General features: G+C 38.2%; 4 protein-coding genes and 1 long non-coding RNA gene across 11 annotated transcripts in view; 2 read left to right on the forward strand and 3 right to left on the reverse strand.

The window, feature by feature from the left end:
• Window positions 1-8311: 8311 nt before the first annotated feature.
• LOC310728752 lies at window positions 8312-22152 on the reverse strand. Its single transcript, XR_014534323.1, has 3 exons — window positions 22121-22152; window positions 17027-17713; window positions 8312-8899 (listed from the first exon to the last, which is right to left on the reverse strand). It is a non-coding gene; the product is annotated as an uncharacterized lncRNA (long non-coding RNA).
• Window positions 11296-13485, forward strand: LOC310729321 (arg8-vasotocin receptor-like). The gene is made up of 2 exons (XM_083547435.1): window positions 11296-12316; window positions 12686-13485. The coding sequence occupies exons 1-2, from the start codon at window positions 11464-11466 to the stop codon at window positions 12958-12960; spliced, it is 1128 nt and encodes a 375-aa protein (XP_083403561.1). The 5' UTR covers window positions 11296-11463; the 3' UTR covers window positions 12961-13485.
• A 5998-nt stretch (window positions 22153-28150) lies between the features above and the next one.
• On the reverse strand, window positions 28151-30946 carry LOC310728734 (von Willebrand factor A domain-containing protein 5A-like). Its single transcript, XM_083546553.1, has 5 exons — window positions 30807-30946; window positions 30626-30643; window positions 29383-29543; window positions 28835-28958; window positions 28151-28522 (listed from the first exon to the last, which is right to left on the reverse strand). Exons 1-5 carry the CDS (start codon window positions 30835-30837, stop codon window positions 28443-28445), a joined length of 414 nt encoding a protein of 137 aa, XP_083402679.1. The 5' UTR covers window positions 30838-30946; the 3' UTR covers window positions 28151-28442.
• Window positions 30947-42233: 11287 nt separating this feature from the next.
• LOC310728676 (arg8-vasotocin receptor-like) lies at window positions 42234-45308 on the forward strand. 2 transcript variants are annotated; one of them, XR_014534302.1, is made up of 3 exons: window positions 42234-43326; window positions 43696-44495; window positions 44708-45308. XR_014534302.1 is itself a non-coding variant. In XM_083546460.1 (2 exons), the coding sequence occupies exons 1-2, from the start codon at window positions 42474-42476 to the stop codon at window positions 43968-43970; spliced, it is 1128 nt and encodes a 375-aa protein (XP_083402586.1). In that variant the 5' UTR covers window positions 42234-42473; the 3' UTR covers window positions 43971-45308. The 2 variants fall into 2 exon arrangements, 1 of the variants encoding a protein (XP_083402586.1); XM_083546460.1 differs by having other exon boundaries at window positions 43696-45308.
• A 13852-nt stretch (window positions 45309-59160) lies between these two features.
• Window positions 59161-72089, reverse strand: part of LOC310728595 (von Willebrand factor A domain-containing protein 5A-like) — a 24403-nt gene continuing 11474 nt past the window's right edge. For 2 of the 6 annotated variants that reach the window (XM_083546286.1, XM_083546285.1), the window contains 12 exons: window positions 70871-70985; window positions 70615-70764; window positions 70356-70465; window positions 69541-69758; window positions 69345-69374; window positions 69012-69059; window positions 68495-68533; window positions 61857-61889; window positions 61676-61693; window positions 60393-60553; window positions 59845-59968; window positions 59161-59532 (listed from right to left, as the gene is read on the reverse strand). In XM_083546286.1, the coding sequence (XP_083402412.1) occupies window positions 59453-59532; window positions 59845-59968; window positions 60393-60553; window positions 61676-61693; window positions 61857-61889; window positions 68495-68533; window positions 69012-69059; window positions 69345-69374; window positions 69541-69758; window positions 70356-70465; window positions 70615-70764; window positions 70871-70985 (1126 nt within the window). In that variant the 3' untranslated portion in view covers window positions 59161-59452. Of the gene's footprint in view, window positions 59533-59844; window positions 59969-60392; window positions 60554-61675; window positions 61694-61726; window positions 61745-61856; window positions 61890-62312; window positions 62790-68494; window positions 68534-69011; window positions 69060-69344; window positions 69375-69540; window positions 69759-70355; window positions 70466-70614; window positions 70765-70870; window positions 70986-72089 lie in introns of those variants that run through there. The other 4 variants (XM_083546287.1, XM_083546289.1, XM_083546290.1 and 1 more) reach the window with 4 other exon arrangements.

Genomic DNA, 72089 nt, shown 5'->3' on the forward strand with positions numbered 1-72089 from the left:
TCTGCTGGGCAGGAGTTGTGTGTAACTTCTCTAAAATAACTAGAATGTTAACTTACATAAAATAAATACAGACTGCAGAACAATAAATCAATGAATCCATTTTTTGTTGGTAAAAGTTAAATATAAATATATAATAAACATTTTGCAATTGAATTGAGTAAAAAAAAAAAGAAGAATTATAAAAACTGCTGAAATTCCAAACCTTATTCCCTTTAGGATGCTGGGAAAGAATGTATTAACTTCTATGTCCCATAATAGGCACAAGCTCACCACTAGTCCATTAGTAATGCTATGGTGATCAAACAACAGAAAATAACTAAAAACTTCTTCAATTTAGTTCAAAGGGCTAATCTGTGACAAAACAGCCAGAGGTTGAGTGGCAGTGCCACTTTTAATCCACTTCTTGAAACCATTATTATAATACAATGTTCATAAAAATCCATATTAATAAAACAAACAAAAAAAAAAACATCAATATTTTACAAAAACGCAGTATAACAGAGCATTGCATTACAGACAGGTATCTCATGAGAAAACCAAAGAACACAATTCAACAAGTCTCCTTTCACTGTAGCCATGGCTGCACCGCCCGCATACATCATCAAGGTCAAATAATATAAAACGCACAACAGCACAGCAATCATAGCTAGAACAGAAAAACAATCATGACTATGTGCAAAACAACACATAGGCAATCCGGATCCTGTGATTATAAGCCTCATTATCTGCTGTTCCACTTTAAATATGTATGACTACTTCTTTATGCGTACATATTTCCCTTAGTGTTTTAAGTTGTGGTCTGATCCTTTCCACTGGTAACCTACTGACCTATTTGATTGGTCCTTCATGACCATACCGCACTTTACTCCACTGAGATAGCAGAGTTGAACAGTTCCTGATGCCCTCAGTGCTTTGCCTCATTCCCACAGTCCCCATAGTCTCCACAGTCTGTGACCTTTGTGCTAATGTAGATTATGTGGGATCCCTCAAAATATTGCCACTGCAGCTGCTTAACTCTCTACATTAGTCAGAAAATGATGCACCCATGACATCACCTCTCAATTTTCCTATGACCTGGTCATGTAGCTAAAAGGACCTATGGTTAAACTTATATCTAGACTACTATGTAGGTTTAATTACAACACTAAACCTGAATTTTAGTTTTCTCTGGTAACTTATTTTTTTAGTACTTTTTTTTTCATATCCCCTGCCATCTAAAGACTAATGGGTCTCTACATTCTACTGCATTCAAGTGTTTTTCATTCTTGCCGTAAAGTCTTGTGGTTGGCTGGGTTCCACTGTTCAAAAGTTTGCCTTCATGCCACGAACAAGCCATTTCTCATACTCAGGCAGCGAAGTCCTCTGTGTGAGCCAAATCAGATGTTCAGGTGTGGCTTAACCCTTTAGCTGATTCTGTATATTTCTTATGTTTGCAGCTGTGTCTGGGACACATTTCAGTTCACTGAACCGATTGTAATCTGTGATTATTAACTCTGGAAAAAGATTCTCCCCAGAGCTTAGTATAGGATCTTACCTTTGTCTCTTAAGACCTCCATATCAAGCTCACATTTTTGTGTATTTTTGCTTGCCAAACTTTAACAACAAAGAGTAGGAAAACCGCATGACTTTCAGTGTTATGCATAAGTTTACTTTGCCAAACTTGTTGATGTCTTTGGTTTTTGCCCAAAATTGATACCACCTACATTTGGTAAACAGAGGTAGCAAAAGTACACACATCCTTCACATCCTTCAATACTCTGGTAAAAGTTAAAGTACTGACTATACTTTTTTAAGTTAAAGTAAAGAAGTTTGGGCTCTGATGTGTACTTAAGTAAAAAGTAGCCATTACTACTACCTGTTTTAGTGTCACACTGGAAACTGGACCTCACATTCAACTATTAGGGCTGTCAATCGATTAAAATATTTAATCGTGATTAATTGCCTGATTGTTGTGGGTTAACTCACGAATAATAGCAAATTAATATCACTTAACCAGGAATTTTCATCTCTTCTACTGTTAATGTACCTTAAATTAATACATTTCAAGTTTTTGATGCTCTAATCAACAAGGGCATGGACCAATATGGATGCTTTGTGCAAATGCATGTTTGTTATAGGTAAAACCAAACTCAACATAGAACATGAAGACAAAATATTCTTGTAAATGTTTTATAGTAATTATGGTGTTTTAAATTAGGTAAATATTAGAGACAACAACGGGCCACACGAGCGGGTAATGAGGTGATACCACAGAAACTATACATCTAATTCTAATGAGCTTTCTATTCATATACAGTGAGGAAAATAAGTATTTGAACACCCTGCTATTTTGCAAGTTCTCCCACTTAGAAATCATGGAGGGGTCTGAAATTGTCATCGTAGGTGCATGTCCACTGTGAGAGACATAATCTACAAAAAAAAATCCAGAAATCACAATGTATGATTTTTTAACTATTTATTTGTATGATACAGCTGCAAATAAGTATTTGAACACCTGAGAAAGTCAATGTTAATATTTGGTACAGGAGCCTTTGTTTGTAATTACAGAGGTCAAACGTTTCCTGTAGTTTTTCACCAGGTTTGCACACACTGCAGGAGGGATTTTGGCCCACTCCTCCACACAGATCTTCTCTAGATCAGTCAGGTTTCTGGCCTGTCGCTGAGAAACACGGAGTTTGAGCTCCTTCCAAAGATTCTCTATTGGGTTTAGGTCTGGAGACTGGCTAGGCCACGCCAGAACCTTGATATGCTTCTTACAGAGCCACTCCTTGGTTATCCTGGCTGTATGCTTCGGGTCATTGTCATGTTGGAAGACCCAGCCTCGACCCATCTTCAATGCTCTAACTGAGGGAAGGAGGTTGTTCCCCAAAATCTCGCAATACATGGCCCTGGTCATCCTCTCCTTAATACAGTGCAGTCGCCCTGTCCCATGTGCAGAAAAACACCCCCAAAGCATGATGCTACCACCCCCATGCTTCACAGTAGGAATGGTGTTCTTGGGATGGTACTCATCATTCTTCTTCCTCCAAACACGTTTAGTGGAATTATGACCCAGAAGTTCTATTTTAGTCTCATCTGACCACATGACTTTCTCCCATGACTACTCTGGATCATCCAAATGGTCATTGGCAAACTTAAGACGTGCCTGGACATGTGCTGGTTTAAGCAGGGGAACCTTCCGTGCCATGCATGATTTCAAACCATGACGTCTTAGTGTATTACCAACAGTAACCTTGGAAACGGTGGTCCCAGCTCTTTTCAGGTCATTTACCAGCTCCTCCCGTGTAGTTCTGGGCTGATTTCTCACTTTCCTTAGGATCATTGAGACCCCACGAAGTGAGATCTTGCATGGAGCCCCAGTCCGAGGGAGATTGACAGTCATGTTTAGCTTCTTCCATTTTCTAATGATTGCTCCAACAGTGGACCTTTTTTCACCAAGCTGCATGGCAATTTCCGCGTAGCCCTTTCCAGCCTTGTGGAGGTGTACAATTTTGTCTCTAGTGTCTTTGGACAGCTCTTTGGTCTTGGCCATGTTAGAAGTTGGATTCTTACTGATTGTATGGGGTGGACAGGTGTCTTTATGCAGCTAACAACCTCAAACAGGTGCATCTAATTTAGGATAATAAATGTAGTGTAGGTGGACATTTTAAAGGCAGACTAACAGGTCATTGAGGGTCAGAATTCTAGCTGATAGACAGGTGTTCAAATACTTATTTGCAGCTGTATCATACAAATAAATAGTTTAAAAATCATACATTGTGATTTCTGGATTTTTCTTTTTAGATTATGTCTCTCACAAAATAGCAGGGTGTTCAAATACTTATTTTCCTCACTGTATTTGTTATGTCTGGGAGGCAAGTATTCACTGAGATTCAGGTTTTATTTATGTGTGTGTGAAGAAAGATGACAGAGATGGCAGAGATCTGATTTCTTAATTTTTTTTTACAAAAGCACCACATTTTGTTGTTATTATGAGTGTAGACAATTTAAAATAGACCCTTTACAGATTCAAATGATGTATTGCTCTTATCTGTAGAAAAGGCAGAGTAATTTAAATTTGTTTCGACGTTATGAGGAAAACAAATGCCACAAAACCGCGCCGGCACGTTTGTCGACCCCAGAGGGTCAATTTTGTGCATCATGAAGGATTTTGATGCTGATTGAGACTTGCTCAAATGTTTACTAATTAGATTTTTTTTTTTTATATATCGGTGGAGTTATTTAATTGTATTATTTATTTAAGTAAAGAAAGGACGTTGTGAAAAAAATGCATTGTGTTGAAGGTTTTAATTTCACCTCTTTAATACAGATTTCTTTCTTTATATATATTTTTTTAAATGGTCAAAAATGTGCGCTGCATTCATCATGCATTAATAAAAATTAATGCCGTTAAAATGGATCTGCAATGAATCTTGACAGCCCTTTTTTTTTATATATTAATACAAAACAAATAGAAAATGTTGTTACCTAATGAATGCATCCAGGCTGAACATCCACCATATTGGACACAAGCAGAGAAAAGATAATGTAAAAATGTAAGAAGTTGAAAGTACAGATAAAAATGTAATGAGTGAAAGTAAAAAGTTCTAGTACCAGAAAAATGTACTTAAGTACAGTACTTCCCACCTCTGTTGTTAACCAACTTGATTTGTACAAACCATATGACATTTTTCCTACTTCATGCTTTTTGGGTTCAGCTTGCTTTTTGATCCTGATCACAAGTGATTAAAACTTTTGATACCACAAAATGTGTTTTGCAGTTGCAGATGATTATACGATTAAAACATCATTATGAAAATATCCATATTTGATTAGTTTTCGCACTTTGTTGTTCATTCAGGATTTAGAAACAAATTAACTTCCAACTTCCATCCAAATTAAATAATAAGCTAGTGATGTTCCACACTTTAAAATAAAGCTGATTTTTATTGTACTTGTTACATGTACATTACAGCACAGTACAGCACACAAACTTATTTCTTTGCATATCCCATTGATGTAGCTGGAAGCTTAAGACAGCTGGGGTCACTACTGCTCCCCCGGAGCACAGAGGATTAAGGGCCTTGCTTATGGGCCAAAGGGAGGTTGCTTGGCAATACTGAGGCTTGAATCCTGACCTTCTGATCAGTAACCCAAAGCCTTAACCACTTCCCCACTTAAGACTTCACCTGTACCACATATTACTATGGAATGGAGAGATGAACTCACTCTAGCTAAAACCCATTTACAGTAAGACTGAATAGCTCCAGCTGTCTTTAGGGCCCCGAAATATTTTTACAGCTTTTATTATAATGTTAATTCAGTTGTCTTTACTTGGAGCCTTAGGTTAAGCTGATCCACACTACGTCTGTTAGATGATCAATTTGATATCATAACATATTCAAAAAATGGTGAAAGAAAACTTCTTCAAAATATTCAGCAAGATGCTTGAATATTCTCATTTATTTAATGGAAAGGTTTATTGAATTTGTTCATGCAGCATAATTTCAGTGTTACAAAAGGAGCTGTGAAGACCATGTCCTTTGAGTTCTATAGAAACTCCCAAATTTTGCCTAGAGACTCAAATAATCCATAAAGAGAGAGAGAGAAAGAGAGAGAGAGAAAGAGAGAGCGAGAGAGAGAGAGAGAGAGAGAGAGAGAGAGAGAGAGAGAGAGAGAGAGAGAGAGAGAGAATATTGGGAATAATACAATATAATAATATAACTACTCAAATATTTCTGTGCCTTAATATAAAAATTTTTGTAATAACGAAGGTTGATAGTAATGTTTTTGCCCGGCACATGATAAAGCTCACTATAATCTAGTGTTAAATTTCATAGAAACTGCATGTCAGTGACATCAGTGGCCTGAATCTTCAAAATTCGATATTGTTGAATTAAATTGAAAAAAATTAATTTTCTGCCAAATTGAATTGCATTTCTTAGAGGCCTTTTATGCAATAAATGTAATGTCTTTTTATTGCATAAATCATGCTTAATTAAATAACAAGGTGAATAAAATACAATGCATAAAATGCAAAGCCTGTCTTTATCTATCTATCTATCTATCTATCTATCTATCTATCTATCTATCTATCTATCTATCTATCTATCTATCTATCTATCTATCTATCTATCTATCTATCTATCTATCTTTGTAACTACATGTACATCTATTTATCTATCTCAAGTTTACTTTATTTTGAATGTTCTCCAAACAAAATATTAATATACTATACAGAATGTGCTGATCATTTACAGACCTCCCTTTTTCATTGTGTTTTTGTTTTGTTAAAACCAGACTTAACCACACATCTGCACACATGCATAATCTCTCTCTGCCTGCTCGAGATGGATGTTTTTGTTGCATGGATTTGTTTGTCAAAATTTATGTCCTCATCGAATCCTCGTCTGACTTACTAAATGTAACATGGCAGATGTGCTTATTTGTTTTCTTTCAAGTTTTACTGAAGATAAAAAATAACTGGTAATTGATAATGGTATGGTGTTTTCTAATGTTATAGACACTTATTATTGAACAAGTATTAGGACTTCTGCAGGCAGTTCCTTAAAAGCAAACTTAAACCTGTTTCAGCATAATAATTTCTTTTTGCACAAAGCAAGCTCCATGGAAAATATGGTTTACATGGGTTAAGGTGGAAGATCTTGAGTGGGCTGCTACAGAGGTCTGACCTCAACCCTACTGAACACATTTGGAATTCATTGGAACACTGACTGCACCCCAGGCCTCATCACTTCACCTACATCAGTACCTGACTTTACTAACACCCTTTTGGCTAAATGAGCAAAAACCTACACAAGCACATACCAAACTCTAGTGGGACCTTTTTCCCAGATGAGTGAAGGAGTTCATTGTTTCATGAGTGAAATGGCTTAAAAGTTAAAACCCACATAAAAGAATGGAAAGTTAATTTATTTGTCTAAGAACAATATGTTTCGCAACAACAACAGCGCCTTTCTCAAAACTAAAAAATATTGTTTTGGCTACAGCTCAACAACAGCTATCCAATTATATGATTATCAGATTTTATTAGGTATCAGGTTTAAGTTTTATTTGGTTTCCCAAATTCCAGAAAGATCAGAAAAGTTCACGCTATCAGAATATATTATATTGCTTTCAGTACAGTGCTGTTGTGAGGCAAAATGGAGTGCTTTTATCAAAATTTCATTCACATCATTGTTTGTCTGCAACATTTTACTGTGAAGGTATATGTAGTTAAAAAAATGTAGTAGTGCTTTACTGTAAAAACTAATAAAGGTTTATCATCACTCTTAAATATCCTGTTAAGTCAATTGCACTGCACAATGCTACACTACATACAATACAAGGACTGTTTTAGGTACATTTGGGGTTATCAGTAGTCTGACTATCTTCATGATACTTATGATAGCTCTACTTATGATACACTCTATTTTTATGTTTGTTGATCCTTAATTTGATAAGTCTCTTAAACTTTAGATTAGTGGTCCCCAGCCTTTTTTGAGCCACGGACCAGTTTTATGTCAGACAATATTTTCACGGACAGGCCTTTATAGTGTCGCTGATAAATGCAATAAAATAAAATGATACGACCAGAAAAAAATGGTATTTTCTAAATATAATAATAAACGTGAATCCACTGTGTTGCTTTTTTGTTCATTTTGCTCGCTTGGGGGTTTTAGTTTAGCGGTAATGTATTATGTGTTAGCGGCCGGACCAGCCCCTTTAAGAAGGTAGTGGATGGAGGTAAGACATGTGACCGAGGCATCTTGACATGCATCAAGAGTGAGTTATAGACAGATGTGGCAGAGAGAATTCGGTTATTTTCCCAAAATAAAACACTGTTTACAAACAGATAAATAAAATTAAAATAATGTAAGTTATGTATTCTTTCTGTGCGGCCTGGTACCAATTGACCCACGGACCGGTGCTGGTCTGCGGCCCAGGGGTTGGGGACCACTGCTTTAGAAAATTAGATTAATTGATTTATTGTCATTGCACATATTATGGTACAGCGCCTCGAAATACAATTAGCTTCCAATAATAGGAATTTTTAATAATAGGAATAATAGGAATTTAATTAACAGTAAATGGAATGTACAATGGTGTGTAATATACTTTATATATATTGTAATACTCAAGATCATAACCGTTGCACATACTGTATATAATATTCTCTTTTTTTGTACACTTTTTATAAACACATACGACATCTCCGTCATTGCACTATTTATGACCACTGTACACATTGTACTTATACTGCACAACATTTCAGAATAACACACTGTAAAGTATATAGAAATAGAAACTTTGCACTGGTAACGTAAATAGTGTTTTATTTCTTTTTATTTTCTGTCTGTTCATGATGTCAGAGTCTAATAAAAGTTGAAATTGGATTTCTCATTATAACTGTAAGCCTAGTAAAGAGTGCTGTAGAGGTCTGTGGAGACAAATGTTCAGTCCAGATTAATTTCATTTAGTGCATTCTTAATTTCCCACAGAAGAGCTTGTTTCACTAAGATGTTGCAAGATTTAATCTAGAAAATAAATCCTCAGTGTGTGTGTGTGTGTGTGTAAAATGGCACTAGCAATGACCCCGTTATTCTGAAATTGGAAGTAAATAAGCCCCAACATAAGGACATAAGGATCTCATCACTACCAGTGAATTCTTACACAGCTCCAGCACTCTTCAGACAAAAGTAAACAATGCGATCCTTGTGGGAATCCTTGGTGAGGCATTCAGGAACAGTAAACATGTTGCTGCACTTTTGATGGGAAGATTCTGTCCTGATCAATATTCTGTCATATCATTTAGATGTCAGTTCCAGCGTTCAGTGTCACTCCTGTTTAAGAACAGGAACCAATCAAGCTTGGAGAAGAGGAAGAGGGTTACAGTACATCCGGAAGGTAGAGAGACATTCTAAAAGCGAGAAGGAAAAAAATCAGAAATGGAAACTTTTTAGGTACGGGTAGAGAGATAATGCGCAGTGGAAAAATGTTTGAGAAAAAAAATGTTCAGCACATCTAACAGATGCTCAATCAGACTGAGAGCTGAGAATTATCGGACGCCACGTCAACACGTTGAACTCTTGTCATGTTCTTCTATACATTCCTGAAAAGGTTTTTCTTGTGTGGCAGGATGGAATTATCCTGCTGAAAGACAAAACTGCTGTTAGGGAATACCCTTACCGTACAAAGGATTGTACTTGGTCTGCAATAATGTGTAGATAGGCAGTGCATGTCAAAGCAGATTTTACATGAATGCCAGAAATCAAGGTTTCCATAGACTATTGCAGACTGCCTTCTCCAAGTTGCCTTTTACTTATAGAGCATCCTGGGTCCTTCTTTTACCTCCTAAGGTAAAAAAATGCACACTTACTTGGCCATCCATGTGATTTATTAGACCAAGGCACCTTCTTCCATTGCTTCATGGTCTAGTTCTGTGCCCATCATAGTCACCTTTAGTGGTGCCAAGAGGTTGGAATGGGCTCTTTTTCCACTCTGTGTTTACAAAATCCCATTCAAGCACTGCAAGTTGGAGACCTAATTTAGTATTTAGGTTTTTTAATTATAATCTATCTTGAGATATGCATACTAAAAATGAGATCAATGTTAACATGCTCTAATATTCCTGGTTCCAATATTCTTGAGCAAATCCTGGTGACGGTTTTGTCTAGCCAATTTAAAATGACATGACAAAGATTTGTAATAATATAATTCAACGAATAAGCTTCAAATTAGTAAATTTTAATTACATTAAAAAAAGGGTCCTGCATTTATCAGTGCACAAGATAATTTTTTTTCACTATTCAATTTAAAAGGAAGTAAATAGAAAGGATCTACATATTTTTGATTATTTTAATGCTATTCAATTTATATTATATTACATTAGGAAACTGAAGACTTTTTAATCCAGGTTTTGCATTTAAGTGGGCCATGATTTTTGTACCGTATATATGTCTTTTCAAATGCATAAAACATGTATTCCCTGCTGCTGTTTAACTTCCTTGTGGTTCTTTTCAATCTCTGTATAATCTCGAAGCAGCTCAAATACAGTCTCTTTCCTCTCTCTCCTCTTTTCACTCACACACACACACACACACACACACACACACACACACACACACACACACATTTTTGTCAAACTCATTGTACAGAATAGCACAGCAATGATTTATATAGCAAATATTTTAAAACAAACAATCAAACAAATAAATCAATTAAATAAATAAATTAGAGAAGACAATCTATATGTTTTTTTTTTTACAACCATTGGATTTTTACATTGCACTTTAGAAGTGTCAACTTTACCTCGAAAAATGTCTCATTGTGTTCAATCCATTACTGCACAACAAACAAAAAATGTAGTAGAACACCAAGCGGATAAATAAATATACATTTTAAAGTTACATTTATTGAAATGAAGCAAGCAATGCAATTCTTTGTTTCATCAATGCAATTAGACATCAAATAATTCAATTTTTTGATTATGTTGATATTTCGGGGAATGATTTTTATGTACGGGTATATAACTTAAATTTTGGTATTCTAGGTCCTCATTTGAGAACGATGGACTCTGAAATTCATGTAAATATTTCTATGATTCTTTTTTCACTCGTGTGTACTAAAAACCTTTGTGTTCAAACAAAAAGAGTGCTAAGCAAAAACATTAAATCCAGTTAATTTCAACCTTTAACTATGGAATGTCACAAAAAACTTTATGCAAATATATTTATTCAGGATACAAATTATGAATGTATCCCTTATAAGCATGTCAGAGGTGATGAGAAAGTTACCATGAGAGGAGCCAGACTTAAAGGTGGATCCTTCTTTATCAATTTATAAATAATTTCCTTTCTATACTGTTTACTCTATGCTCAAATAACACACTCGTGTAAAAATTAATTACTGGTCTCACTGGAAAGAGAGAGAGAGAGAGAGAGAGAGAGAGCTAGCGAGAAATATTGTTCTGGACTTTTGGACCTGTACTTTAGCATGTAATTAAATCCAGTTCCTAATACTTATCCTAATTTTTTATTTATTTTTTCCATTTGTTATATTTAATGTTGTATGCTTTATATTAGGGTTTTTTTTTGCAGTTGTTGTACCCCAGCACGTTTGGTGTGAATTTGCTGTGAGGAATCTGTATAAGTATGATTCCTAATATAAGTAAGATATAAGATATAGGGGCTGCATGACTAACAGCAGACCTGAAATAGTGGGTGTTATCATTGTATGACGCAGTCATAGCAGCTCTGATCTGAATTACGGCTCAGAAGAAAACAAAAACAGAGGAGGAGAGCGGCAGGAGGAGCAGAGCCCACAGTCTACCCGAGTGCTTCTGCGCTGCGCTCTTGGAGAAATGCGCTTTGGATAAAGGGTAGCGCGCGCGCACCACCTGCGCGTACTGTATTTCTCCGGGTACAGTATCTCAGAGCTGCCTCAGTTCCCATACCTCTGGCTGTTAGATGTCCCTATTGCTCAATGCTTTCATCTATGAATTTGTCAACTAACCAAAGCGACCTATTTGGTCGCAACGAGGAGGTGGCCAAGCTGGAGATCACGGCCCTGAGCCTGATCTTCGTCGTGGCCGTCGCGGGCAACCTCAGCGTCCTGGCAGCGATGTGCAAGTCGAAGAAGAAGCCGTCACGGGTGCACCTCTTTATCAAGCACCTGAGTCTGGCGGACCTGGTGGTAGCCTTTTTCCAAGTGTTGCCCCAGCTCTGCTGGGAGATCACGTTCCGATTTTACGGGCCAGACTTCCTGTGTCGCATCGTGAAGCACCTCCAGGTGCTGGGCATGTTTGCGTCCACGTACATGATGGTGATGATGACGGTGGACCGCTATATGGCCATATGCCACCCACTGAAGAACCTGCAGCAGCCCACGCGCCGCTCCTACGCCATGATCGGCAGCACGTGGCTGGGCAGCCTTGCACTCAGCAGCCCGCAGTACTTTATCTTTTCGTTTAGCGAGATCCGCAACGGTTCTCAAGTCTACGATTGCTGGGCCCAATTTATCGAGCCGTGGGGCACGCGCGCCTACATCACCTGGATAACAGTGGGCATCTTCCTCGTGCCCGTAGTCGTACTGATCATATGTTACAGCTTCATCTGCCGCAGCATCTGGAGGAACATCAGGTGCAAGACAAGAAACAGGGCATGCAAAAACGGGCTGATAGGGAGCAGCTCGGTGAGCAGTGTGACCACTATATCTAGAGCCAAACTCAGGACAGTCAAAATGACATTTGTCATCGTGTTGGCTTACATAGTGTGCTGGGCGCCGTTTTTCATCGTGCAGATGTGGTCGGTTTGGGATAAGAACTTCCTTTGGGCCGGTATGTAACTTTTTTTTTACTTTACTTCTGTCTATCTCCAAATGTAGTCTAATTTATGCACAAGGACCTTTCTAAATCTCCAAAGCTCTTAAACAAATCCTTCTGTCATTACCAGTCCATCAAGATGTTTCACAATGGATTCCAAACTATATTACAATGAGATCATTGAATTATTTTGTTTGTATAGCTACAGACAAACCAATAAAACAACTTACAAGAGTTATGTTTTTTTTTTCCTTTTCAATCATTGTGTAATCAATGTGTGACTACATTTATAATTATCAATTATCCTTTTGTTAACTCTGAATTGAATTGATTTCAAGGTCTAACAAAATGACTAAATTCTCCAAAAATGTGTTTATTTACCAGATTCCGAGAACACAGCAGTGACTCTGTCAGCCTTGCTGGCGAGCTTGAATAGCTGCTGTAACCCTTGGATCTATATGATTTTCAGTGGTCACCTCATTCAAGAATTCACACCGTGCTTCCCCTGCTGTCAGAAAATACACCGCACTGACAAGAAGGAGTATTCAGACAGCAGCTTACGGAAGCAGACTGAACTCAGCAAGATCCCCAATCGAGGCTCCTTATGTGGTTCAAAAGAGCTTGAGCATTCGTCTAAATCTACTCGGCGTGGAACGTGATGCTTTAAAAAGTCACATGTTCACAAAACATGCTGCTGGGAACTGGATTGTTTTTGTGTAGACTACTCCTGATCTCAAGCATAGAGAATACAAAAAGTCATAATTAACCAATCACAAAAGCTCTGACTCTAATGAGTCTATACTGCCAGTTTCATGGAATACATGTTTCTTGCTTTTAGATAATTGTAAAATTGTGCAGCAGTGGAAAACAGAAAAATAGTGTTAGTTAACATTACTCTGTAAACCTGGTCTTTTTTTTTTCATTACACAGTTACACACATCACTTCCTGAGCCTTTTGTGTCACTAATGATTGTGTGTCAGTTGCTTATACAGAAAACATGATGTGTTAATTGTTATATGTTATATACTCTGCCATAAATGTGTATACCAAATGGACAAAAGTTCGTCCATATAGTGTTCATTGAAGATGTGTGGGGGTTTTTAGTCCTTATTCACTGTTATAATAACCTGCACTCTTCTTGGAAGATGTTTCACTAGATTTTTGAGTGTGTTTGAGGAGATTTGTGCTTATACAACCCACAAGGCTTAATTCAGGTATTTCATCCATTTTGGAAAAGTCAGATACTGACCTAGGGTGAGGAGGCATGGGGTGAGGTCAGAATTCCAAATCATCCCAAAGGTGTTTAGTGGGATTGAGGTCAGAGCTCTACAGCAGGCTCCTCAAGAACGTCCTCTCCAACAATCCAAACAATATCTTCATTAAGCTCACTGTAAGATTTGAGTCTCCTAGTACAAGTAAAGAAAAAAATATTAATGCTACTGCATCCAAGGACATCCTGTTTGTTTCTTGCAGGAAAAAAATCACCACATTTCTGTCTGTTTCACTTTTGCTCCAATCCTCATTTCCGATTTAATGCATGATTATTTTTGAACTGCACAACTAATTGTCCTAGCAAACTTTTATTACCAAGTATCACATATATGCTATTTTCCAACTTTCTGGTCATCTTACATAAAAAATAAGATTGTGTTTGTGTTAGCAAGCTCTTCATATATCATCCTACATATGAGGTTAGAACTTGGATGATTTTAGTAGTTTAAAACTTATTCGCTTTATTGTGTTGTTAAAGCCGTTGTTGCTGTACAGTCCGAATTCAAATAGAAAATGGAATGTTATTTTTTGTCGACGTTTGTATAAAAGGCGTTATTAAAAGTGTAATATTTCTCACATCAAGTAGAACAATTTAAAATAAATAACTCTAGACGAAGTGATGTTTATACAATGTCTGTTGCCTAAGCGTTATCTGTTGCACCACTCCCCATGCTTATTGATGTTTCTATTTGCAAAAACACAATAAATCACTCTTTCCTTTAAACGTCTCTTCTTCCCCCTCCTCATTGTGAAATACGGTGGCATTACACCAACAGCCTGGGATTGCTCCATAGAACGGCTTAAAAAGTAATTGCATGCTTGATTTTTATTAGTCCCTTTTCTGTTTGTGTGTGCTAAAGTACTGTAGGATGGGTTATGTGATGTGTGGAGAGAGTGAGGGGGTTGTCAGCATTAGCAATTATACAAAACAAATCTATAATTCTAATAATTACCAACTAAAGCAGAAATAAAGGTATTTTAGGGAGTTGTTTCAGGAAAAGAACATTTAGTATAGAAGACTACAATCACATTTGTGTGATAATAGTGAGAAGGATAATCAAAAAGGTGGTTCAGAGGCTTAGCAATTTGAACCTTTGAAAATTTATACTGAGATTAAAGCAAGGATTGGATTCAGGTACAAACTATAAATTGTCTTAAGCATAGGTATTTACACACACACACACACACACACACACACACACACACACACGCCATACAATGTCTTTATATATTTATTTTATCTAAAAAATATAACTTGGCTAAACATTAAATAGCATAAATATCTACATCTTTTGTCAATAACATTATATTGATTAAAGTACTAATAGCATTTTGCATTGCCTTGTTTATTAAATTAACAATTCAACCTCATTACTTTCAAATTCCTCAGACTTATTTTATTCTTCACACGCAACATTTCATTATTGTTTGACAAATTCCTTTCACATCTGCCTTCTCAAATACACCAGAATTTTCTTGTATACATGTAGTTTAGGATAAAAGCTAAAAATATTATATGAAGGATATAAAAAGTCAATGTCAAGAACATTACAGAAGATATGTGGAAAAAATTGCAGATACATGTAGTTTTTGCAAAGCAATGCAGGAATGCTTTGGTTACAGACTTACAGTAATTGAATGTATAAAGCTGTTTAAAAAAGTTCCAATATTGAAAGTAAAATGCTTGATTTTCTTAAAAAAATTAAAACGTACCACGTCTTAATCTTTAGTGCAATAAAAGAGATGTTAATGATACACAAATGTTTTTCTGCATCAATAATTTACCCACTTTATATACTAACTGTTCACTTTAATAGGAACACCAGCTAAATCAGTCAACCATGTGGCAGCATTGAAGGAAAAAAATAAAATAAAAAATTACACAGAGCGGTCAAGAGCATAAGTTATTTTTCATACCAACACCTGAAATACTTTCCACTAATTTAAACACCAGATTTACACAGATGTTCTAACCAGCCAGCCATTTGGCAGCAGCAAAGAGTGTGAGTTAATTTTCACATTATACTTTAATATCAGGACATGAACACAATCACACAGACACTTTACATCTGGCCTATTGTCAATATCTCATTCAAATCCATAACCATCCCTTTTTGTTTTTATATTTTATAGTTACACTTTATACTTTTATTATACTTTTATAAATAAAGGAAAAAGTGTGATCACTGTGACTATTGGATTGGCATAACATTTAGGCCAAAAAAAAGGTAAGCTTTTATTCAAATGTAGAACCAGAATCTGGAGAATCTGATATCATTCTTGCGCAAATGAGCCGCATGTGATACATTACTTGCATCATGCTTGTGCACAGAAATAAACCTGTTCCTTGGTGATTATAGGAAATAGTTGCCAGAGTTTACTTCATGTGTATTCCCACTCAAGCACAGCCTATATTATATTATTGCCTCATTGCTCACTCCACAACACTGTAATGGGTTAAGTACTCACCAGCAGTGGTCCAAGTGTGAGGATTGGGAAAGTTAAAAGAAATGCCAGCAAACTTTCAAGCACACTCGTGGAGTGGTTTGAAATTTCAGGTCTCCAGACATTAGAGATACCTTCTTCTGAGCCTCTGTACTGCATAGCAGGACATAATTCAATTTTAGTGGATTCAGGTGCTAAACTTTTTTTTTTTTGGAATACAGTCCTATGGCATAGGAAAACCATTTATAAAGGTGTGTACTTCAAAAAATAAACAAACACAAAAGCCCTCCAATAACAGCATGTGCTCTGAAAAACACAAGGCTAAATATCATCAGTACGGGGGAGACCACATTAAAGCCTTTTGAAGAAGACACGTGTCACATCCTTCAGTCTTTATCAGTTTACTTTTAACTTATTTTTACTGTAGGAAACAAGAAACCCAAAGCTGACATGAGTGTTATTATAGACACTAAAAGACATGCATGAACTAAGAATATATTAAAAAAATAATTTAAAAACAACATAACTGAAATGCAAGCTAGACGTTCCGTGTGCCAGAGAAGAAAAACCTAATATTTGAGCAATACCGTTCAAATTTATAATACATTTCCTATATACGAGATGACTTTGTTATCACTCAAGGAAGTTCAAGTTTGAGTGTCAGACCAATTAGCTGTTTATTATAATGTTCGTTATGTGGTGTTTACGGGTGGTTGGTTTTGCATTTAAGCTTTGCATCTAAAAACATGCTGAAATATATTGTATAGGCAACCGCCACATGCAAATTTGCAAATTATGGCCATAATTTGCATTTAATGCATTTTAACAGGACATGTTTATATGATCTAATCATGTTAGCACACATACATCTTTGTAACCTGGGCTAAACGCATGAGATGTTGACAGGGACCACAAGAATGAGACAGTTTCACAGGACAATTTTAAACTTGTGAGGGCTTTTGAAAGTCTTTACAATGATGGTAGGTGTGCGTGTGTGTATTTCTTACACTCTATACACCACTTTAAAAAGCCACCAAGAAAGATGTGGATTGTAGGTTGGCAAGATATCCATTCTTAAAAACAAAACAGGAACATAGAGCAAAGTCGCTGAAGTGGGCTGCCATGGTTTTACAAAGTCTTTTTTAAAGAAATGTGCCCGAGTCATAACTACCTGACTGCGACAGCGGATGAAAAGGTAGTTGCAAAATAAAACACAATCTGACATTTCCAGTAAAAAAACAAAAACAAACCTAATACTAGTCTTTAAATCTACTTTGAATATCCTGCCGCTGGTTCTAAAAACGTACCCTGCCTCGTGTTGCTTGTGCAACTTGGCCACTGAGATTATTGTGAGATCATTAAAAATATTTGGATTTCCAATAGAGCCATATCATGGCAATAATATTTTAGAAAACATCCTGTGTCATGTAAATAAATCTAAATAAATGAAAGCAAAGATGCTAAATATAACTGGCTATAATGCATTTTGAGATGGATATAAATTATACACACTTCTTTTTACTGTGTAAACAGGACCTTTTTAAGCTGTCTATATGATTTTCCACGTTGTGCTTATGTGGTCATAAATTGTTTGCTAAGTGTGAATGATGTCGTTCCATTGCACGTGTTCAGGTCTTTCCTACCCAACTCCAGGCACACACTGCCCTCTTTTGGACAAAAGAAGAGGTGTCAATCTGAAAAACAAACAATCAAACAAACCACTTTTTCACAAGCTTGGTTTTCGATGCCAGTTTTCAATAGTGCTTTATTAAAATCTATGGACACAATCCACTCCTTGTTTGTTGTCTCCCTATACATAAAGTTTCTATATACTGTAAATTTTTTGTTTAGAGAGAAAAAAAACTTAAACCACACAGTTCCTGAAAAACTTTGAGAACTTTTGAAGAACGCTTTAAATGAAATAAAGAGCTTACTTACTTTAGTGATTTACACATTACAGCATCCACAGCCAGAAGCTGTAATACACACACTTGCAATATCGGCCAAACATTTTATAGTTCCCTTTCAGGAACTCGAGCTGCGTCGAAACGCTTTGGGAACGCCTTGCGTTGTCCACGCTCTGAATCAGGTGTGAAATCCAGCCAATAGGCAAGTCGTGACATCATCGGCGGGCGACGTCACGTAAACCAGGAAGCTACAAAATGGATGAGCGATGGTAGCGACATTAGCTTCTGTTTGTTCAGGTAAGCGCTTTGTGTGTAAATGAGTGCAAGCAATGGCAAAAAGCAAGCAAAACTTTTGCATGTGTGTCTCTCCTTGCCTCCGTTTAATTACGGGGGTGGGGGTGGTGTACAGGACTGTTGTTTGTTTGGGAGTGGAGCATGCTCAGTCGGCTCTTGAAAAAGAGACCGTGCTGTAGCCGCATGGAAAGTAAGCTCCCTCGTGGCTCAGGTCCCGCTCTCGCAGGGGGCAAAGTGGCACTGAAGGTCGTGGGGCTTGCAGGCCGACCTAGCAGAAGGCATGGAGATGGACGAGTCCCCTCCAGCCTCCCCTGCTGGGCCGAGCTTCCGTTCCCCAGAGGAAGCACTCACTTCGGTGGTTCCTTCCTCCAGGCACGTGCGACGTAGCGCTCCGTATTTCTTCCTCCGAGGAGGGAGAATTTTCAGATGCTAGCGAGCCCACAAACTTCTCACAGCCTGTGCTGTTCGAGGAGCTCCTGGAGGTAGTGACCCAGGCTGTTGCGAAGCTAGAGATAGCTTGACCGGATGAGAAGGGAAAGCGACGCATTCCCAGCAAGCTGGATGAGTGGTTCTTGCACCCCGTGGCACAGCCTCTGCCCCAGGGCCTACCGATTCTTCCCGACCTAAACACCGACGTGTCTAGGTCCTGGGAGACCCCATATATGGCCTGTACCTCTGCAAATATAGTAGGGTTTAAGGACTGTGACTATAGGTAGATGCCCCGGGTTGAAGAGATGCTAGCAGGCTCTCTCTCCCCAGGTGTTGCCTACTAAGCCTTTAAAAGCCACTTCGGCTTAAGTAGGTAGGGCTTATGTGGCGGCAGGTCAGGCCGCAGGTTGCCTCCACATGATGGGTGTGTTGCAGGCATACCAGGCCGACTTGCTGCAAGAGTTATACGAGGGTTTTAACTCTGGGTCTGACGGTATCAAAGAATTACATTGCACCGCTGACCTAACCATTAGAGCCACAAAGGAAATGGCGTAGGCCTTCGGTGGCTCTATGTCAGCTTTAGTAGCCACAGAAAGGCATCTGTGGCTCACCCTGTCGGAGATTCCTGACAGGGACAGGGTTTTCCTGCTAAATGCCCCAATGGCGATTAGCTACTTCTGGCCTGTTCGGCGGTAGGGGTGGTCGTCAACGCTACTTTCCTCGCCGCTCTCTGGCAGCTGCTCGGCGAGCGCAGCCCAGCGTCTGAGGGCCATTTCGAAGGGGTCTGGCAACCTGAGGGTGGGTCTCTCCCCGAACAAACAAGCAGTGGTGCGAGCATTGGACACATATCTCCACAGGACAAGTTCTTGGAGAAAGTCGGAGCAGCTGTTTGTCTGCTATGGCCCTCATAGGTAAGGTTTTCTGGCCAATAAGCAGACGCTCAGCAGATGGATTTTAGATGCTATTTCTTTGTTATGTGTCCTCTGGTCTTCCCACTCATTTTGGAGTCAAGGCTCATTCCAACCAGGGGTATTGCGGCCTCTACATCCTGGTCCGCTGAAGTTTCTCTCCAGGACAAGTGCAATGCTGTGGGCTGGTCCACCCCTTTGACCTTTGTCAGGTTCAATGACCGACATCAGAGCCGCTTACGTTCTTCTTTTACAGAAGCTAATGTCGCTACCATCGCTCACCCATTTTGTAGATCCCTGGTTTACGCAACGTCATCCATGACTTCACGACTTGCCTATTGGCCTGATTTGACACATGATTTAGAGCATGGACAACGCAAGGCGTTCCCAAAGTGTTAGGGTTACATACGTAACCTAGTGACAATTTGTGTAATAAGTAAAATATTTATACACATAGGGGGAGTGGTGGCTCCAGCGGTTGAGGCGCTGGGTTGCCAATCGGAAGGTCTGGGGTTCAAGCCCCTGTATCGCCAAGCTGCCACTCTTGGGCCCTTGAGCAAGGCCCTTAACCCTCTATGCTCCGGGGGTCCCTTACGAGGGAAATATCAAGGTCCGTGACGGAGTGACGTGGGGCCGCCTTCCCGTGGGCTCACCAACTGCAGGAGGGACCGTAAGGGACGGTGCTGTGAGGATTGGCAGGCTTCGACTGCTGCCCCCGCGACCCGGAAGCGGGAGAAAATAAATGAATGAATGAATGAATTCATACACAATTTATTGGCATTTCCATTAATGCTACAGTTGCCTACACGTGTAAACTTTTTTACATCATCCAACCCTCTTACTAGGTTTAAATTAATTTCACAACCTTTTCTTCTTTCACATGAACTTACAAAAAAATAGTAGTAAATATAATCTGGCTAAAGTGCTTATGGCTTACAACAACAAAAGAACAAATGTTCTAAATCGTGGCAACAAAATCATACCAAACTGACATTAAAAATTAAAACAATAACCATATACAGTAAATCCAAAGCACAGCTGGAAGCTAAAAATCAGACAATGCATTTGGAATCTGCATGAGTTCATAAATTTACCACTCAGCACGAAATTTCTGCCATTAAAATTTAGGCTGCTGATAATGAAAACAGACAAGGAGCTTGAGAGCGGATAGACATTAAGAGCTAAAGAATTTTATTACACAAACTGGGAGCTGTATATCTGTTACAGTAACTATGCATGTGCAGACTTTTCTTTTTCACTCTGCAAATTCAGTGCAAAATGGGAGCTGAACCTGATGGTACTCTTAAAACGTGAAATAAAAATTCGAAGACGTCTATAATCCAAAGCCCAAATAAATCTTTGATATTTAAGGCGTGCAAAATAAGAGTGAAAAATGCACTTGGCTGACATTTTATCAGTAAATCATGCAGAAATAACCTATTATAGTATCCTGCTTATACCAGTTAATATACTTCAATATTTAATTAATTATTAGGTCAACAGGTTCCACAAAATAAATCTGCTTTTGACAATTTTTCACATTTAATTTTTCAGTCTTTTAACACACACACACACACACAGCTTTGCATGTCCGTTGGAAATCTCTATAGTACATTGTTTATCTTCTCAATTTAGCTTTCATTAAGGTGTTTCAGCCTGCAGACCATCACATGATTTATTTTTCTATTCTGTATAAACTCTACTGACTGTTGTATTTGGGGTTCCCATGCAATCAGCAGTTTCTTAAAAAATATAATAAAATCAGCGAATGTGTAACCAACAACCACATTATGAAAAATTATTTTTCTGCCATTCAGATTTTTGATGTGAACTTTTACTCAAACATGACCTGTATTTGCATGAATAGAGAGTTATGAGAACTTGACATTTTAAACATTTCATATAGTAGGTTCACTTTTGGCAGCCTCAATTTTTAGCTACAGTATTTTACACAGTAAGTGATAACTGAATCATTATGACAAATTCCTCACTGTACATTTAAAATGTTATATTTGGGTTATTCATTTATAATAAATGCAAACACGATCCTAACAAGTCCTTAGACATTAGAATTGAAAAGAAATAGTTTCATTTACTCCTTTTACTGTAATGAAGTAGTGACAAAGCAAGTGCAAACTTGAGTAATGCAAACAAGATGGAAACAAGAAACAAGATAACACCACCGCTAGGAAGTAGGAGCATAATAAAAGGAAACAGCAATGAACATTACCATCAACAAATGCATGACCATGAGATACACAGAAACCAGATCTTAGTGTTGCCAATCAGAATGAAACAAGAAACAGGAGTGATTAGAGACATGTGACATGCAGGGGTTGCTGTGAAATTTAGTTTGTCTTTTTCTTCTTGCTACCCCGAGGCTCCTAAATCTGCTATTTAGAAGTTACCTGAATAAAACATTAGAGGCCATATGCATGCAAAATTATTTTGAAGTGAGTGAATGAATATTAAAGACAATTATGGTGTTATGCGGTGAACCAAAGCGAAGGCCGGAGCACAGTTCGCAAAGAGATATGCACTCAAAACACACAAGCATACGCACACGGCAGTCCAGCATAAATCCCCAGGGAAATAAATCCGGGGTGCGCTTTGGGAAGAAAGCGCAGCCGTGGAGAGATTGCGAAATCTGAAACGGAAAGAACGTATAGGGATACACACCACGAACCCACATGAACCAACATACACGAACAATAACGGACCGTGAGTGAGTGGAACTGAGGGGTTTAAATAAAAGCTGGGGATGAGTGCCAAACGAGTCCCAGGTGTGCACAATTGAAGTCGTGCGCTTCAAGGAAGTGGAGGCAATGACAGCCGCCAAAGGGGGCGTGGCAGGTGGATTCCTGACACATAGACAAGTTCTATTAAGTAGATTAAATAACAATGTGTATCAGCTACCTATAAAAGAGGTTAGAGGTTAGAATCATTATAGAATTACCATTAGAATCGTCATATGTTAGTAAAGTATAGAGTGAAAGCGATGCAAAAAAAAAAGAAAATTAAAAAAAAAATACATATCAAAGTATAAATAAGATATAAGGTCAAATTTATAGTTAAAACAGAGCAATCATTTAATGGTGAACCAGTATCCAACGAATGCAATGCAATAACAATGTGACCATATATTCTGATTTGCCAAAAAATACGTTTTGTAACAAAACTGGGTAACACGTTTATATTTTCAAAAGGTTATAGCTAAATTTAAGAAGTGAAACAATGAGTTACTGTTACACACCATGTCATGAAATCAGTGATTCACTAACCTTGTTAAAAACATGGGCCATCAGCAAATCTGAACTGAAGAAAATCATTAACAATCAAATATAATATTCCTCCTGTATTCTGAACAATTGATTTATATGAGACAAATATGTGCTACAGGATGATAACATTTCCAGTGTTGTATGACCATGCTAATAATTTCACTGCCATCGTCATCATATTTGTAAGAGCTTGAATAACTTTCATTTGTATGGGAAGCTTTATTAAAATGCAGGGAAAAGAAATGATGCCATGGATTTTGTGTGGATGATGTACGTCTTCAGAGTCCAAGAGCATCTTCTTTGACCTGACAGCCCAGTAGAGCGGTACCTCTTAGGTCAATCAGTCACTCTGACCACTGAAACACACACAGCATCATTATCATCATCATCATAATCATGCCTAACAGCAAGACAACATAAAAATGTTAGTGGTAATTTTGGTAATGTTGTGTCAGTTAAACATAGACTTAGGCTGAATCAAAATCAGCCATAAATATATATATTTTTTCTTTTATTTTAAAGTTAAGTAACTTTGGAAATGTAGAGGTTACCTTTATGAGATTGGATCATTGAAACTGCTTCCATAGCAAAATTTTCCACTCGATCGTGACATCGATCTTAAAGCAATGTAGCCAAATCAGAGCCAGAAATGTAGCCCAGACATCTGGTTTCACCTGCATACAAAATCAAAGAGAAAACTTACATAATCATATTATCCACTGCAATAGAAACAACTATACACACATTAATGCAGTTACCCCGATCAGACATAACATTGTTACTTAAAAACATTATGACTGTTATGCTACTGCTACTGATTTTGGTCTGTTATACTGTACCTCTTTTACATGTTGTACTTTGTACTTTTTTTGCACATCTAAATATATTTGCACTATTTTTTTAAATACCACCTATCGATATATAATGTTTTTTCCTCATATCTTCTCTTACTTCTTTTTTTAAAATTTCCCTTATTATTTTATATCTTATTTTAATAGACCTTACTTAATACACGATTTATGAGCAGCCGATGGGGTTTTCATTTCACTGCAAGTTGTATCCTGCATATAAGTACCGTATTTTTCGGACTATAAACCGCTTCTTTTTTCCCACGTTTTAAACGTCTTAAACAACGAAGCGGCTAATTTATGATATTTTTTTTGGGTTTTTCCAGGTTTCACAAACTTCAAGCCAAAAAACTGAGCGACAAAACATTAGACCAATGAAATTTCCGAACGGAAACGAAAAAACGCACCTCACCTGTGTTCTGAGCTGCACGTCATCGGAAGAAAAAACTTGTTTTTTAAACGCATGACGATGCCAAAAGATAAACTCCCGAGAGAAATAGTTGTGAAAGGAAGGAGAAAGACAGTGAACAATGACTTTCTTGGTAGGCTACTGTTTAGATGCAAGCCGTTGTAACGCGTTGAGTCTGGGTGAAGGGAGAGCTCGCTAACTACAGTTGCAACAGAAATCATATAAGCACAGACAGGTTTCCAAAACGCGTGCTTTTTTATTTTTCTTGGCCACAGCGTTAAGGGTTAGTCAAAGAAACTTAGAAATCAGCATCAGAAAATAATGACATAATCCTCAGTCTTACACACATGCAGTAATACCGGGAGAATGCAGTGGCATGCTATTCTCAAAATACCGCTATGCTCCTAAAGGAAGCGCAACATATTTCACCCGTTACACCCTGTGTAACGTGTCATATGTTAAAGCCTGTGTAAAGTTCATTAGTGTAGACACCTGCGGATTATAGACAGGTGCGGCTTATTAATGTAAAAATAAAAATATTTTTATAATTCAGTGGGTTTATAGTCCGGAAATTACGGTATGTTTGTGTCAAGTGTGGGGAAGATGTTTAATCTGGATTCCTAATAGAAATACCCCAGATGAGATTTTGACTGGTTTTACTGTCAGAAGACTTCAAAACATATAATTCTTTTTTATTTCTCCATAGGGTCCTCACAATATATTAATGTAAAGCACTATTTTATAACCAAAATTGTAAATTTTTGGAAAATACTTAATTACTTAAATAATAATATGTATTATGAAAAAAAAAACGGTAAAATCATTTGCATGTAAATTTGACATGATGTACATACACATATTTATTGTGTATTAACCTTTGCAGGAATCTGCTCCATAAGCTAATTTTCTGTCTTCCCAAACACCTCGGCCAGTTTAGGCTCCCAGCAACCTGAAGCCTTCTGGAGGGAGATGAGCTGCAACAGTGAAACCTCGGAAGATTCGACTGAAATATAAATATAGATTTTCCATACTTTTTTCAAATATTTAAGAATTTACACAAATCTTACTAATAACTAGTAAGGAAAAAGGAGCAGAGGGAACTATCATTCTACCATATAATATTTTTATCATTATACAATAGATTAAAAAAACAAAGAAAAAAAAACAATCAGTAATCCGTGTTACACCACTGACATGTGTAGAATTAATAGCATTCTTAGAATTAATATTGTAAAGATCAGAGAAGAAAAAAATAATATGTTGAGAAATGTTCAGATGGAGCAAAATTTGGAAATTCCTTAAAAAAGCATTTATTTTGGATGTTTAGTGTATGTTTAGGTATGTTGGTGATTTCTTTTTACTATTTTTAAAGACTACAGTAACAGAAACAGTATGACTATTCTCATATTCAATACATATTTGTGAAAAGAGTCTAATGTTCAATTACTTACAGGAATTAAACCAACTTCTCATCCTGGTACGAAAACCTAATTTAATTAAACATAAAGAAACATGACATGAACATGTCATTTAAAATAGAAAGAAACTGTCGCTAACCCAGCCATTAGGGTTGCACAAGCCAGTGCACTCTTAGTGCCGGTCCCAAGCCCGGGTAAATGGGGAGGGTTGCGTTAGGAAGGGCATCCAGCGTAAAACATGTGGCGAATCAAATATGGAGATCACGAAAGAGAATTTCATACTGGATCGGTCGAGACCCGGGTTACCAACGACCGCCACAGGTATCGTTAGCCAACAGGGTACCGGTGGAAATTGGGCTACTGTTGGCCGAAGGAGGAGAAGGAGGGAATGAAGACGTCTACAGAGATGGCAGGGAAAGGAGTGAAAAGTGTAGGAGATTGGAGTGGAAATGTTGGTACTATGACTGGTGAAGGGAGAGAGAGAGCTGATATGATGGAGAGGAGAAAGGTAGATATGTTGTGTGTTCAGGAGACTAAGTGGAAAGGGAGTAAGGCCAGGAACATTGGAGGTGGGTTTAAACTGTTCTATCATCGTATGGATGGAAAGAGAAATGGTGTAGGGGTGATTCTGAAGGAAGAGTACAGTAAGAGTGTAGTGGAGGTGAAGAGAGTTTCTGATAGGATGATGAACGTTAAGCTGGAAGTTGAAGGGGTGCTGATAAATGTCATCAATGCTTATGCTCCACAAGTGAGTTGTGAGATGGAAAAATTCTGGAGTGAATTACATGAAGTGGTAGAAGAGGTACATAGGAATAAAAGATTGGTGTTTGGGGGTAGATTTAAATGGGCATGAAGTTGAAGGGAACAGAGGTGATGAGGAGGTGATGAAGAATAGATGAATAAGATGGTGGAAACTGAAGAAGAAAGACTGTAGTGTGAGATTCAGGGAAGAGGTCAGACAGGGGCTCGGTGGTGATGAGGAGTTGCTGGATGATTGGGCAACTACTGCAGAAGTGATAAGGGAGTCAGCTAGAAAGGTACTTGGTGTAACATCTGTAAAGAGAAAGGAAGACAAAGAGACGTGGTGGTGGAATGAGGAAGTGCAGGAACGCATAAGGAGAAAGAGGCTGGCAAAACAGAATTGGGATCGACAGAGTGATGAGAAAAGGGGGCAGGAGTACAAGAAGATGCGGCAGCAGGTAAAGACGGATGTGGCGAAAGCCAAGAAAAAGGTATATGAGAAGCTGTATAGGAAGTTGGACACTAAAGAAGGAAAAAAGGATTTATACCAATTGGCCAGGCAGAGGGACCGAGCTGGGAAGGATGTGCTGCAAGTTAGAGCAATAAAGGATGGAGATGGAAATGTGTTGACTAGTGAGGAGAGTGTGTTGAGAAGATGGAGGAAGTATTTTAAGCAGCTGATGAACGAGGAAAATGATCCACTAAGCTGTCAGACCTGACTTGCGCAAGCAGTCAATAAGCCTAATGAACCAGCATTGCTTTATTTCCATCCTTCAACACTATGTAACTCGTATTAAAAGTAGACCAAAAAAGTCTTTCAAAAAAGACAAATAAAAAAAGCAATTTTTTTAAACAGGTCTCTTTAATTAACAAATCAATTTACAGTTTAATGACACAAAGTTAAAGTAGACATACTATTATATTTCAAAAGAGAAATAAGATTTTTACCTTGGCTATGTTGGGGCTTGAACCCACAACCTTGTGGTGACCTAATGACCAGTAACCAGCACACGGACACTTACGGACTTTTTACACCACATCATACCGCACACGGACACTCTATATGGACAATCTAAACCACCAAAAGAAATTGTCTATTGTTTACTGTTTACTGTTCCACTGTATGCCATAAGCATTTTTCTTGTATATACATCTTTATTTTTTTCTCACATACATATATCTTTTATATCTTTTATATCTTTATTTTCTTATATTTTATATAGTTTTTAATACTTAATTTATCTGCCTTTTCTTTTTCTTTTTCCCCATCCTATTCCCTCATGCCGGACGGTCGTAATAAGCATTTCACTGCATGTCGTACCCTGTATGCATGTGTATGTGATGAATAAATTTGATTTGATTTTAATTTGATTTGAGCAAATAAGAACAAAATAGACACCATTAAACTCGTTGTGTTTCGGATTTGATTCTAAAGCTTTTATCTGTAAAGTAAAATTCAGAAACCCATTTACCCTATTTAGGCATAAATAGAGTGAACTTGAAATTAAATGAGAAGAGCACGATTCTGATTTTGGGACAAACTTATAAAAGATGATTGTAAGTACATTTGAATATAAGCCTAGGAGAAATCTGCATAAATATACACTTTTATAGCCTATAGGCTTTTCAAACTTACTTTTAGAAGTTGAATACCTTTTCATTTAGGTGATAATTGATTTTCTATTATTATAACTATGACCAAAGAAACAAATATGTACAGGAACAAAGCTTTTTGAAATGAAGAAATAAATACAACTCACAATTTCATAGACGAATTCTTTAAAATTGATTACCAACAAATAGCATGAATTAGCTAGCTATTAAATTTACATGTCTTACAAGTAGTATTTAATATGAAAGATTTAAAAATAATAAAAAGCAATTTTATATAGTATATTTTATAGTATATTCTTTATTTTCTTTGCAATTGACAAACAAATGTGTGCAAAAATGCTTACATACTGTCTTTGATCATTACATGAGTATCTAGTGCTGTATGGCTCTAATAATAATTCAACTGATAACAACGCATTACATTTAAACATGCTAATACATGCAAGGTGGTTTTGTGTAGATAAAGTGCAGGCATCAAGTGCATGTTCCTTTCGTTTATATGCAATAAAGGCACTGTATATATAAAGATGCATTGCTAAGGCTTTCGCATGGATTCTGTAAGGGCATAAAGTCTTCAGAGCCCAAGAGCGTCTTCTTCAACCTGACAGCCAAGCAGAGAGTTCCCTACCTTAATACACTCTGAGAGATTGACCACTGAAAAACACACACACACACACACACACACACACACACACACACACACACACACACACACACACACACACACACACACACACACTTAGCATAAATAATCATCATCATCACTACGAATGCAAGTCAGTGTACGAATGTTAGTGATAAATTTGTTAATGCGGTACTGGTTAGTCTAATTAAGTTTCTCTGAATTTGAAAAATGCTTATTTAATTAAAATGTGGATTAGAATTTTTCCAGCAATAAAAAGCCAGTATTTTATTTAATTCAAGAGGTCAGGCAATGGCTGATAGAGGCTGTAGTTTAGAACTTACCCTTTTGTGTCCGGATCCATGCCACAGCTTTCTCGGCCAAAAACTGCCACTCAACCTTGGCAGCATTCTTAAAGCCATGCAACCAAACCAGAGCCAAAAGAGTAGCCCAGACATCCGGGTTCACCTGCATACAAAACCAAACAGGAAAATTCTTGATATTACTCTAATGATATATATATGATACATAATGATAATATTCCCCTAATGATTCATTTTTTTTTATGTGCAGCATACTGTCATATCTACTTAAATATTTGCTTAATTCAACAAATAAATAAATAAATTAATTAATTAATAAAAATAATCTACTGTAAGATTTTATATGGAAAATAAAATAATTAAAAGTACTAGGACTAAGAAGAAATCTTTGGATTTTGGAATATAGAAAGAATTACTGTTTCATATCATGAAATGTTTTATTTTTGGAACAACTCTACTTGTTAAATAGAGCAGAGTAAATAAATATCATTAGGAATTAAAAAGTAAAAAAAAAGAATATGAGTACATTGCATCATGTGTGATGCTACTAATATTTACTGTGTATTAACCTGTGCTGGAATCTGCTTGACCAACTCTTTTGCTGTCTTCCCAAACACCTCTGCCAGTTTAGACTCCATTTTCCAGTAACCAGAAGCCTTCTGGAGGGAGATGAGCTGTAACAGGTCATCCTTTGTAGACTCAGGAGTCTCCTCAAGAGTTTCTACAGACACTTCAGGACAGAAACATATCAATCCTTATAGTAGTCATTAACAATAAAAAATATATATATTTGAATTACATAAAATATTTATTTAAATGAAGCTCTGTTTAAATCAGCCTGCTGTTTGTGGTGACAACTGATATTGGAATAATGTACAGTTACAGCTTGGCAGTTATTAAAAAACTTATCTAAAATACAGTTGCATCTCAATAAATTCGAATGTCGTAGAAACGTTCATTTATTTCAGTAATTCAACTCAAATTGTTAAACTCGTGCATTAAAAGATTGACACCTCTGTGTGTGGTGGCTCTTGATGCCTTGGCCCCAGCCTCAGTCCATTCCTTTTAAAGTTCACCCAGATTCTTGAATCGATTTTGCTTGAAAAGCCTCTCAAGGCTGCAGTTCTCTCGGTTGGTCGTGTATCTTTTTCTTACACACTTTTTTCTACCACCCAACTTTCTGTTTTCATGCTTGGATACAGCATTCTGTGAACAGCAGCTTCTTTGGCAATAAATGTTTGTGGCTTCCCCTCCTTGTAAAGGGTGTCATTCTGGGTGTCATTCAGGGTGTCATTCTGATTCTGATTGTGTTCTGACAACTGTCAGATCAGCAGTCTTTCCATGATTGTGTGGACTAGTGAACCAAACTGAGGGACCATTTTGAAGGTTTGGGAATCCTTTGCAGTTGATTAGCTGATTGGCATGTCATCATATTCTAATTTGTTGAGTGAATTGGTGAGATTTTGTTAAATGTGAGAAATTTTTTCATAACAATTAACAGAATCAAAAACAAACTTCTTAAGCCTGTGTGCATTGCATTTATTTAATACACAAGTTTCACAGTTTGAGTTGAATTACTGAAATAAATGAACTTTTCCAAGACATTCTAATTTATTGAGATGTACCTGTATATTCATGAAGAGTCATATATTACTATTATTCTATTTATTCTATTTATTCTATCTATCTATCTATCTATCTATCTATCTATCTATCTATCTATCTATCTATCTATCTATCTATCTATCTATCTATCTATATTAATATATCTATAAGTTAGTGTATTGAACTCCAAGCAAAATCGTTACTTACTCATGTCCATACTCCTTGCTGTAAGACAAGTTACACCAATGTTGTGAATGATCAGTGGTTACTGGTATTCTAATTTTGTAAGTAAACATTTACTACGAAAATACAATATTAGCAAAAAATACAATAATATTAGAAAATATAAAAAATAATAATCTTATAAGTTTAATGTTCAGGAACTTACAGGCTCTAAAGCACTTCATCCATTTAGGCATACCTCATTTGATTAGACAGAGTAAAACAGAATCGTTAGATTTTCTGGTTGCTCTGAATGTGACATTTGCTTCGCTGTCTATCTTCCATTGCAGCTCATATGCACACACTGTATATTGATATATATCTATTATATATATAAATATAAATATATAAATTATATATATATATATATATATATATATATATATATATATATATATATATATATATATATATATATATATATATATATATATATATATATATGATAACACAGCCGTTTTGTGAAATGGCAGAGTGCTGGTCAACCACCAGCAGGAAAAACTGTATAATTTTAATCATGTGAAACTGGTATAGTTTAATTAAGTGCTTTTGTGTAAACTGGATCTGTTCTGGCGTGACTTCGCTCACGAAATTGTAAACTATTTAATTAAAACGGTGCAAACAAACAATGTTTGTATATTAAATGTATGCATATATCATTTCATTATTGTACAAAATTAAATTTATTATATATTCTAGATGATAATATCTTCACAACTGTCCTCACAAAATGTCACAAATGTCATTTTTCAAACAGAAATTGTTCAAACTTGCCATCTGCAATTATAATTGAAAACAATACAAATGTTGAATTACACAAATTGCTTCATCTCTCATACACAAATGCTGTTTTTTTGTTGTTGTCTTCCTAACGCAACCCTCCCCATTTATCCGGGCTTGGGACCGACACTAAGGCTTGTGCAACCCTAATGGCTGGGGTTGGTTCCCTGACCATGGATCGAACCCACAGCGGTGAGAGAACCGCAGCGGTGAGAGAACCGCATCCTAACCACTAGACCACCAGGGAACCTCTGCACACTAACAATTAGTATTATATTGAAATGCATATAATGTTATAACAAATAAAAATGATGCAAACTTACTTATTTTTCTAACTAGAGGATGAATCCCGTCAACATGGAGGTTTGAATGAAAAAAAATATAATAGGAAAAAAGTTTGTATATAAAGTCAAAGAATTCATGCACACACAAAAACAAAAACACAAGACACAAATAGAAACACCTTTGCACATGCAATTATTAGTCTGTGGTATCAGCTCAATGCATGAATAAGGTCATAGGCCTAAGTGAATGTTCTTAAATCAAACACTAAAATGTGTGTGTAAGATTTGGTGTCATCTCAGTGACTTTATTGCTAGCATGTGTGTTGGTGTTGGTATTTTTGGTCTCCTGTGATTTCCACAAATAAATCATAGATGATATTTAGAATTTTACAAACAAAAAGATCTACATGAGGAAACCACGGCTGGATTCATTTTTATCTCCAAATTCTGATGTTGAACATCACCTGAACCAGAATTTCCATGATTTTATGCATAAAGGCTTTGTGATATAATATATATATATATATATATATATATATATATATATATATATATATATATATATATATATATATATATATATATATATATATATATATATATACAGTGAGGAAAATAAGTATTTGAACACTCTGCTATTTTGCAAGTTCTCCCACTTAGAAATCATGGAGGGGTCTGAAATTGTCATCGTAGGTGCATGTCCACTGTGAGAGACATAATCTAAAAAAAAAAATCCAGAAATCACAATGTATGATTTTTAAACTATTTATTTGTATGATACAGCTGCAAATAAGTATTTGAACACCTGAGAAAGTCAATGTTAATATTTGGTACAGGAGCCTTTGTTTGCAATTAAAAAGGTCAAACGTTTCCTGTAGTTTTTCACCAGGTTTGCACACACTGCAGGAGGGATTTTGGCCCACTCTAGATCTTCTCTAGATCAGTCAGGTTTCTGGCCTGTCGCTGGGAAACACGGAGTTTGAGCTCCCTCCGAAGATTCTCTATTGGTTTAGGTCTGGAGACTGGCTAGGCCACGCCAGAACCTTGATATGCTTCTTACAGAGCCACTCCTTGGTTATCCTGGCTGTGTGCTTCGGGTCATTGTCATGTTGGAGGACCCAGCCTCGACCCATCTTCAATGCTCTAACTGAGGGAAGGAGGTTGTTCCCCAAAATCTCGCAATACATGGCCTCGGTCATCCTCTCCTTAATACAGTGCAGTTGCCCTGTCCCATGTGCAGAAAAACACCCCCAAAGCATGATGCTACCACCCCCATGCTTCACAGTAGGGATGGTGTTCTTGGGATGGTTCTCATCATTTTTCCTCCTCCAAACACATTTAGTGGAATTATGACCCAAAAGTTCTATTTTGGTCTCATCTGACCACATGACTTTCTCCCATGACTCCTCTGGATCATCCAAATGGTCATTGGCAAACTTAAGATGTGCCTGGACATGTGCTGGTTTAAGCAGGGGAACCTTCCGTGCCATGCATGATTTCAAACCATGACGTCTTAGTGTATTACCAACAGTAACCTTGGAAACGGTGCTCCCAGCTCTTTTCAGGTCATTGACCAGCTCCTCCCGTGTAGTTCTGGGCTGATTTCTCACCTTCCTCAGGATCATTGAGACCCCACGAGGTAAGATCTTGCATGGAGCCCCAGTCCGAGGGAGATTGACAGTCATGTTTAGCTTCTTCCATTTTCTAATGATTGCTCCAACAGTGGACTTTTTTTCACCAAACTGCTTGGCAATTTCCCCGTTGCCCTTTCCAGCCTTGTGGAGGTGTACAATTTTGTCTCTAGTGTCTTTGGACAGCTCTTTGGTCTTGGCCATGTTAGTAGTTGGATTCTTACTGATTGTATGGGGTGGACAGGTGTCTTTATGCAGCTAACGCCCTCAAACAGGTGCATCTAATTTAGGATAATAAATGTAGTGGAGGTGGACATTTTAAAGGCAGACTAACAGGTCTTTGAAGGTCAGAATTCTAGCTGATAGACAGGTGTTCAAATACTTATTTGCAGCTGTATCATACAAATAAATAGTTTAAAAATCATATATTGTGATTTCTGGATTTTTTTTTTTAGATTATGTCTCTCACAGTGGACATGCACCTACGATGACAATTTCAGACCCCTCCATGATTTCTAAGTGGAAGAACTTGCAAAATAGCAGGGTGTTCAAATACTTATTTTCCTCACTGTATATATATACATGAATGAGCAGATGTGTAGAATATCATATTCTGATACAAAATAAATAATACCTATAAGTTTCTTGTCAGACAGTCCCAAAAGCCTTTAATTTAATCTTTCAAGGACGTCTGTCTGAAACAGATTCTTGGAAATAATATACTGCACTCAGAACTGAACACTTGCTTGTCGATATAATGATCATACTTCAAATTAACTCCACAAAAAATACAGTGCAAAATACAGGTTTGGGGAGATGAGTAGACCTGCAGTAACTACAAGGGCATAAAGTTGATCAGCCACATCATGAATTTATGGGAAAGTCAGGCTGAGAAAAGAAGTACCAGTATGGTTTAATGCTAAGTAAGAGCACTACAAATGCAATACTTGCTTTGAGAATGTTCATGAAGAAGTATAGAGAAGGTGAGAAGGAGGTGCATTGTGTGTTTGTGGATCTAGAGAAAGCGTATGACAGGGTGCCGAAAGAGGTGTTGTGGTATTGTGCGAAAGAGGTGTTGTGCGTGTTGTGGTATTGTATATGTATAAAAAAATGTATTTGATTGTATGGGGTGGACAGGTGTCTTTATGCAGCTAACAACCTCAAACAGGTGCATCTAATTTAGGATAATAAATGTAGTGTAGGTGGACATTTTAAAGGCAGACTAACAGGTCATTGAGGGTCAGAATTCTAGCTGATAGACAGGTGTTCAAATACTTATTTGCAGCTGTATCATACAAATAAATAGTTTAAAAATCATACATTGTGATTTCTGGATTTTTCTTTTTAGATTATGTCTCTCACAAAATAGCAGGGTGTTCAAATACTTATTTTCCTCACTGTATTTGTTATGTCTGGGAGGCAAGTATTCACTGAGATTCAGGTTTTATTTATGTGTGTGTGAAGAAAGATGACAGAGATGGCAGAGATCTGATTTCTTAATTTTTTTTTACAAAAGCACCACATTTTGTTGTTATTATGAGTGTAGACAATTTAAAATAGACCCTTTACAGATTCAAATGATGTATTGCTCTTATCTGTAGAAAAGGCAGAGTAATTTAAATTTGTTTCGACGTTATGAGGAAAACAAATGCCACAAAACCGCGCCGGCACGTTTGTCGACCCCAGAGGGTCAATTTTGTGCATCATGAAGGATTTTGATGCTGATTGAGACTTGCTCAAATGTTTACTAATTAGATTTTTTTTTTTATATATATCGGTGGAGTTATTTAATTGTATTATTTATTTAAGTAAAGAAAGGACGTTGTGAAAAAAATGCATTGTGTTGAAGGTTTTAATTTCACCTCTTTAATACAGATTTCTTTCTTTATATATATTTTTTAAATGGTCAAAAATGTGCGCTGCATTCATCATGCATTAATAAAAATTAATGCCGTTAAAATGGATCTGCAATGAATCTTGACAGCCCTTTTTTTTTATATATTAATACAAAACAAATAGAAAATGTTGTTACCTAATGAATGCATCCAGGCTGAACATACACCATATTGGACACAAGCAGAGAAAAGATGATGTAAAAATGTAAGAAGTTGAAAGTACAGATAAAAATGTAATGAGTGAAAGTAAAAAGTTCTAGTACCAGAAAAATGTACTTAAGTACAGTACTTCCCACCTCTGTTGTTAACCAACTTGATTTGTACAAACCATATGACATTTTTCCTACTTCATGCTTTTTGGGTTCAGCTTGCTTTTTGATCCTGATCACAAGTGATTAAAACTTTTGATACCACAAAATGTGTTTTGCAGTTGCAGATGATTATACGATTAAAACATCATTATGAAAATATCCATATTTGATTAGTTTTCGCACTTTGTTGTTCATTCAGGATTTAGAAACAAATTAACTTCCAACTTCCATCCAAATTAAATAATAAGCTAGTGATGTTCCACACTTTAAAATAAAGCTGATTTTTATTGTACTTGTTACATGTACATTACAGCACAGTACAGCACACAAACTTATTTCTTTGCATATCCCATTGATGTAGCTGGAAGCTTAAGACAGCTGGGGTCACTACTGCTCCCCCGGAGCACAGAGGATTAAGGGCCTTGCTTATGGGCCAAAGGGAGGTTGCTTGGCAATACTGAGGCTTGAATCCTGACCTTCTGATCAGTAACCCAAAGCCTTAACCACTTCCCCACTTAAGACTTCACCTGTACCACATATTACTATGGAATGGAGAGATGAACTCACTCTAGCTAAAACCCATTTACAGTAAGACTGAATAGCTCCAGCTGTCTTTAGGGCCCCGAAATATTTTTACAGCTTTTATTATAATGTTAATTCAGTTGTCTTTACTTGGAGCCTTAGGTTAAGCTGATCCACACTACGTCTGTTAGATGATCAATTTGATATCATAACATATTCAAAAAATGGTGAAAGAAAACTTCTTCAAAATATTCAGCAAGATGCTTGAATATTCTCATTTATTTAATGGAAAGGTTTATTGAATTTGTTCATGCAGCATAATTTCAGTGTTACAAAAGGAGCTGTGAAGACCATGTCCTTTGAGTTCTATAGAAACTCCCAAATTTTGCCTAGAGACTCAAATAATCCATAAAGAGAGAGAGAGAAAGAGAGAGAGAGAAAGAGAGAGCGAGAGAGAGAGAGAGAGAGAGAGAGAGAGAGAGAGAGAGAGAGAGAATATTGGGAATAATACAATATAATAATATAACTACTCAAATATTTCTGTGCCTTAATATAAAAATTTTTGTAATAACGAAGGTTGATAGTAATGTTTTTGCCCGGCACATGATAAAGCTCACTATAATCTAGTGTTAAATTTCATAGAAACTGCATGTCAGTGACATCAGTGGCCTGAATCTTCAAAATTCGATATTGTTGAATTAAATTGAAAAAAATTAATTTTCTGCCAAATTGAATTGCATTTCTTAGAGGCCTTTTATGCAATAAATGTAATGTCTTTTTATTGCATAAATCATGCTTAATTAAATAACAAGGTGAATAAAATACAATGCATAAAATGCAAAGCCTGTCTTTATCTATCTATCTATCTATCTATCTATCTATCTATCTATCTATCTATCTATCTATCTATCTATCTATCTATCTATCTATCTATCTATCTATCTATCTATCTATCTATCTATCTATCTATCTATCTATCTTTGTAACTACATGTACATCTATTTATCTATCTCAAGTTTACTTTATTTTGAATGTTCTCCAAACAAAATATTAATATACTATACAGAATGTGCTGATCATTTACAGACCTCCCTTTTTCATTGTGTTTTTGTTTTGTTAAAACCAGACTTAACCACACATCTGCACACATGCATAATCTCTCTCTGCCTGCTCGAGATGGATGTTTTTGTTGCATGGATTTGTTTGTCAAAATTTATGTCCTCATCGAATCCTCGTCTGACTTACTAAATGTAACATGGCAGATGTGCTTATTTGTTTTCTTTCAAGTTTTACTGAAGATAAAAAATAACTGGTAATTGATAATGGTATGGTGTTTTCTAATGTTATAGACACTTATTATTGAACAAGTATTAGGACTTCTGCAGGCAGTTCCTTAAAAGCAAACTTAAACCTGTTTCAGCATAATAATTTCTTTTTGCACAAAGCAAGCTCCATGGAAAATATGGTTTACATGGGTTAAGGTGGAAGATCTTGAGTGGGCTGCTACAGAGGTCTGACCTCAACCCTACTGAACACATTTGGAATTCATTGGAACACTGACTGCACCCCAGGCCTCATCACTTCACCTACATCAGTACCTGACTTTACTAACACCCTTTTGGCTAAATGAGCAAAAACCTACACAAGCACATACCAAACTCTAGTGGGACCTTTTTCCCAGATGAGTGGAGGAGTTCATTGTTTCATGAGTGAAATGGCTTAAAAGTTAAAACCCACATAAAAGAATGGAAAGTTAATTTATTTGTCTAAGAACAATATGTTTCGCAACAACAACAGCGCCTTTCTCAAAACTAAAAAATATTGTTTTGGCTACAGCTCAACAACAGCTATCCAATTATATGATTATCAGATTTTATTAGGTATCAGGTTTAAGTTTTATTTGGTTTCCCAAATTCCAGAAAGATCAGAAAAGTTCACGCTATCAGAATATATTATATTGCTTTCAGTACAGTGCTGTTGTGAGGCAAAATGGAGTGCTTTTATCAAAATTTCATTCACATCATTGTTTGTCTGCAACATTTTACTGTGAAGGTATATGTAGTTAAAAAAATGTAGTAGTGCTTTACTGTAAAAACTAATAAAGGTTTATCATCACTCTTAAATATCCTGTTAAGTCAATTGCACTGCACAATGCTACACTACATACAATACAAGGACTGTTTTAGGTACATTTGGGGTTATCAGTAGTCTGACTATCTTCATGATACTTATGATAGCTCTACTTATGATACACTCTACTTATGATACACTCTATTTTTATGTTTGTTGATCCTTAATTTGATAAGTTTCTTAAACTTTAGATTAGTGGTCCCCAGCCTTTTTTGAGCCACGGACCAGTTTTATGTCAGACAATATTTTCACGGACCGGCCTTTATGGTGTCGCTGATAAATGCAAGAAAATAAAATGATACGACCAGAAAAAAATGGTATTTTCTAAATATAATAATAAACGTGAATCCACTGTGTTGCTTTTTTGTTCATTTTGCTCGCTTGGGGGTTTTAGTTTAGCGGTAATGTATTATGTGTTAGCGGCCGGACCAGCCCCTTTAAGAAGGTAGTGGATGGAGGTAAGACATGTGACCGAGGCATCTTGACATGCATCAAGAGTGAGTTATAGACAGATGTGGCAGAGAGAATTCGGTTATTTTCCCAAAATAAAACACCGTTCACAAACAGATAAATAAAATTAAAATAATGTAAGTTATGTATTCTTTCTGTGCGGCCTGGTACCAATTGACCCACGGACCGGTGCTGGTCTGCGGCCCAGGGGTTGGGGACCACTGCTTTAGAAAATTAGATTAATTGATTTATTGTCATTGCACATATTATGGTACAGCGCCTCGAAATACAATTAGCTTCCAATAATAGGAATTTTTAATAATAGGAATAATAGGAATTTAATTAACAGTAAATGGAATGTACAATGGTGTGTAATATACTTTATATATATTGTAATACTCAAGATCATAACCGTTGCACATACTGTATATAATATTCTCTTTTTTTGTACACTTTTTATAAACACATACGACATCTCCGTCATTGCACTATTTATGACCACTGTACACATTGTACTTATACTGCACAACATTTCAGAATAACACACTGTAAAGTATATAGAAATAGAAACTTTGCACTGGTAACATAAATAGTGTTTTATTTCTTTTTATTTTCTGTCTGTTCATGATGTCAGAGTCTAATAAAAGTTGAAATTGGATTTCTCATTATAACTGTAAGCCTAGTAAAGAGTGCTGTAGAGGTCTGTGGAGACAAATGTTCAGTCCAGATTAATTTCATTTAGTGCATTCTTAATTTCCCACAGAAGAGCTTGTTTCACTAAGATGTTGCAAGATTTAATCTAGAAAATAAATCCTCAGTGTGTGTGTGTGTGTAAAATGGCACTAGCAATGACCCCGTTATTCTGAAATTGGAAGTAAATAAGCCCCAACATAAGGACATAAGGATCTCATCACTACCAGTGAATTCTTACACAGCTCCAGCACTCTTCAGACAAAAGTAAACAATGCGATCCTTGTGGGAATCCTTGGTGAGGCATTCAGGAACAGTAAACATGTTGCTGCACTTTTGATGGGAAGATTCTGTCCTGATCAATATTCTGTCATATCATTTAGATGTCAGTTCCAGTGTTCAGTGTCACTCCTGTTTAAGAACAGGAACCAATCAAGCTTGGAGAAGAGGAAGAGGGTTACAGTACATCCGGAAGGTAGAGAGACATTCTAAAAGCGAGAAGGAAAAAAATCAGAAATGGAAACTTTTTAGGTACGGGTAGAGAGATAATGCGCAGTGGAAAAATGTTTGAAATGTTTGAGAAAAAAAATGTTCAGCACATCTAACAGATGCTCAATCAGACTGAGAGCTGAGAATTATCGGACGCCACGTCAACACGTTGAACTCTTGTCATGTTCTTCTATACATTCCTGAAAAGGTTTTTCTTGTGTGGCAGGATGGAATTATCCTGCTGAAAGACAAAACTGCTGTTAGGGAATACCCTTACCGTACAAAGGATTGTACTTGGTCTGCAATAATGTGTAGATAGGCAGTGCATGTCAAAGCAGATTTTACATGAATGCCAGAAATCAAGGTTTCCATAGACTATTGCAGACTGCCTTCTCCAAGTTGCCTTTTACTTATAGAGCATCCTGGGTCCTTCTTTTACCTCCTAAGGTAAAAAAATGCACACTTACTTGGCCATCCATGTGATTTATTAGACCAAGGCACCTTCTTCCATTGCTTCATGGTCTAGTTCTGTGCCCATCATAGTCACCTTTAGTGGTGCCAAGAGGTTGGAATGGGCTCTTTTTCCACTCTGTGTTTACAAAATCCCATTCAAGCACTGCAAGTTGGAGACCTAATTTAGTATTTAGGTTTTTTAATTATAATCTATCTTGAGATATGCATACTAAAAATGAGATCAATGTTAACATGCTCTAATATTCCTGGTTCCAATATTCTTGAGCAAATCCTGGTGACGGTTTTGTCTAGCCAATTTAAAATGACATGACAAAGATTTGTAATAATATAATTCAACGAATAAGCTTCAAATTAGTAAATTTTAATTACATTAAAAAAAGGGTCCTGCATTTATCAGTGCACAAGATAATTTTTTTTCACTATTCAATTTAAAAGGAAGTAAATAGAAAGGATCTACATATTTTTGATTATTTTAATGCTATTCAATTTATATTATATTACATTAGGAAACTGAAGACTTTTTAATCCAGGTTTTGCATTTAAGTGGGCCATGATTTTTGTACCGTATATATGTCTTTTCAAATGCATAAAACATGTATTCCCTGCTGCTGTTTAACTTCCTTGTGGTTCTTTTCAATCTCTGTATAATCTCGAAGCAGCTCAAATACAGTCTCTTTCCTCTCTCTCCTCTTTTCACTCACACACACACACACACACACACACACACACACACACACACACACACACACACACACACACACACACACACACACATTTTTTTCAAACTCATTGTACAGAATAGCACAGCAATGATTTATATAGCAAATATTTTAAAACAAACAATCAAACAAATAAATCAATTAAATAAATAAATTAGAGAAGACAATCTATATGTTTTTTTTTTTACAACCATTGGATTTTTACATTGCACTTTAGAAGTGTCAACTTTACCTCGAAAAATGTCTCATTGTGTTCAATCCATTACTGCACAACAAACAAAAAATGTAGTAGAACACCAAGCGGATAAATAAATATACATTTTAAAGTTACATTTATTGAAATGAAGCAAGCAATGCAATTCTTTGTTTCATCAATGCAATTAGACATCAAATAATTCAATTTTTTGATTATGTTGATATTTCGGGGAATGATTTTTATGTACGGGTATATAACTTAAATTTTGGTATTCTAGGTCCTCATTTGAGAACGATGGACTCTGAAATTCATGTAAATATTTCTATGATTCTTTTTTCACTCGTGTGTACTAAAAACCTTTGTGTTCAAACAAAAAGAGTGCTAAGCAAAAACATTAAATCCAGTTAATTTCAACCTTTAACTATGGAATGTCACAAAAAACTTTATGCAAATATATTTATTCAGGATACAAATTATGAATGTATCCCTTATAAGCATGTCAGAGGTGATGAGAAAGTTACCATGAGAGGAGCCAGACTTAAAGGTGGATCCTTCTTTATCAATTTATAAATAATTTCCTTTCTATACTGTTTACTCTATGCTCAAATAACACACTCGTGTAAAAATTAATTACTGGTCTCACTGGAAAGAGAGAGAGAGAGAGAGAGAGAGAGAGAGAGAGAGAGAGAGAGAGAGAGAGAGAGAGAGAGAGAGAGAGAGAGAGAGAGCTAGCGAGAAATATTGTTCTGGACTTTTGGACCTGTACTTTAGCATGTAATTAAATCCAGTTCCTAATACTTATCCTAATTTTTTATTTATTTTTTCCATTTGTTATATTTAATGTTGTATGCTTTATATTAGGGTTTTTTTTTTGCAGTTGTTGTACCCCAGCACGTTTGGTGTGAATTTGCTGTGAGGAATCTGTATAAGTATGATTCCTAATATAAGTAAGATATAAGATATAGGGGCTGCATGACTAACAGCAGACCTGAAATAGTGGGTGTTATCATTGTATGACGCAGTCATAGCAGCTCTGATCTGAATTACGGCTCAGAAGAAAACAAAAACAGAGGAGGAGAGCGGCAGGAGGAGCAGAGCCCACAGTCTACCCGAGTGCTTCTGCGCTGCGCTCTTGGAGAAATGCGCTTTGGATAAAGGGTAGCGCGCGCGCACCACCTGCGCGTACTGTATTTCTCCGGGTACAGTATCTCAGAGCTGCCTCAGTTCCCATACCTCTGGCTGTTAGATGTCCCTATTGCTCAATGCTTTCATCTATGAATTTGTCAACTAACCAAAGCGACCTATTTGGTCGCAACGAGGAGGTGGCCAAGCTGGAGATCACGGCCCTGAGCCTGATCTTCGTCGTGGCCGTCGCGGGCAACCTCAGCGTCCTGGCAGCGATGTGCAAGTCGAAGAAGAAGCCGTCACGGGTGCACCTCTTTATCAAGCACCTGAGTCTGGCGGACCTGGTGGTAGCCTTTTTCCAAGTGTTGCCCCAGCTCTGCTGGGAGATCACGTTCCGATTTTACGGGCCAGACTTCCTGTGTCGCATCGTGAAGCACCTCCAGGTGCTGGGCATGTTTGCGTCCACGTACATGATGGTGATGATGACGGTGGACCGCTATATGGCCATATGCCACCCACTGAAGAACCTGCAGCAGCCCACGCGCCGCTCCTACGCCATGATCGGCAGCACGTGGCTGGGCAGCCTTGCACTCAGCAGCCCGCAGTACTTTATCTTTTCGTTTAGCGAGATCCGCAACGGTTCTCAAGTCTACGATTGCTGGGCCCAATTTATCGAGCCGTGGGGCACGCGCGCCTACATCACCTGGATAACAGTGGGCATCTTCCTCGTGCCCGTAGTCGTACTGATCATATGTTACAGCTTCATCTGCCGCAGCATCTGGAGGAACATCAGGTGCAAGACAAGAAACAGGGCATGCAAAAACGGGCTGATAGGGAGCAGCTCGGTGAGCAGTGTGACCACTATATCTAGAGCCAAACTCAGGACAGTCAAAATGACATTTGTCATCGTGTTGGCTTACATAGTGTGCTGGGCGCCGTTTTTCATCGTGCAGATGTGGTCGGTTTGGGATAAGAACTTCCTTTGGGCCGGTATGTAACTTTTTTTTTACTTTACTTCTGTCTATCTCCAAATGTAGTCTAATTTATGCACAAGGACCTTTCTAAATCTCCAAAGCTCTTAAACAAATCCTTCTGTCATTACCAGTCCATCAAGATGTTTCACAATGGATTCCAAACTATATTACAATGAGATCATTGAATTATTTTGTTTGTATAGCTACAGACAAACCAATAAAACAACTTACAAGAGTTATGTTTTTTTTTTCCTTTTCAATCATTGTGTAATCAATGTGTGACTACATTTATAATTATCAATTATCCTTTTGTTAACTCTGAATTGAATTGATTTCAAGGTCTAACAAAATGACTAAATTCTCCAAAAATGTGTTTATTTACCAGATTCCGAGAACACAGCAGTGACTCTGTCAGCCTTGCTGGCGAGCTTGAATAGCTGCTGTAACCCTTGGATCTATATGATTTTCAGTGGTCACCTCATTCAAGAATTCACACCGTGCTTCCCCTGCTGTCAGAAAATACACCGCACTGACAAGAAGGAGTATTCAGACAGCAGCTTACGGAAGCAGACTGAACTCAGCAAGATCCCCAATCGAGGCTCCTTATGTGGTTCAAAAGAGCTTGAGCATTCGTCTAAATCTACTCGGCGTGGAACGTGATGCTTTAAAAAGTCACATGTTCACAAAACATGCTGCTGGGAACTGGATTGTTTTTGTGTAGACTACTCCTGATCTCAAGCATAGAGAATACAAAAAGTCATAATTAACCAATCACAAAAGCTCTGACTCTAATGAGTCTATACTGCCAGTTTCATGGAATACATGTTTCTTGCTTTTAGATAATTGTAAAATTGTGCAGCAGTGGAAAACAGAAAAATAGTGTTAGTTAACATTACTCTGTAAACCTGGTCTTTTTTTTTTCATTACACAGTTACACACATCACTTCCTGAGCCTTTTGTGTCACTAATGATTGTGTGTCAGTTGCTTATACAGAAAACATGATGTGTTAATTGTTATATGTTATATACTCTGCCATAAATGTGTATACCAAATGGACAAAAGTTCGTCCATATAGTGTTCATTGAAGATGTGTGGGGGTTTTTAGTCCTTATTCACTGTTATAATAACCTGCACTCTTCTTGGAAGATGTTTCACTAGATTTTTGAGTGTGTTTGAGGAGATTTGTGCTTATACAACCCACAAGGCTTAATTCAGGTATTTCATCCATTTTGGAAAAGTCAGATACTGACCTAGGGTGAGGAGGCATGGGGTGAGGTCAGAATTCCAAATCATCCCAAAGGTGTTTAGTGGGATTGAGGTCAGAGCTCTACAGCAGGCTCCTCAAGAACGTCCTCTCCAACAATCCAAACAATATCTTCATTAAGCTCACTGTAAGATTTGAGTCTCCTAGTACAAGTAAAGAAAAAAATATTAATGCTACTGCATCCAAGGACATCCTGTTTGTTTCTTGCAGGAAAAAAATCACCACATTTCTGTCTGTTTCACTTTTGCTCCAATCCTCATTTCCGATTTAATGCATGATTATTTTTGAACTGCACAACTAATTGTCCTAGCAAACTTTTATTACCAAGTATCACATATATGCTATTTTCCAACTTTCTGGTCATCTTACATAAAAAATAAGATTGTGTTTGTGTTAGCAAGCTCTTCATATATCATCCTACATATGAGGTTAGAACTTGGATGATTTTAGTAGTTTAAAACTTATTCGCTTTATTGTGTTGTTAAAGCCGTTGTTGCTGTACAGTCCGAATTCAAATAGAAAATGGAATGTTATTTTTTGTCGACGTTTGTATAAAAGGCGTTATTAAAAGTGTAATATTTCTCACATCAAGTAGAACAATTTAAAATAAATAACTCTAGACGAAGTGATGTTTATACAATGTCTGTTGCCTAAGCGTTATCTGTTGCACCACTCCCCATGCTTATTGATGTTTCTATTTGCAAAAACACAATAAATCACTCTTTCCTTTAAACGTCTCTTCTTCCCCCTCCTCATTGTGAAATACGGTGGCATTACACCAACAGCCTGGGATTGCTCCATAGAACGGCTTAAAAAGTAATTGCATGCTTGATTTTTATTAGTCCCTTTTCTGTTTGTGTGTGCTAAAGTACTGTAGGATGGGTTATGTGATGTGTGGAGAGAGTGAGGGGGTTGTCAGCATTAGCAATTATACAAAACAAATCTATAATTCTAATAATTACCAACTAAAGCAGAAATAAAGGTATTTTAGGGAGTTGTTTCAGGAAAAGAACATTTAGTATAGAAGACTACAATCACATTTGTGTGATAATAGTGAGAAGGATAATCAAAAAGGTGGTTCAGAGGCTTAGCAATTTGAACCTTTGAAAATTTATACTGAGATTAAAGCAAGGATTGGATTCAGGTACAAACTATAAATTGTCTTAAGCATAGGTATTTACACACACACACACACACACACACACACACACACACACACGCCATACAATGTCTTTATATATTTATTTTATCTAAAAAATATAACTTGGCTAAACATTAAATAGCATAAATATCTACATCTTTTGTCAATAACATTATATTGATTAAAGTACTAATAGCATTTTGCATTGCCTTGTTTATTAAATTAACAATTCAACCTCATTACTTTCAAATTCCTCAGACTTATTTTATTCTTCACACGCAACATTTCATTATTGTTTGACAAATTCCTTTCACATCTGCCTTCTCAAATACACCAGAATTTTCTTGTATACATGTAGTTTAGGATAAAAGCTAAAAATATTATATGAAGGATATAAAAAGTCAATGTCAAGAACATTACAGAAGATATGTGGAAAAAATTGCAGATACATGTAGTTTTTGCAAAGCAATGCAGGAATGCTTTGGTTACAGACTTACAGTAATTGAATGTATAAAGCTGTTTAAAAAAGTTCCAATATTGAAAGTAAAATGCTTGATTTTCTTAAAAAAATTAAAACGTACCACGTCTTAATCTTTAGTGCAATAAAAGAGATGTTAATGATACACAAATGTTTTTCTGCATCAATAATTTACCCACTTTATATACTAACTGTTCACTTTAATAGGAACACCAGCTAAATCAGTCAACCATGTGGCAGCATTGAAGGAAAAAAATAAAATAAAAAATTACACAGAGCGGTCAAGAGCATAAGTTATTTTTCATACCAACACCTGAAATACTTTCCACTAATTTAAACACCAGATTTACACAGATGTTCTAACCAGCCAGCCATTTGGCAGCAGCAAAGAGTGTGAGTTAATTTTCACATTATACTTTAATATCAGGACATGAACACAATCACACAGACACTTTACATCTGGCCTATTGTCAATATCTCATTCAAATCCATAACCATCCCTTTTTGTTTTTATATTTTATAGTTACACTTTATACTTTTATTATACTTTTATAAATAAAGGAAAAAGTGTGATCACTGTGACTATTGGATTGGCATAACATTTAGGCCAAAAAAAAGGTAAGCTTTTATTCAAATGTAGAACCAGAATCTGGAGAATCTGATATCATTCTTGCGCAAATGAGCCGCATGTGATACATTACTTGCATCATGCTTGTGCACAGAAATAAACCTGTTCCTTGGTGATTATAGGAAATAGTTGCCAGAGTTTACTTCATGTGTATTCCCACTCAAGCACAGCCTATATTATATTATTGCCTCATTGCTCACTCCACAACACTGTAATGGGTTAAGTACTCACCAGCAGTGGTCCAAGTGTGAGGATTGGGAAAGTTAAAAGAAATGCCAGCAAACTTTCAAGCACACTCGTGGAGTGGTTTGAAATTTCAGGTCTCCAGACATTAGAGATACCTTCTTCTGAGCCTCTGTACTGCATAGCAGGACATAATTCAATTTTAGTGGATTCAGGTGCTAAACTTTTTTTTTTTTGGAATACAGTCCTATGGCATAGGAAAACCATTTATAAAGGTGTGTACTTCAAAAAATAAACAAACACAAAAGCCCTCCAATAACAGCATGTGCTCTGAAAAACACAAGGCTAAATATCATCAGTACGGGGGAGACCACATTAAAGCCTTTTGAAGAAGACACGTGTCACATCCTTCAGTCTTTATCAGTTTACTTTTAACTTATTTTTACTGTAGGAAACAAGAAACCCAAAGCTGACATGAGTGTTATTATAGACACTAAAAGACATGCATGAACTAAGAATATATTAAAAAAATAATTTAAAAACAACATAACTGAAATGCAAGCTAGACGTTCCGTGTGCCAGAGAAGAAAAACCTAATATTTGAGCAATACCGTTCAAATTTATAATACATTTCCTATATACGAGATGACTTTGTTATCACTCAAGGAAGTTCAAGTTTGAGTGTCAGACCAATTAGCTGTTTATTATAATGTTCGTTATGTGGTGTTTACGGGTGGTTGGTTTTGCATTTAAGCTTTGCATCTAAAAACATGCTGAAATATATTGTATAGGCAACCGCCACATGCAAATTTGCAAATTATGGCCATAATTTGCATTTAATGCATTTTAACAGGACATGTTTATATGATCTAATCATGTTAGCACACATACATCTTTGTAACCTGGGCTAAACGCATGAGATGTTGACAGGGACCACAAGAATGAGACAGTTTCACAGGACAATTTTAAACTTGTGAGGGCTTTTGAAAGTCTTTACAATGATGGTAGGTGTGCGTGTGTGTATTTCTTACACTCTATACACCACTTTAAAAAGCCACCAAGAAAGATGTGGATTGTAGGTTGGCAAGATATCCATTCTTAAAAACAAAACAGGAACATAGAGCAAAGTCGCTGAAGTGGGCTGCCATGGTTTTACAAAGTCTTTTTTAAAGAAATGTGCCCGAGTCATAACTACCTGACTGCGACAGCGGATGAAAAGGTAGTTGCAAAATAAAACACAATCTGACATTTCCAGTAAAAAAACAAAAACAAACCTAATACTAGTCTTTAAATCTACTTTGAATATCCTGCCGCTGGTTCTAAAAACGTACCCTGCCTCGTGTTGCTTGTGCAACTTGGCCACTGAGATTATTGTGAGATCATTAAAAATATTTGGATTTCCAATAGAGCCATATCATGGCAATAATATTTTAGAAAACATCCTGTGTCATGTAAATAAATCTAAATAAATGAAAGCAAAGATGCTAAATATAACTGGCTATAATGCATTTTGAGATGGATATAAATTATACACACTTCTTTTTACTGTGTAAACAGGACCTTTTTAAGCTGTCTATATGATTTTCCACGTTGTGCTTATGTGGTCATAAATTGTTTGCTAAGTGTGAATGATGTCGTTCCATTGCACGTGTTCAGGTCTTTCCTACCCAACTCCAGGCACACACTGCCCTCTTTTGGACAAAAGAAGAGGTGTCAATCTGAAAAACAAACAATCAAACAAACCACTTTTTCACAAGCTTGGTTTTCGATGCCAGTTTTCAATAGTGCTTTATTAAAATCTATGGACACAATCCACTCCTTGTTTGTTGTCTCCCTATACATAAAGTTTCTATATACTGTAAATTTTTTGTTTAGAGAGAAAAAAAACTTAAACCACACAGTTCCTGAAAAACTTTGAGAACTTTTGAAGAACGCTTTAAATGAAATAAAGAGCTTACTTACTTTAGTGATTTACACATTACAGCATCCACAGCCAGAAGCTGTAATACACACACTTGCAATATCGGCCAAACATTTTATAGTTCCCTTTCAGGAACTCGAGCTGCGTCGAAACGCTTTGGGAACGCCTTGCGTTGTCCACGCTCTGAATCAGGTGTGAAATCCAGCCAATAGGCAAGTCGTGACATCATCGGCGGGCGACGTCACGTAAACCAGGAAGCTACAAAATGGATGAGCGATGGTAGCGACATTAGCTTCTGTTTGTTCAGGTAAGCGCTTTGTGTGTAAATGAGTGCAAGCAATGGCAAAAAGCAAGCAAAACTTTTGCATGTGTGTCTCTCCTTGCCTCCGTTTAATTACGGGGGTGGGGGTGGTGTACAGGACTGTTGTTTGTTTGGGAGTGGAGCATGCTCAGTCGGCTCTTGAAAAAGAGACCGTGCTGTAGCCGCATGGAAAGTAAGCTCCCTCGTGGCTCAGGTCCCGCTCTCGCAGGGGGCAAAGTGGCACTGAAGGTCGTGGGGCTTGCAGGCCGACCTAGCAGAAGGCATGGAGATGGACGAGTCCCCTCCAGCCTCCCCTGCTGGGCCGAGCTTCCGTTCCCCAGAGGAAGCACTCACTTCGGTGGTTCCTTCCTCCAGGCACGTGCGACGTAGCGCTCCGTATTTCTTCCTCCGAGGAGGGAGAATTTTCAGATGCTAGCGAGCCCACAAACTTCTCACAGCCTGTGCTGTTCGAGGAGCTCCTGGAGGTAGTGACCCAGGCTGTTGCGAAGCTAGAGATAGCTTGACCGGATGAGAAGGGAAAGCGACGCATTCCCAGCAAGCTGGATGAGTGGTTCTTGCACCCCGTGGCACAGCCTCTGCCCCAGGGCCTACCGATTCTTCCCGACCTAAACACCGACGTGTCTAGGTCCTGGGAGACCCCATATATGGCCTGTACCTCTGCAAATATAGTAGGGTTTAAGGACTGTGACTATAGGTAGATGCCCCGGGTTGAAGAGATGCTAGCAGGCTCTCTCTCCCCAGGTGTTGCCTACTAAGCCTTTAAAAGCCACTTCGGCTTAAGTAGGTAGGGCTTATGTGGCGGCAGGTCAGGCCGCAGGTTGCCTCCACATGATGGGTGTGTTGCAGGCATACCAGGCCGACTTGCTGCAAGAGTTATACGAGGGTTTTAACTCTGGGTCTGACGGTATCAAAGAATTACATTGCACCGCTGACCTAACCATTAGAGCCACAAAGGAAATGGCGTAGGCCTTCGGTGGCTCTATGTCAGCTTTAGTAGCCACAGAAAGGCATCTGTGGCTCACCCTGTCGGAGATTCCTGACAGGGACAGGGTTTTCCTGCTAAATGCCCCAATGGCGATTAGCTACTTCTGGCCTGTTCGGCGGTAGGGGTGGTCGTCAACGCTACTTTCCTCGCCGCTCTCTGGCAGCTGCTCGGCGAGCGCAGCCCAGCGTCTGAGGGCCATTTCGAAGGGGTCTGGCAACCTGAGGGTGGGTCTCTCCCCGAACAAACAAGCAGTGGTGCGAGCATTGGACACATATCTCCACAGGACAAGTTCTTGGAGAAAGTCGGAGCAGCTGTTTGTCTGCTATGGCCCTCATAGGTAAGGTTTTCTGGCCAATAAGCAGACGCTCAGCAGATGGATTTTAGATGCTATTTCTTTGTTATGTGTCCTCTGGTCTTCCCACTCATTTTGGAGTCAAGGCTCATTCCAACCAGGGGTATTGCGGCCTCTACATCCTGGTCCGCTGAAGTTTCTCTCCAGGACAAGTGCAATGCTGTGGGCTGGTCCACCCCTTTGACCTTTGTCAGGTTCAATGACCGACATCAGAGCCGCTTACGTTCTTCTTTTACAGAAGCTAATGTCGCTACCATCGCTCACCCATTTTGTAGATCCCTGGTTTACGCAACGTCATCCATGACTTCACGACTTGCCTATTGGCCTGATTTGACACATGATTTAGAGCATGGACAACGCAAGGCGTTCCCAAAGTGTTAGGGTTACATACGTAACCTAGTGACAATTTGTGTAATAAGTAAAATATTTATACACATAGGGGGAGTGGTGGCTCCAGCGGTTGAGGCGCTGGGTTGCCAATCGGAAGGTCTGGGGTTCAAGCCCCTGTATCGCCAAGCTGCCACTCTTGGGCCCTTGAGCAAGGCCCTTAACCCTCTATGCTCCGGGGGTCCCTTACGAGGGAAATATCAAGGTCCGTGACGGAGTGACGTGGGGCCGCCTTCCCGTGGGCTCACCAACTGCAGGAGGGACCGTAAGGGACGGTGCTGTGAGGATTGGCAGGCTTCGACTGCTGCCCCCGCGACCCGGAAGCGGGAGAAAATAAATGAATGAATGAATGAATTCATACACAATTTATTGGCATTTCCATTAATGCTACAGTTGCCTACACGTGTAAACTTTTTTACATCATCCAACCCTCTTACTAGGTTTAAATTAATTTCACAACCTTTTCTTCTTTCACATGAACTTACAAAAAAATAGTAGTAAATATAATCTGGCTAAAGTGCTTATGGCTTACAACAACAAAAGAACAAATGTTCTAAATCGTGGCAACAAAATCATACCAAACTGACATTAAAAATTAAAACAATAACCATATACAGTAAATCCAAAGCACAGCTGGAAGCTAAAAATCAGACAATGCATTTGGAATCTGCATGAGTTCATAAATTTACCACTCAGCACGAAATTTCTGCCATTAAAATTTAGGCTGCTGATAATGAAAACAGACAAGGAGCTTGAGAGCGGATAGACATTAAGAGCTAAAGAATTTTATTACACAAACTGGGAGCTGTATATCTGTTACAGTAACTATGCATGTGCAGACTTTTCTTTTTCACTCTGCAAATTCAGTGCAAAATGGGAGCTGAACCTGATGGTACTCTTAAAACGTGAAATAAAAATTCGAAGACGTCTATAATCCAAAGCCCAAATAAATCTTTGATATTTAAGGCGTGCAAAATAAGAGTGAAAAATGCACTTGGCTGACATTTTATCAGTAAATCATGCAGAAATAACCTATTATAGTATCCTGCTTATACCAGTTAATATACTTCAATATTTAATTAATTATTAGGTCAACAGGTTCCACAAAATAAATCTGCTTTTGACAATTTTTCACATTTAATTTTTCAGTCTTTTAACACACACACACACACACAGCTTTGCATGTCCGTTGGAAATCTCTATAGTACATTGTTTATCTTCTCAATTTAGCTTTCATTAAGGTGTTTCAGCCTGCAGACCATCACATGATTTATTTTTCTATTCTGTATAAACTCTACTGACTGTTGTATTTGGGGTTCCCATGCAATCAGCAGTTTCTTAAAAAATATAATAAAATCAGCGAATGTGTAACCAACAACCACATTATGAAAAATTATTTTTCTGCCATTCAGATTTTTGATGTGAACTTTTACTCAAACATGACCTGTATTTGCATGAATAGAGAGTTATGAGAACTTGACATTTTAAACATTTCATATAGTAGGTTCACTTTTGGCAGCCTCAATTTTTAGCTACAGTATTTTACACAGTAAGTGATAACTGAATCATTATGACAAATTCCTCACTGTACATTTAAAATGTTATATTTGGGTTATTCATTTATAATAAATGCAAACACGATCCTAACAAGTCCTTAGACATTAGAATTGAAAAGAAATAGTTTCATTTACTCCTTTTACTGTAATGAAGTAGTGACAAAGCAAGTGCAAACTTGAGTAATGCAAACAAGATGGAAACAAGAAACAAGATAACACCACCGCTAGGAAGTAGGAGCATAATAAAAGGAAACAGCAATGAACATTACCATCAACAAATGCATGACCATGAGATACACAGAAACCAGATCTTAGTGTTGCCAATCAGAATGAAACAAGAAACAGGAGTGATTAGAGACATGTGACATGCAGGGGTTGCTGTGAAATTTAGTTTGTCTTTTTCTTCTTGCTACCCCGAGGCTCCTAAATCTGCTATTTAGAAGTTACCTGAATAAAACATTAGAGGCCATATGCATGCAAAATTATTTTGAAGTGAGTGAATGAATATTAAAGACAATTATGGTGTTATGCGGTGAACCAAAGCGAAGGCCGGAGCACAGTTCGCAAAGAGATATGCACTCAAAACACACAAGCATACGCACACGGCAGTCCAGCATAAATCCCCAGGGAAATAAATCCGGGGTGCGCTTTGGGAAGAAAGCGCAGCCGTGGAGAGATTGCGAAATCTGAAACGGAAAGAACGTATAGGGATACACACCACGAACCCACATGAACCAACATACACGAACAATAACGGACCGTGAGTGAGTGGAACTGAGGGGTTTAAATAAAAGCTGGGGATGAGTGCCAAACGAGTCCCAGGTGTGCACAATTGAAGTCGTGCGCTTCAAGGAAGTGGAGGCAATGACAGCCGCCAAAGGGGGCGTGGCAGGTGGATTCCTGACACATAGACAAGTTCTATTAAGTAGATTAAATAACAATGTGTATCAGCTACCTATAAAAGAGGTTAGAGGTTAGAATCATTATAGAATTACCATTAGAATCGTCATATGTTAGTAAAGTATAGAGTGAAAGCGATGCAAAAAAAAAAGAAAATTAAAAAAAAAATACATATCAAAGTATAAATAAGATATAAGGTCAAATTTATAGTTAAAACAGAGCAATCATTTAATGGTGAACCAGTATCCAACGAATGCAATGCAATAACAATGTGACCATATATTCTGATTTGCCAAAAAATACGTTTTGTAACAAAACTGGGTAACACGTTTATATTTTCAAAAGGTTATAGCTAAATTTAAGAAGTGAAACAATGAGTTACTGTTACACACCATGTCATGAAATCAGTGATTCACTAACCTTGTTAAAAACATGGGCCATCAGCAAATCTGAACTGAAGAAAATCATTAACAAACAAATATAATATTCCTCCTGTATTCTGAACAATTGATTTATATGAGACAAATATGTGCTACAGGATGATAACATTTCCAGTGTTGTATGACCATGCTAATAATTTTACTGCCATCGTCATCATATTTGTAAGAGCTTGAATAACTTTCATTTGTATGGGAAGCTTTATTAAAATGCAGGGAAAAGAAATGATGCCATGGATTTTGTGTGGATGATGTACGTCTTCAGAGTCCAAGAGCATCTTCTTTGACCTGACAGCCCAGTAGAGCGGTACCTCTTAGGTCAATCAGTCACTCTGACCACTGAAACACACACAGCATCATTATCATCATCATCATAATCATGCCTAACAGCAAGACAACATAAAAATGTTAGTGGTAATTTTGGTAATGTTGTGTCAGTTAAACATAGACTTAGGCTGAATCAAAATCAGCCATAAATATATATATTTTTTCTTTTATTTTAAAGTTAAGTAACTTTGGAAATGTAGAGGTTACCTTTATGAGATTGGATCATTGAAACTGCTTCCATAGCAAAATTTTCCACTCGATCGTGACATCGATCTTAAAGCAATGTAGCCAAATCAGAGCCAGAAATGTAGCCCAGACATCTGGTTTCACCTGCATACAAAATCAAAGAGAAAACTTACATAATCATATTATCCACTGCAATAGAAACAACTATACACACATTAATGCAGTTACCCCGATCAGACATAACATTGTTACTTAAAAACATTATGACTGTTATGCTACTGCTACTGATTTTGGTCTGTTATACTGTACCTCTTTTACATGTTGTACTTTGTACTTTTTTTGCACATCTAAATATATTTGCACTATTTTTTTAAATACCACCTATCGATATATAATGTTTTTTCCTCATATCTTCTCTTACTTCTTTTTTTAAAATTTCCCTTATTATTTTATATCTTATTTTAATAGACCTTACTTAATACACGATTTATGAGCAGCCGATGGGGTTTTCATTTCACTGCAAGTTGTATCCTGCATATAAGTACCGTATTTTTCGGACTATAAACCGCTTCTTTTTTCCCACGTTTTAAACGTCTTAAACAACGAAGCGGCTAATTTATGATATTTTTTTTGGGTTTTTCCAGGTTTCACAAACTTCAAGCCAAAAAACTGAGCGACAAAACATTAGACCAATGAAATTTCCGAACGGAAACGAAAAAACGCACCTCACCTGTGTTCTGAGCTGCACGTCATCGGAAGAAAAAACTTGTTTTTTAAACGCATGACGATGCCAAAAGATAAACTCCCGAGAGAAATAGTTGTGAAAGGAAGGAGAAAGACAGTGAACAATGACTTTCTTGGTAGGCTACTGTTTAGATGCAAGCCGTTGTAACGCGTTGAGTCTGGGTGAAGGGAGAGCTCGCTAACTACAGTTGCAACAGAAATCATATAAGCACAGACAGGTTTCCAAAACGCGTGCTTTTTTATTTTTCTTGGCCACAGCGTTAAGGGTTAGTCAAAGAAACTTAGAAATCAGCATCAGAAAATAATGACATAATCCTCAGTCTTACACACATGCAGTAATACCGGGAGAATGCAGTGGCATGCTATTCTCAAAATACCGCTATGCTCCTAAAGGAAGCGCAACATATTTCACCCGTTACACCCTGTGTAACGTGTCATATGTTAAAGCCTGTGTAAAGTTCATTAGTGTAGACACCTGCGGATTATAGACAGGTGCGGCTTATTAATGTAAAAATAAAAATATTTTTATAATTCAGTGGGTTTATAGTCCGGAAATTACGGTATGTTTGTGTCAAGTGTGGGGAAGATGTTTAATCTGGATTCCTAATAGAAATACCCCAGATGAGATTTTGACTGGTTTTACTGTCAGAAGACTTCAAAACATATAATTCTTTTTTATTTCTCCATAGGGTCCTCACAATATATTAATGTAAAGCACTATTTTATAACCAAAATTGTAAATTTTTGGAAAATACTTAATTACTTAAATAATAATATGTATTATGAAAAAAAAAACGGTAAAATCATTTGCATGTAAATTTGACATGATGTACATACACATATTTATTGTGTATTAACCTTTGCAGGAATCTGCTCCATAAGCTAATTTTCTGTCTTCCCAAACACCTCGGCCAGTTTAGGCTCCCAGCAACCTGAAGCCTTCTGGAGGGAGATGAGCTGCAACAGTGAAACCTCGGAAGATTCGACTGAAATATAAATATAGATTTTCCATACTTTTTTCAAATATTTAAGAATTTACACAAATCTTACTAATAACTAGTAAGGAAAAAGGAGCAGAGGGAACTATCATTCTACCATATAATATTTTTATCATTATACAATAGATTAAAAAAACAAAGAAAAAAAAACAATCAGTAATCCGTGTTACACCACTGACATGTGTAGAATTAATAGCATTCTTAGAATTAATATTGTAAAGATCAGAGAAGAAAAAAATAATATGTTGAGAAATGTTCAGATGGAGCAAAATTTGGAAATTCCTTAAAAAAGCATTTATTTTGGATGTTTAGTGTATGTTTAGGTATGTTGGTGATTTCTTTTTACTATTTTTAAAGACTACAGTAACAGAAACAGTATGACTATTCTCATATTCAATACATATTTGTGAAAAGAGTCTAATGTTCAATTACTTACAGGAATTAAACCAACTTCTCATCCTGGTACGAAAACCTAATTTAATTAAACATAAAGAAACATGACATGAACATGTCATTTAAAATAGAAAGAAACTGTCGCTAACCCAGCCATTAGGGTTGCACAAGCCAGTGCACTCTTAGTGCCGGTCCCAAGCCCGGGTAAATGGGGAGGGTTGCGTTAGGAAGGGCATCCAGCGTAAAACATGTGGCGAATCAAATATGGAGATCACGAAAGAGAATTTCATACTGGATCGGTCGAGACCCGGGTTACCAACGACCGCCACAGGTATCGTTAGCCAACAGGGTACCGGTGGAAATTGGGCTACTGTTGGCCGAAGGAGGAGAAGGAGGGAATGAAGACGTCTACAGAGATGGCAGGGAAAGGAGTGAAAAGTGTAGGAGATTGGAGTGGAAATGTTGGTACTATGACTGGTGAAGGGAGAGAGAGAGCTGATATGATGGAGAGGAGAAAGGTAGATATGTTGTGTGTTCAGGAGACTAAGTGGAAAGGGAGTAAGGCCAGGAACATTGGAGGTGGGTTTAAACTGTTCTATCATCGTATGGATGGAAAGAGAAATGGTGTAGGGGTGATTCTGAAGGAAGAGTACAGTAAGAGTGTAGTGGAGGTGAAGAGAGTTTCTGATAGGATGATGAACGTTAAGCTGGAAGTTGAAGGGGTGCTGATAAATGTCATCAATGCTTATGCTCCACAAGTGAGTTGTGAGATGGAAAAATTCTGGAGTGAATTACATGAAGTGGTAGAAGAGGTACATAGGAATAAAAGATTGGTGTTTGGGGGTAGATTTAAATGGGCATGAAGTTGAAGGGAACAGAGGTGATGAGGAGGTGATGAAGAATAGATGAATAAGATGGTGGAAACTGAAGAAGAAAGACTGTAGTGTGAGATTCAGGGAAGAGGTCAGACAGGGGCTCGGTGGTGATGAGGAGTTGCTGGATGATTGGGCAACTACTGCAGAAGTGATAAGGGAGTCAGCTAGAAAGGTACTTGGTGTAACATCTGTAAAGAGAAAGGAAGACAAAGAGACGTGGTGGTGGAATGAGGAAGTGCAGGAACGCATAAGGAGAAAGAGGCTGGCAAAACAGAATTGGGATCGACAGAGTGATGAGAAAAGGGGGCAGGAGTACAAGAAGATGCGGCAGCAGGTAAAGACGGATGTGGCGAAAGCCAAGAAAAAGGTATATGAGAAGCTGTATAGGAAGTTGGACACTAAAGAAGGAAAAAAGGATTTATACCAATTGGCCAGGCAGAGGGACCGAGCTGGGAAGGATGTGCTGCAAGTTAGAGCAATAAAGGATGGAGATGGAAATGTGTTGACTAGTGAGGAGAGTGTGTTGAGAAGATGGAGGAAGTATTTTAAGCAGCTGATGAACGAGGAAAATGATCCACTAAGCTGTCAGACCTGACTTGCGCAAGCAGTCAATAAGCCTAATGAACCAGCATTGCTTTATTTCCATCCTTCAACACTATGTAACTCGTATTAAAAGTAGACCAAAAAAGTCTTTCAAAAAAGACAAATAAAAAAAGCAATTTTTTTAAACAGGTCTCTTTAATTAACAAATCAATTTACAGTTTAATGACACAAAGTTAAAGTAGACATACTATTATATTTCAAAAGAGAAATAAGATTTTTACCTTGGCTATGTTGGGGCTTGAACCCACAACCTTGTGGTGACCTAATGACCAGTAACCAGCACACGGACACTTACGGACTTTTTACACCACATCATACCGCACACGGACACTCTATATGGACAATCTAAACCACCAAAAGAAATTGTCTATTGTTTACTGTTTACTGTTCCACTGTATGCCATAAGCATTTTTCTTGTATATACATCTTTATTTTTTTCTCACATACATATATCTTTTATATCTTTTATATCTTTATTTTCTTATATTTTATATAGTTTTTAATACTTAATTTATCTGCCTTTTCTTTTTCTTTTTCCCCATCCTATTCCCTCATGCCGGACGGTCGTAATAAGCATTTCACTGCATGTCGTACCCTGTATGCATGTGTATGTGATGAATAAATTTGATTTGATTTTAATTTGATTTGAGCAAATAAGAACAAAATAGACACCATTAAACTCGTTGTGTTTCGGATTTGATTCTAAAGCTTTTATCTGTAAAGTAAAATTCAGAAACCCATTTACCCTATTTAGGCATAAATAGAGTGAACTTGAAATTAAATGAGAAGAGCACGATTCTGATTTTGGGACAAACTTATAAAAGATGATTGTAAGTACATTTGAATATAAGCCTAGGAGAAATCTGCATAAATATACACTTTTATAGCCTATAGGCTTTTCAAACTTACTTTTAGAAGTTGAATACCTTTTCATTTAGGTGATAATTGATTTTCTATTATTATAACTATGACCAAAGAAACAAATATGTACAGGAACAAAGCTTTTTGAAATGAAGAAATAAATACAACTCACAATTTCATAGACGAATTCTTTAAAATTGATTACCAACAAATAGCATGAATTAGCTAGCTATTAAATTTACATGTCTTACAAGTAGTATTTAATATGAAAGATTTAAAAATAATAAAAAGCAATTTTATATAGTATATTTTATAGTATATTCTTTATTTTCTTTGCAATTGACAAACAAATGTGTGCAAAAATGCTTACATACTGTCTTTGATCATTACATGAGTATCTAGTGCTGTATGGCTCTAATAATAATTCAACTGATAACAACGCATTACATTTAAACATGCTAATACATGCAAGGTGGTTTTGTGTAGATAAAGTGCAGGCATCAAGTGCATGTTCCTTTCGTTTATATGCAATAAAGGCACTGTATATATAAAGATGCATTGCTAAGGCTTTCGCATGGATTCTGTAAGGGCATAAAGTCTTCAGAGCCCAAGAGCGTCTTCTTCAACCTGACAGCCAAGCAGAGAGTTCCCTACCTTAATACACTCTGAGAGATTGACCACTGAAAAACACACACACACACACACACACACACACACACACACACACACACACACACACACACACACACACACACACACACACACTTAGCATAAATAATCATCATCATCACTACGAATGCAAGTCAGTGTACGAATGTTAGTGATAAATTTGTTAATGCGGTACTGGTTAGTCTAATTAAGTTTCTCTGAATTTGAAAAATGCTTATTTAATTAAAATGTGGATTAGAATTTTTCCAGCAATAAAAAGCCAGTATTTTATTTAATTCAAGAGGTCAGGCAATGGCTGATAGAGGCTGTAGTTTAGAACTTACCCTTTTGTGTCCGGATCCATGCCACAGCTTTCTCGGCCAAAAACTGCCACTCAACCTTGGCAGCATTCTTAAAGCCATGCAACCAAACCAGAGCCAAAAGAGTAGCCCAGACATCCGGGTTCACCTGCATACAAAACCAAACAGGAAAATTCTTGATATTACTCTAATGATATATATATGATACATAATGATAATATTCCCCTAATGATTCATTTTTTTTTATGTGCAGCATACTGTCATATCTACTTAAATATTTGCTTAATTCAACAAATAAATAAATAAATTAATTAATTAATAAAAATAATCTACTGTAAGATTTTATATGGAAAATAAAATAATTAAAAGTACTAGGACTAAGAAGAAATCTTTGGATTTTGGAATATAGAAAGAATTACTGTTTCATATCATGAAATGTTTTATTTTTGGAACAACTCTACTTGTTAAATAGAGCAGAGTAAATAAATATCATTAGGAATTAAAAAGTAAAAAAAAAGAATATGAGTACATTGCATCATGTGTGATGCTACTAATATTTACTGTGTATTAACCTGTGCTGGAATCTGCTTGACCAACTCTTTTGCTGTCTTCCCAAACACCTCTGCCAGTTTAGACTCCATTTTCCAGTAACCAGAAGCCTTCTGGAGGGAGATGAGCTGTAACAGGTCATCCTTTGTAGACTCAGGAGTCTCCTCAAGAGTTTCTACAGACACTTCAGGACAGAAACATATCAATCCTTATAGTAGTCATTAACAATAAAAAATATATATATTTGAATTACATAAAATATTTATTTAAATGAAGCTCTGTTTAAATCAGCCTGCTGTTTGTGGTGACAACTGATATTGGAATAATGTACAGTTACAGCTTGGCAGTTATTAAAAAACTTATCTAAAATACAGTTGCATCTCAATAAATTCGAATGTCGTAGAAACGTTCATTTATTTCAGTAATTCAACTCAAATTGTTAAACTCGTGCATTAAAAGATTGACACCTCTGTGTGTGGTGGCTCTTGATGCCTTGGCCCCAGCCTCAGTCCATTCCTTTTAAAGTTCACCCAGATTCTTGAATCGATTTTGCTTGAAAAGCCTCTCAAGGCTGCAGTTCTCTCGGTTGGTCGTGTATCTTTTTCTTACACACTTTTTTCTACCACCCAACTTTCTGTTTTCATGCTTGGATACAGCATTCTGTGAACAGCAGCTTCTTTGGCAATAAATGTTTGTGGCTTCCCCTCCTTGTAAAGGGTGTCATTCTGGGTGTCATTCAGGGTGTCATTCTGATTCTGATTGTGTTCTGACAACTGTCAGATCAGCAGTCTTTCCATGATTGTGTGGACTAGTGAACCAAACTGAGGGACCATTTTGAAGGTTTGGGAATCCTTTGCAGTTGATTAGCTGATTGGCATGTCATCATATTCTAATTTGTTGAGTGAATTGGTGAGATTTTGTTAAATGTGAGAAATTTTTTCATAACAATTAACAGAATCAAAAACAAACTTCTTAAGCCTGTGTGCATTGCATTTATTTAATACACAAGTTTCACAGTTTGAGTTGAATTACTGAAATAAATGAACTTTTCCAAGACATTCTAATTTATTGAGATGTACCTGTATATTCATGAAGAGTCATATATTACTATTATTCTATTTATTCTATTTATTCTATCCATCTATCTATCTATCTATCTATCTATCTATCTATCTATCTATCTATCTATCTATCTATCTATCTATCTATCTATCTATCTATCTATCTATCTATCTATCTATCTATCTATCTATATTAATATATCTATAAGTTAGTGTATTGAACTCCAAGCAAAATCGTTACTTACTCATGTCCATACTCCTTGCTGTAAGACAAGTTACACCAATGTTGTGAATGATCAGTGGTTACTGGTATTCTAATTTTGTAAGTAAACATTTACTACGAAAATACAATATTAGCAAAAAATACAATAATATTAGAAAATATAAAAAATAATAATCTTATAAGTTTAATGTTCAGGAACTTACAGGCTCTAAAGCACTTCATCCATTTAGGCATACCTCATTTGATTAGACAGAGTAAAACAGAATCGTTAGATTTTCTGGTTGCTCTGAATGTGACATTTGCTTCGCTGTCTATCTTCCATTGCAGCTCATATGCACACACTGTATATTGATATATATCTATTATATATATAAATATAAATATATAAATTATATATATATATATATATATATATATATATATATATATATATATATATATATATATATATATATATATATATATATATATATATATGATAACACAGCCGTTTTGTGAAATGGCAGAGTGCTGGTCAACCACCAGCAGGAAAAACTGTATAATTTTAATCATGTGAAACTGGTATAGTTTAATTAAGTGCTTTTGTGTAAACTGGATCTGTTCTGGCGTGACTTCGCTCACGAAATTGTGATCTATTTAATTAAAACGGTGCAAACAAACAATGTTTGTATATTAAATGTATGCATATATCATTTCATTATTGTACAAAATTAAATTTATTATATATTCTAGATGATAATATCTTCACAACTGTCCTCACAAAATGTCACAAATGTCATTTTTCAAACAGAAATTGTTCAAACTTGCCATCTGCAATTATAATTGAAAACAATACAAATGTTGAATTACACAAATTGCTTCATCTCTCATACACAAATGCTGTTTTTTTGTTGTTGTCTTCCTAACGCAACCCTCCCCATTTATCCGGGCTTGGGACCGACACTAAGGCTTGTGCAACCCTAATGGCTGGGGTTGGTTCCCTGACCATGGATCGAACCCGGGGCACAGCGGTGAGAGAACCGCATCCTAACCACTAGACCACCAGGGAACCTCTGCACACTAACAATTAGTATTATATTGAAATGCATATAATGTTATAACAAATAAAAATGATGCAAACTTACTTATTTTTCTAACTAGAGGATGAATCCCGTCAACATGGAGGTTTGAATGAAAAAAAATATAATAGGAAAAAAGTTTGTATATAAAGTCAAAGAATTCATGCACACACAAAAACAAAAACACAAGACACAAATAGAAACACCTTTGCACATGCAATTATTAGTCTGTGGTATCAGCTCAATGCATGAATAAGGTCATAGGCCTAAGTGAATGTTCTTAAATCAAACACTAAAATGTGTGTGTAAGATTTGGTGTCATCTCAGTGACTTTATTGCTAGCATGTGTGTTGGTGTTGGTATTTTTGGTCTCCTGTGATTTCCACAAATAAATCATAGATGATATTTAGAATTTTACAAACAAAAAGATCTACATGAGGAAACCACGGCTGGATTCATTTTTATCTCCAAATTCTGATGTTGAACATCACCTGAACCAGAATTTCCATGATTTTATGCATAAAGGCTTTGTGATATAATATATATATATATATATATATATATATATATATATATATATATATATATATATATATACATGAATGAGCAGATGTGTAGAATATCATATTCTGATACAAAATAAATAATACCTATAAGTTTCTTGTCAGACAGTCCCAAAAGCCTTTAATTTAATCTTTCAAGGACGTCTGTCTGAAACAGATTCTTGGAAATAATATACTGCACTCAGAACTGAACACTTGCTTGTCGATATAATGATCATACTTCAAATTAACTCCACAAAAAATACAGTGCAAAATACAGGTTTGGGGAGATCAGTAGACCTGCAGTAACTACAAGGGCATAAAGTTGATCAGCCACATCATGAATTTATGGGAAAGTCAGGCTGAGAAAAGAAGTACCAGTATGGTTTAATGCTAAGTAAGAGCACTACAAATGCAATACTTGCTTTGAGAATGTTCATGAAGAAGTATAGAGAAGGTGAGAAGGAGGTGCATTGTGTGTTTGTGGATCTAGAGAAAGCGTATGACAGGGTGCCGAAAGAGGTGTTGTGGTATTGTGCGAAAGAGGTGTTGTGCGTGTTGTGGTATTGTATATGTATATGAAATATTTCTTTGCCATCTAGCAAGTAAATTATTTCAGACAGGCTTTTTGGTATAGGCATGGACCATATTATAAATGACCAGTTACCAAAAACAACATCATGAAGAACGTCTCTAGGTTACGATCGTAACCCTAGTTCCCCTGAGGGAATGAGACGCTGCGTCGTAACGCTTTGGGAACGACCCTGCGTTGTCTGCGCTCTGAACCACATGTGAAATTTGACCAATAGGTGAGTCGTGACGTCATCGGCGGGCGACGTTGCGTAAACCAGGAAGCCACAAATGGCTGCGAGATGGTAAAGACCCCAGCTTCTGCAAGAGAAGGGTAAGCGCCGCAGGGATGCAGGGAGTGTGGCACGGAGACGCTCCCCTTCGGGAACCTGAGTTGCATCTTAACGCTTTGGGACGAGTGTCCAATCATGCTAAACTGACCAGACCCTGCCTAGTGAGTAAGGGCCTCGGCACCTGCACGTAGGGCAGAGGAGCCCGGGGTGGCTCTAAGGTCAAGGTCATAAAACCTGACAAAGGTCAGTGGGGTGGACCAACCAGATGTCTTGGAGTGACACTCCAGCGGACCAGGCCGTAGAGGCCGCCACACTCTGGGTGGGGTGAGCTCAGACCCCGAGTGGTGCGGGGAGGTCAGAGGACTCTTAAGCCGACACGATAGCATCCTCTACCCACCTGCTCAACGTCTGCTTATTGGCCGAATGCCTGTAACACTACAGGTCGTGTGGGAGCCGAAGGCACCTTAGGTACGTACCCAGGTTACCCATAGAGAAACGCTCTGGCCATGCCAGGGGCAAACTCCAGGCGGGACGGGGCCACGGACAAATCCTGCAGATCCCCGATCCTCTTCAGGGAGGAAATCGCTAAGAGGAAGGCGGTCTTAACAGACAGAAACCTAAGGGCCACCTCGGCCAAGGGCTCGAAGGGGGGCTCAGATAAAGCTGCCAGGACAACTGCCAGGTCCCAGACAGGCACTCTGGGTCGTGTCCCGGGCCTCAGCCTCCGGGTGCTGCAGAGGAAACGTGTCACCAATGGGTGCCTACCCAGCAACCTCCCCGCAGGCGGGGTGACATATGCCACGATGGCGGACATGTAAACCTTCAGGGTTGAAGGGGTTAACCCTGTGGCAAACTGAACTCCAGAACCGAACCGATCGGGCAGTTAACTGGGTCCAAGTCATGGTGCTCGCACCTTGACATGAACAGTTGCCATCGTGCGGCATATGACCTCCTTGTGGAGGGAGCTCTCGAGTGGAGAAGGTTCTCCACTACCTTGGTAGAGAGACCAGCCGCTACGAACTGTGACCCCTCAGGGGCCACAGCCACAGCCTTCACAACTCCGGGCGGGGGTGAACTAGGGTTCCGCCCACCTGCGAGAGGAGATCCCTCCTGGGTGGAATTTTCCATGGAGGGTCCTTGAGTAGAGACACCAGATCCACAAACCATTGCTTGCCCGGCCATCGAGGTGCTACCAGGAGGAGACGAACTCCATCCCAGCGAACTCTCTCCAGAACTCCCGGGAGCAGCGCGATCGGGGGAAAGGCGTACAGGCGTAGCCTCGGCCACGACTGTACCATGGCATCCAGACCCAACGGGGTTGGGTGACAGAGAGAGAACAAGAGAGGACAGTGCTAAGTCTCCGGGGTCGCAAAAAGATCCACCTGGGCTCTGTAGAACCTCCGCGATACAAGCTTCACCACCTCGTAGTCCCCATTCCCCATGCCTTGGCCCCTGTTTTGACAGGGCATCTGCTCTGACATTTAACCGTCCGAGAATGTAAACGGCTCTCAATAAGAGGAATCTGTCCCGGGACCACAAGAGGACCTCTTGTGCCAGCTTGTACAAGGGGCGAGACCGGAGGCCCCCCTGGTGGTTGATGTAAGAGACCACCACATTATTGTCTGTGTGGACAAACACATGGCGATCTCTCAGGTCTGGGCTATCATCTCCAGACAATTTATGTGCCACGAGAGACGTGGGCCGCTCCACAGACCCTGGGCGGCGTGGCCACTCATGACCGCTCCCCACCCCATAAGGGAAGCGTCCGTCATTAGCGTTAGGCGAAGACAAGGAGTCCCTAAAACAGGGCCTTGGGACAGAAACGTTGGGTCCTTGCACACATCCAAGGCTCGAAGGGCACGCCGTGAGACTTTGAAAGTACAATACGGATTCCCCCTGGGGGAGAACCCTCTGCCCCGGAGCCACCACTGGAGGGGCCTCATGTGGAGGAGGCCGAGTGGAATTATACCGGATGCTGCCGCCATTAGACCCAGCAGCCTCTGGAACTGTTTTACAGTGAGTGGCTGGCCTTCTCTCACCCTCCTAACTGCGGTGAGGATGACTTCGACCCAGGCGGGAGACAACTGTGCCCGCAACCTGGTCGAGTCCAACACCACACCCAAAGAAGTGGTTCTCTGCACCAGAGAAAGCACACTCTTGCCGGCGTTCAGTTGGAACCCAAGCACCTTCATGCAGGCGAGAACGACATCTTGATGCTGAACCGCCTGGTGCTCTGAATGAGCCAGTACCAACCAGTCATTGATATAATAAAAAATGCGGATGCCCTGGAGCCGCAGCGGGGTCAGTGCTGTTTTCTGAAGCATTTCGTGAAGGTGCGGGGCAAAAGTGCTAGGCCGAATGGGAGGATATTGGTAAGCTTCGCCCCCGAAAGCAAACATCAGGAACCTCCTGTGTGCAGGAAGGATGGAAATGTGTAAGTACGCTTCCTTCAGATCTATTGTGATGAACCAGTCCTCGGACCTCATCTGAGTCACAACCTCCTTGAGGGTAAGTATCCTGAACCTGAGCCTCATAAGTGAGCGGTTCAAGGAGCAAAGATCTAGAATGGAGCGTAACCCACCATCCTTCTTCGGAACGACAAATTACAGGCTGTAGAAGCCTGACTCTCGAACCGAGGGGGGAACCACCTCGATGGCCCCTTTCCCAAGAAGCGCGCGCACTTCCTGTTCCAGGACCAGAGCCTGCTTGGCCCCCACCAGGGTGGGACACAACCCTTTGAACCAGGGAGGAGAGGACGCGAACTGAATCACGTAGCCGTTCTCTATAGTCCTCAGGACCCACTGGGAGACCTCTGGCAGCCTCTCCCAAGCTGTCAGAAATTTCCTCAGGGAAACCAACCCCTCCCCCATCCACAACAAACTATCTGGTGGAAAGATGGAGAGCAAACTGCTGGAGGCAGGTTGCGCCCTGAAGCACACCTTGTGGCAGGGCTGACATACCGGCCTCCTTGACCCGAATGGCCAGAGAAGCGTACTGTGGCCGTTGACACCTCCTGAGAGGTGGCGGGTCTCCCACATCCGTACCGAGACTTTGGACAGAAGTGGAGGAAGACGTCAGCTGGAGGGGGGCCATGCTCTGAAGCACATCTTGAGGCAGAGCCAACGGCCTGGCCTCCTGGTGGTGCAGGGGACGGATGGACACAGTAGAGTGAGGTGTACACCGTCCCCCCGACCGTAGACTGTCAGGATCTACGCATCACAGCCCGTGTGTTGGAGGCGAATGTGACCCTCATGTCATCCTGCTCCTTCTTGGGCCTGCTTCTGGTCTTCGCGGTGCCCGGAAGGACCGGGCCGAGCAGCCCCATGAGATCAGCGAGAGAGCTACTGCTGAAACACAGCCAACTGTGTTTTAGGAGGAGCCATTGGTGCATTCAACAGCACAACTCGATCCTTATCTGGGAGGTCAGATAAGGTGAGCCACGGATGTCTTTCTGTGGCTTCCAGGGCCGACATGGACAGACCAACGGCCTGCGCCGCATGCTTGGTGGCCCGAAGGGTTAAGTCGGCAGCGGGACGCAACTCCTTAATATCAGCGGCCTTGGAGCTAAGTCCCTTATCCAAATCAAATAGCAGGTCAGCCTGGTATGCCTGCAACACACCCACTCCCTACTAAGGCTGATGTACTAAGGCTTAGTAGGGAACACCGGGGCCTTTAGCGACAATGCTACGCTAGGGGAGAGATAGCTAGCTAGAGTCTCTTCCACAAGCGGCATCGCCCCGTTGCCGCACTCCTTAGCCCCAACCACGTTCACGTAGAGCGAGGAGTGTTGGGAAAAAGTACGCATGGAGTACCTGGTGTGCCAGTCGAGGATGAATGGAAGGCCCTGTCACCGAGGAAGTGACACAGGCAGACACGAAACGCTCATCCTGCTTACTGGGTGCGCGCTGCTTCTGCTTTTCCACCGGCCAAGCTAGATCCAGCTTGGACACAGATCGTGTCACGACCTCGAGGAGCTCCTCGTACAGCACAGGCTGTGAGGAGTCCACGGGCTCGCTAGCATCCATCATCTCACCCTCCTCGGAGGGAGAGACATGTAACACCACGCTGTTTGTGCCGGGAGAAGAAGCATCCATTGGGCCTGCTTCCCCAAGAGAGCAGGAGCTCGATCCAGCAGGAGAGGCTGGAGAGGACTCATCCGACTCCAACCCCGCTGCTACATCGGCGCATAGCCACGCGGCTATAATGCGAGCAATCCTCTCCCTTGAGAGCCGATTGTGCATGCTCCACTCCCAAGCAAACAACCCACGGATTGGTCAGATTTCACGTGGTTTAGAGCACGGACAACGCAGGGGCATTCCCAAAGCGTTACGGCTCGAGTTCCTGAAAGGAAACAGTTTTTAAAATGTAAGTGACTTACAGGGAAAGAAAATGTCAAACGGTGAAGCTCGCATCATACCTGTACAGAGGTTAACAGAAGCAGTTTAGATTCTTAGGTTAGATTATTTATGTACTTTCTACAATGTGTATGTTTAAAAAAGCACAATAACTGTAATATTCTTATTCAAAGATTAGGTTTGTTGAAAAAGGTCATTAGAATTTCAGATCAAAGAGATTAGTGTATCCATGTGATCGGGATCTGATGTGTTTTCTACTGCAGAATTTCTGTTGCATCTTCTAAAAATATGAATTTTAGTTGAATGGGTAGGGATTTCTGTAACATTTACAATATATTACTACATATGTACAGTATTATGACTAATAAAAACTATGACAGTAATTTTTCAGTATACTGATCACAAATATATGGCATTTTGAATAGTAGTCACTAGGTAGTTATGTACATTAATAACATAAAATAATAAAACCCTGTTGTGTGTTTAAATTAAAGTCATTATGTTCATGAGATGTTCATGAATGTATGGCATGATCTTTACCCAGATTTGAGAATCTAGCAGAAGACTCCACTGCATCTAAGCTCACCACTGAACATAAAAAAAAAAAAAAAAAAAAGAATTCAGATTGTGCTCTGTATGGTATTTTATGCATAAAAGCATTACAATCATGAATGCAGATTATAATCATTCAAAGCTTGAGGAAAAGGACTCAGTCCTTAAATTAAAGCCATTCTGGTTGATGATAAAATGCATGGCATCATCTTTAATTATCTTTCCAAACTTTACCATAGACACAAGTCTCAACACATTAAATTAACAAATCAGAACACAATATTAGTCTTATATATTTTAAATTACTGTTCAGTTACTTACTACAGGACCCAAGTGCATAGCCCCGCAGCACTGAACATGAATAAAAACAAAAACCAGGAGGTCAGATTGTTGCTCTGTATGATATGTTAATGCATAAAAGTACTAAAACCATTATGCTGATCATAATATTCATAATAAATTTAAATAAATCATAATATATGAAAGGTTTTGAGTACTGAGTGAAAAAAATACTCACTCGTTGTAGAAATTCTGCTTGTCAACAGAGGTCCCTTCACAGCTTTTCCGCTACCCTTATGGACAGCTATGAAGGCTGTATGTGAGCTGATCACTCCACACTGCTTACTCAGTTCCACCACTCTGGACTTCAGAACCTCATATTCAGCTTTATCATCCTGCTCGTCCCTTTCCAGAGAGTGGATCAAAGAGCGAGCACCCAGCCTGTGAATAGTCAGTCTGCACACACACACGCACACACGCACACACACACACACACACACACACACACACACACACACACACACACACACACACACACACACAGAATGCTGAATGAGCAAAAGGTAATCAAACTTCAGTTGTCATAACAAATTAAGATATTTGTTAATGAAGAGTTATAGTGGAATTCTGACTACATGCCATCAATCATATAGAAGCATTTAAAGAAGTGCTTCTATTTTTTTCTAGAAGGAAAAACATCCTTAATACCTCAAATTCATATTTCCTGACAAAATAGTACTCATTTAATTTTAAAATGACTCCTGAATGACTCAAATCCTTATCATCAGCTAGCTGGTCCGGCTTATCCCACCAAACTGTCATAGACGTCTCTTCAAACTATTTACAAACAATAACAGATACAGTATGTTTGATTATTCTCGAGTACTTAAGATGATATTTTCAACTGTGAAAGATCTGGCAGCTAAAGCCACCAAGCTACGGTTTTCTGTAGTATCACACACACACACACACACACACACACACACACACACACACACACACACACACACACACACACACACACACATCATCATTATAATCAGAAATGGTTACCTGCTATTCTCAGCAGGATTTAGAGAGAAGTAGACAGTGTTCAAAACTTCCTGATCTCCCAACTTGTACTGCACTGTTAATTTCCCATTTGCTTCTATACTTTGACACTCCTAGAGACAGAAATGCAGATTTGATTATGTATACCCAGTAATTTATATGGAAGACCATAAGAGACCATCAATTTTAATTACTGCACATAATATATTCAGAATTTCAATATCTGGAAGAGAATCTGAAAAAGGTCTGAAAATATGCTCACTTCTTCTTTCAACTGGGCATAAATTAGTGCTCTTTGACCATGGAAAAGTGTTGTAATTGGGGGGCTCAGACGGGTGAAAGACACCCCAGTCCAATCCTCAGTGATATCAATCACTGTTGGTTGTAAAGCATAATGGAGAGACTGCATTACCTAGAAATGGGAATTGAAATTGTGTTTACTAAAGCAATTAACAAAAATTTGATCCCATTGGGTTGAAGAATATTATTTTTTTTGCTTTTTGAGAACCCAGTCTTACTTTTGCCTGCATGCGTTCAGTTCCTGTGATAAATTGGGCATGGCCAGAGCTGTTTTCAGCCAATCCTGTAATGAGGGCAGAACTCGCACCTTCACCAATCCCAAATGAGAAGCATCTGTTTAAACAAAGTATTGCATTATAAATCCCTTATATACGTTGAAACATACTAAGTATGAAATAAAACGCAGTTAGGAAAATAAATAATCAACCATTAGCTGGTGTGGTGTGTGAAAAATTCAACAGAGCTGTGGTATAAAATCAGCCAAAACAATTATACCATCTGCCTAATACTGTGCAACTCTGTGCTGCCAAAACATCTCTGACAATTCAGGGCATTACCTCTGCAAGACCACTTTGGTAAGATCATAGCAGAGGATACTTTAAGTCCTGTATGTTGTGAGAGTGAGGTCTATGTATCAAACTTGTTTGTCGAATTGAGGTGTGGGGAATTTGGAGAAAAAGTCAACATTTTGAACTCATGTCATGTACTTCAATCCATTTCTGAACAGATTTTTGCAATATGCAGAGACCACTGCCATTAGGAAATACTGTTGCCATGGTGGTGTGTACTTTTGAGGTTTTGAGGTAGGTGATGTGTGTCAAAAGTAAAATTGACATGAATGCAGTATGCATTCCCAAATAATTTTGGGACATTGCTAATGCGGGGAACAAGGAGATTGCTGATGCTGTGATGAACCCATCAAGCTCATCAAAGTGTCCACACATTAACCCCATTGAGAATCTTTCCGATGTGCTAAAGGACACTCAGCAGTGGTCCAACTCTATCATCAATACAAGATCTTGGTGTGATGTTAATGCAACTCTCGACAGAAAAAAATGCTGTGACATTGCATACCCCTGCCTTGCCCTGCCTTGGCCGCTCCCGTCCTTGATCTAAGACACCTGGGACTCGTTAATCATGCACCTTCATAAACTCCCGTTTTTGAGTCTCTCGCTGTCCGTTATTGCATGTTATGCGGGTGGGACTCGAGACTCTCTCTCTCTCTTCGTGTGGACCGCGCCTCTTTCCAGGCGCACCTTGGATGTTACTTTCACCCCTCGGATTCCGATTCGGATATTGTGGGCCGCGCCTCTTTCCAGACACAACACAGATATTCCTTTCCTGCTCCGGACTCCACTTATCTACGGATATCTCCTCAGCATTTCCCTTTGGAGCATACTCCTCACATCCTCGCCTTTTTTGAATAAAACCTGTTTT

Source organism: Silurus aristotelis (assembly GCF_946808225.1).
Source record: "Silurus aristotelis genome assembly, chromosome: 7".
Classification (NCBI taxonomy): Eukaryota; Metazoa; Chordata; class Actinopteri; order Siluriformes; family Siluridae; genus Silurus; species Silurus aristotelis.

Bases quoted from the DNA above. Each gene is read 5' to 3' on its own strand.
- LOC310729321 (XM_083547435.1), top strand. From the start codon at position 11,464: ATGCTTTCATCTATGAATTTGTCAACTAACCAAAGCGACCTATTTGGT. The intron at 12,317-12,685 runs GTATGTAACTTT...TTTATTTACCAG, and splicing joins TAAGAACTTCCTTTGGGCCG to ATTCCGAGAACACAGCAGTG.
- LOC310728734 (XM_083546553.1), bottom strand. From the start codon at position 30,837: ATGCCTAAATGGATGAAGTGCTTTAGAGCCT. The intron at 28,959-29,382 runs GTTAATACACAG...TTTTGTATGCAG, and splicing joins TCAAGCAGATTCCAGCACAG to GTGAACCCGGATGTCTGGGC. The intron at 28,523-28,834 runs GTAAGTTCTAAA...TGTGTTTTTCAG, and splicing joins ATGGATCCGGACACAAAAGG to TGGTCAATCTCTCAGAGTGT.
- LOC310728676 (XM_083546460.1), top strand. From the start codon at position 42,474: ATGCTTTCATCTATGAATTTGTCAACTAACCAAAGCGACCTATTTGGT. The intron at 43,327-43,695 runs GTATGTAACTTT...TTTATTTACCAG, and splicing joins TAAGAACTTCCTTTGGGCCG to ATTCCGAGAACACAGCAGTG.